Source organism: Ranitomeya imitator, chromosome 1 (genome assembly GCF_032444005.1).
Source record: "Ranitomeya imitator isolate aRanImi1 chromosome 1, aRanImi1.pri, whole genome shotgun sequence".
Taxonomy (NCBI): Eukaryota; Metazoa; Chordata; class Amphibia; order Anura; family Dendrobatidae; genus Ranitomeya; species Ranitomeya imitator.
This window is the reverse complement of record NC_091282.1, coordinates 629809658-629870605: the sequence shown is the minus strand read 5'-3', so window position 1 is coordinate 629870605 and position 60948 is coordinate 629809658. Positions and strand designations below refer to the sequence as shown.

Genomic DNA, 60948 nt, shown 5'->3' with positions numbered 1-60948 from the left:
CAACAATTTTTTTATATTGCCACCCCGAATGCCAACATGCACGACATCTATGCCTCTTACTTTAAACTCTTTTGGGTTGCAATTATGCACCATTCGGAAGTGTCTGGGAATGGTTTTCAAGGTCGACACATCCTCTACTAATCTGGCAGCGCCAATGTCACTCACGTGTTCTCTTACACGTACCCTCAATTCCCGTGATTCCCGTGAGTCCCACATATATGAGGGAGCAGCTACATGTGGCATAATATATTACGTTCTTGGTATTACAAGAGATATATTCTCTAATCTCAAATACTTTTTGATCCACTGAGCTGAATGTAGATGTTTGGTGGGTATTGGCGCATGCCAGACAGTGACCACATTTATAAAAACCCTTTCTAGGTTGTGTCCTACCAAAAAGGTTTGAACTGGGCACTATATAATGGCTTTTAACCAGCAAGTCACTTAAGTATTTGGATCGGCGAGGGGTCATCAACGGTCTATCGGTAAGAAAAGGTCTCAGAGAGTGCTCGGTACTGAGGACAGGCCAATATTTTGTCAAAATGTTCCGCATATTATTCAACTCATGATTAAACACCGAGATGAAACGTATATTTTCATCATTTTTATCCTTCATTTTCTTGTGTTATAACAGTAAGTCACGAGACACCGACTTGGCCCTATTATATCCATTTTTTATGCATCTCCGACTATAACCCCGTTGTTCAAATCTCTTCTTCAAATCTGTGGCTTGGATTTCAAATTTTTGATCCGTCGAGCAGATCCACCTCACCCTAAGAAACTGTCCAGCCGGGACGGCCCTAACTGTGGAATGGCTATGTGCAGTTGTCGCGTGTATTAACGAGTTAATTGATGTCTCTTTACGAAAGACATCAGTCTGGACAGTGGAGAACGAATCAACGAATCAACCTCCAGACTGATGTCCAAAAAATCAATTTTAGCTGCATAATATCTATATGTCAACTTGATGTTATAGTTGTTATTATTTAACATAGCCATGAATTCATCAAACTGCCGCACCGTCCCCTCCAAAAAAGTAAAACGTCATCAATGTAGCGTAGTTAGAACAGCACATGGTCGGCGGCCCCTGCCCCCGACTCGCCAAACACCAACCTCTACCAATACCCCAGGAAAAGGTTGGCGTACGCGGGGGCACAGGCCACACCCATGGCTGCACCATGCTTCTGATGGTAAAACTGATCTTTAAAAGTAAAAAATTGTGCGTAAGGACAAAGTGCAGCAGCTCAAGGATGAATTCACACAGAGGGCCGTCCAGGTTGGAGGCTCCCAGGAAGAAGCGGACCGCCCGGATCCCATCCTCGTGATTGATACAGGTGTATAATGTTTCCACGTCAGCAGTCACCAGGATGGTTCCCTTCTCGACAAAGAGGCCGTCAACCCTCGCAAGGTTATATGTTGCATATATGTAGTATGTATGTAGTATGCATGTTGTATGTATGTTGTATGTACAGTTGTAGCCAAAAGTATTGACATCCCTGCAATTCTGTGAGATAATACGCAGTTTCTTCCTGAAAATGATTGCAAACACAAATTCTTTGTTATTATTATGTTCATTTAATTTGTCTTAAATGAAAAAACACAAAAAGAATTGTCCTAAAGCCAAATTGGATATAATTCCACACCAAACATAAAAAAGGGGGTGGACAAAAGTATTGGCACTGTTCGAAAAATCATGTGATGCTTCTCTAATTTGTGTAATTAACAGCACCTGTAACTTACCTGTGGCACCTAACAGGTGTTGGCTATAACTAAATTACACTTGCAGCCAGCTAACATGGATTAAAGTTGACTCAACCTCTGTCCTGTGTCCTTGTGTGTACAACATTGAGCTTGGAGAAAAGAAAGAAGACCAAAGAACTGTCTGAGGACTTGAGAAACCAAATTGTGATGAAGTATGAGCAATCTCAAGGCTACAAGTCCATCTCCAAAGACCTGAATGTTCCTGTGTCTACCGTGCGCAGTGTCATCAAGAAGTTTAAACCCCATGGCACTGTGGCTAACCTCCCTAGATGTGGATGGAAAAGAAAAATTGACAAGAGATTTCAATGCAAGATTGTGCGGATGTTGGTTAAAGAACCTCGACTAACATCCAAACAAGTTCAAGCTGCCCTGCAGTCCAAGGGTACAACAGTGTCAACCCGTACTATCTGTCGGCGTCTGAATGAAACGGGACTGTATGGTAGGAGACTCAGGAAGACCCCACTTCTAACCCTGAGACATAAAAAAGCAAGGTTGGAGTTTGTCAAAACTTACCTGGAAAAGCCTAAAACGTTTTGGAAGAATGTTCTCTGGTCAGATGAGACAAAAGTAGAGCTTTTTGGGCAAAGGCATCAACATAGAGTTTACAGGAGGAAAAAAGAGGCATTCAAAGAAAAGAACACGGTCTCTACAGTCAAACATGGCAGAGGTCCCTGATGTTTTGGGGTTGCTTTGCTGCCTCTGGCACTGGACTGCTTGACCGTGTGCATGGCATTATGAAGTCTGAAGACTACCAACAAATTTTGCAGCATAATGTAGGGCCCAGTGTGAGAAAGCTGGGTCTCCCTCAGAGGTCATGGGTCTTCCAGCAGGACAATGACCCAAAACACACTTCAAAAAGCACTAGAAAATGGTTTGAGAGAAAGCTAAGGTGGCCAGCAATGAGTCCAGACCTGAATCCCATAGAACACCTGTGGAGAGATCTAAAAATGGCAGTTTGGAGAAGGCACCCTTCAAATATCAGGGACCTGGAGCAGTTTGCCAAAGAAGAATGGTCTAAAATTGGTTGGTCGCAGTTATTTTGGCTAAAGGTTGTGCAACCAAGTAATAAGCTGAGGGTGCCAATACTTTTGTCTGGCGCATTTTTGGAGTTTCGTGTGAAATGATCAATGTTTTGCTTTTTGCTTCATTCTCTTTTGTGTTTTTTCATTTAAGACAAATTAAATGAAGATAATGATTCCAAAGAATTTGTGATTGCAATCATTTTCAGGAAGAAACTGACAGAATTTCAGGGGTGTCAATACTTTTGGCCACAACTGTAATATGTTGTATGTTTGTGTTGTTTTTTATACATGCAACACATTAGCCGGATGATGGGACTACTACTGTCCCATCATTGGCTAATGTGTCAATCACTGTCACTGTAGAAGGCATAGCCAGATGGGACTTGTAGTCCCATTGGACGATGCCTGCACACACATACACACAGTGCCACACACACCCAGACAGCCAGCAGACCCCCCGGACAGCCAGCAGACCCCTCGGACAGCCCACAGACCCCCGGACAGCCCGCAGACCACCCAGACAGGCCGCAGTCCACCCGGACAGGCCGCAGACCTCCCGGACAGGCCGCAGACCTCCCGGACAGCCCGCAGACCTGGTACGGAAAGCCCACAGACCTCTCGGACAGGCCACAGACCACCCGGACAGTCCACAGACCACCGGACAGTCCGCAGACCACCAGGACAGCCCGCAGGCCTGGCACGGAGAGCCCGCAGTCGCCCGGACAGCCCGCAGACCACTCGGACAGCCCACAGACCCGGCACAGAGAGCCCACAGACCCACGGACAGCCCACAGACCACCCGGACAGTCCATAGACCATCCGGACAGGCCACAGACCACCCGGACAGGCCACAGGCCACCCGGATAGGCTGCAGACCACCTAGACAGCCCGCAGACCACCCGGACAGCCCGCAGACCCGGCACGGAGAGATCACAGACCCCTGGACAGCCCGCAGACCACCTGGACAGCCCACAGACCCGGCACGGAGAGCCCGCAGACCCACGGACAGCCTGCAGACCCAGCACGGAGAGCTCGCAGACCCCACACAGATGCACACAGTCACCGCCCACACTCTTCTCCCCCTCCCGAACTGCAGCGTTTCCTCCTCAGCTAAACCGCAGATCTTTTTTACATCTGCGGTTTTGCTGCAGAAGTGACTGACTCAATGCAAGTCAATGGGTCCAGAAACGCTGCAGTTCTGCATAAAGAATTGACTTGCTGCGGAAAAAACAACGCTGCGTTTCCGCATGTTTTTTTCCGCAGCATGTGCACAGCGCATTTGGTTTTCCATGGGCTTACATGGTACTGTAGACTGCATAGAAAACTGCTGCAGATCCGCAGTATCAAAAACACTGCGGATCCGCGGTAAAAAACGCAATGTGTGTACATGGCCTAAAACCTAAAAATGATCAACGTAAATCACAACTAATATCCCACGGAGGTCTGGAGTTGGAATGATGCTCAAAATTTAAGTGGAAAATGAAGTTACAGGTTGATCCAACTTCAGTGGAAATGCCTCAAGACAAGGAAATGATGCTCAATATTGTGTGTGGCATCCACGTGGCTGTATGATCTTCCTACAAAGCCTGGGCATACTCCTGATGAGGCGGCGGATGGTATCATGAGGGATCTCCTCCCAGACCTGGACTAAAGCATCCGCTAACACCTGGACAGTCTGTGGTGCAACGTGACGTTGGTGGATGATGCGAGACATGATGTCCCAGATGTGTTCAATCGGATTCAGGTCTGGGGAAAGGGTGAGCCAGTCCATAGCTTCAATACCTTCATCTTGCAGGAACTGCTGACACACTCCAACCACATAAGGTCTGGCATTGTCCTGCATTAGGAGGAACCCAGGGCCAACCACACCAGCATATGGTCTCACAAGGGGTCTGAGGATCTCATCTCTGTACCTAATGGCAGTTTGGCTACCTCTGGCAAGCACATGGAGGGCTGTGCAGCCCTCCAAAGAAATGCCACACCATTACTGACCCACTGCCAAACCGGTCATGCTGAAGGATGTTGCAGGCAGCAGATTGCTCTCCACGGCGTCTCCAGACTCTGTCACATCTGTCACATTGGCTCAGTGTGAACCTGCTTTCATCTGTGAAGAGCACAGGGCACCAGTGGCGAATTTGCCAATCCTGGTGTTCCGTGGCAAAAGGCAAGCGTCCTGCATCTGTGGACGTCGGGCACTCAGACCATCCCCATGGAGTCAGTTTCTAACCGTTTTTGCAGACACATGCACATTTGTGGCCTGCTGGAGGTCATTTTGCAGGGCTCTGGCAGTGCTCCTCCTGTTCCTCCTTGCAGGAAGGCTGAGGTAGTGTCCCATCCCCGCTCCCTATTGTTAGGACCTTCCTCAACTCTTTCCTTACCGTATTATTTATATGCTGTGCTGTCCGATGGACTTACCTGTGTATAAGCGGGACAGGTGTGGGGTGGCAAAATGTACAATAGTTTGACCTATCTAGTATTGATTCCACGTACATGTGCTGTACAGACATAATCATCATCAGTATCCCTATTGGGGCTTACAATCTAAGCTTCTTTTTAGTTTGTCTTTGGAGTGTGGGAGGAAACTGGCGTACCCAAACACAGGGAGACAACTTGCAGATGTTTTCCCTGGTGGGATTTGATCCCAAGACTACAGTTCTACAAAGCAACAGTGCTAACCACTGAGCTGTGTAGCTGTGTTACATTAGTCTATCAAATAAGTAGTGCGACCATTTCTCCTAAATGTCTCATAACTCGTTTTTTCAGACAACACCAGAGCACATGTTGCTCGTGCTACTATGAGCAGCTTGCATGACCAAACTTGCTGCCGTGACCTGCAGCGTCTCCAGACTTGTCTCACATTGAGTACATCTGGGATATCATTGGAAACCCATCTGTGCCCCATGATCGTGTCTCGGGAAGTTGATGAGAGCCAACATGCGTGAGCACTGCTGCATATTCCATGTAAATGGAAATGCTGTTATTGAGTGACTAAGAAAGGCGGCGGGAGGGTTTTCATTAGCTATAAGCCATAATAATCAACATTAACAGAAATAAACACTTGAAATAGATCACTCTGTAATGACTATATGAGTTTCACTTTTTGTATTGAAGAACTGAAATAAATGAACTATTTGATGATATTCTAATTTTGTGAGAAGCACCTGAACATGTACGTGATTTTGTGCTAAGGATTGTACAGATTTTCTCAGGTGGGCATTAGGCAGCGTTCATACAGGCAATGTTTTTAGTACAAGGAGGCAAGGTTTACTAGCTTCATAGACTCCTGAAGGACTTTAACACAAAACAGCAGTGCTTCGGGACAAAGGTAAACTCAGTAGGACTATACAGTACATACACAGGTCAAAACTCTGGCAGTTATACACCCACCCACACACAGGTCAGTATGAGATCTCTCCAGGTCCCACGCTCTGATAAACTCTCGGCCATTTTATGGTCCTCTTTCTTTCTATGACCAAATGCTGCTCATCTGACTACCCAGTCACTCCATTCAGAGAGACCTTTATTTGTCTGTATTCCAGCTACAGCTCACATCTTGGCTAGTCACTCGCGAGCAACATAATCATCTCTTTAACGTCCAACGGACTCAATGGCTCCTCAATACCACACGCTGAACCCATTTCCTGGTTCTTAGCGACATACACAGGTGCACTCCTTATCAAGACCTTCAGCGCTAAGACTTAACCCTCACCTACCTGGTCTTGCTACAGGGGTTAAAGAGTCAGACATTGACTTACAGACATTGCTTTCCTCTCCTAACTGGTACAAACGAGATTGATTTCTTATTTTCCAAACAAAATAAAGTTTCAGTAACTGAAACTATCAAATCTTTATAAATATGGAACCACATAGAAATAACTATATTAAACTATATTATTATATTAAATCTTTTATTTCGTATTGGAGAGGCAAGTGTATAAATGCGACATTACACAGGCACAGTAGGAGTCAACTGTAATTGGTTGATGATTATAGTCTCTTAACAAAAGATACAATTTTGGTGGCTTCACAACAGAGCAAAGGCACAAAGCTTGGTAGTTACACATCAAAGTAGAGGCACAGAGCTTAGAAGTTGCTAACGGAAAAAGGAAAATATAACTATCGTGCAGCTTGTGTTTCCCAAAAGCAACAGGTACAGCCTTTAGTAGTACTCGCCCCACCTGACAACTTCACTGGCACAAGCCATAAAGCACTTACTATAGCAGTTATGGGATAAGTGTGACACAGGTAACAAATTGTCCTAGAGTTCCCCTTGTTCTAACCTCTGTTGCCACTGGTTTCACCAATGTGCCCCTTATTGTACAGGCCCAAGAAGTCACTAATGTCATCAGGGTATTTCCTAAAGCATAGGCCAAATAGGTAATCTTTAGTTTAGTCTTGTCAAACACAACTATATAGTTATGTGGTCAGTGGGACCAGTGTAAGCGGTGAAAATGCAGTGTCTAGAGAGACCGTCATGAGCAAAAACTTGCTAGACAGGCTGGGACCATTATACTCATAAAAACAGAATTACTAGTACAATACAATCCAGTTTCTTGAAAGATGACTTTTATTTCACTTCAGCCAGAAGATATGGTGCACAAAATATTATGTGGCTGCTTCCTTGGTAAAATACAGTTTTACAATACATATTGAGTAAGTGGGTGGTTTAGCGCTCGCCATTCTCTACGGACTATCTCTACTGGCTGGACACTTCCAAAGTCCTTTAAGGAGGATGGATAGTGGAGGCGCCAGGGCAATTGTTCCTTGTGCCTTTCCTATAATCAGGCCCAGAATTGAAAAAATGGTAACCATAATGTCAATGGAATTAGGTGTTTTATAAAATAATCCTACCATTCCAGTTCTATATAAAATTCATAAAGACAACGAATCTCATTTTAATGGTTATATTTAGGCCAATAAAGAATCACTATTCAGCTCCTTACTTTCTCATGTATATTCAGCTAGATATTATTAAAGAGAAATCCTACACCATACAATTATATAAGACCTCAATATAATTGAATAGTGATTCTGTTTTGGTCAGGATATGATGTTAAAGGGACTTTGTCGGCACAGAATGACTGTTGAAACCAAACACAGGCACTCAGTGCACTTTTAGAGTGGCCAAAGATATAAGTGACCTTCCCACCTACTTGTTTTCCCTTTATTCCCCCCTTAATTGAGTGACAGCTCTTATATAGAGATATATAGAGATATACAGAAATCAAGTACGGTAATCAAGAAGGTGCACTTAAATGTTTGGCTATCCCAAGAGTGGATTGAGCGCCTATACGTGGTTTGAACAGTTATTCTGTGCTGACATATTCCCTCTACGAATGATGTTCAGGATCCTTATATTTGATGATCTGGCATGTTGGATGACAATATCACAGTCTCTATTTGTATAATGAGACCAATTATTTCCAAAACTACAGCTGACAATATGGTGCCACCTGGATGACTTACTATGCTGCTCGCTTAACTTACGTAGCCTCAGACCTTAGAGCCCAGACCATTTTTTCTGGCCTCCCCAATAGTAACAGATGATGGTAAACTACTAATAGATCTATATCAGATCACAAGCTCTATATGACATGCTCTATACACATAGCTGATAAAACCACAATCAGATAACAGTGTTTATATAAAAATTAGGCGGATTTCAGACTGAAGAAGGCAATGGCCAAAAACTATTCTGGAAATCTTCCAAGCCACATTTTACTTGCTAGTGCTTTCAGTCTAGCCTTTTCTTTTTTAGCAGCCTCCTTCTCTTTCTCTGCGACTGTAAATTGATATGCAAATTTTAGGAGAAATTTCTTTCTCTCTATCCTTTCTTTGATCGGGTCTCTCTTCTGTTCCATGCGGAATTTCGCATCTTTCAGGGCGTTTTCAATGATTACTTGCAGGTCGTTGCATCTCCCTCGCGTCTTCAGGTTGTCACTTATGGTGTAATTCTCAACCACGTGGATCTGTTCCGCACCAGTCTCCTTAAACTTGCTTGCCAATTCAGTGTAAGGTGCACTCAGTTTATTGGTGAGAACGACTATGGGATATACACCTGCAAGAATAAAACCAGGGAATAAAGGGGTGTACTCATGTTTGAAAGTTATGCATGAGATACAGGATAACTTTTTGATAGCAGGGAGTCTGACTGCTATAACTCCCAGTGATAAAAAAAAAGCAAGGCTCTGAGGAACCCCTTTGAATGGAGCAGAGATCAAGCATGCTCACTTCCACTACATTCATTCTTGAGGGAAGCTCCAGAGATGGCCAAGTGTTGCACTCGCCTGATCTTTGCTAATTAGAATGAATGGAGTAGGGGTGTGTATGACTGACCTCCGCTCCATTTGGTCAGGGCTCCTCGGTGCTTTGGCTCAATAAGCCTTTGAACCCACATACTGGATGGCCACAGGAAAACCAACAAGGGTGGATGGCCACAGGAAAACCAACAAGGGGGACACGTTTTTCACAAATATACTATGGGCATCATAGACACCCTTGCCAAAAAATGGACTGCCTATAGCAGCACAGAACATGTTCAGCGTGGTGATCTACTGGTGGAGAATGAGGAGACATTGCTGAAGGTCTAATTAAAAACTAGGCCCAATGTAAAGGAGTGTGTCTCCTAGACTTGTAATATCCATACACGCAGTGCATGGGCTGACAAACATTTCCCCAAGAGGGATCCATTTTTTAAAAATATACTATGGGCATCAAAGACACCTTTGCCAAAAAATGGACAGCATATAGCAGCACAGAACACATTCATAGACATCCTTGCCAAAACTTGGACTTCCTGTAGCGGCGCAGAAGACATTAAGCCTGGTGATCTAGTGGTGGAGAATGAGGAGACATAAAGATAAATCATAGTGAAATCAAACAAATAAATAAAGGATGTGAATCTGGAACGCCCCACAGGGCCGTGGGGTACTCGTTACCGGCTCTGGTACTTAAAGGGATTTGTCACGGCGGCGGAGACCCAGTCCGTGGACCTGGGTGCCCATTTTAAAGGGACGGTTTTTAATGGGGTTAGTTGAATAATAAAAGTTTGTAACTCCACATGTGGTATTCGGTCAGAGGTGACCGACGCTGCATAAAGGGGTCCACTGGGGTGATGTTATGGCAGCAGGGATGGTATGGCTTCCCACAGATGAAGCTGGGTCCCCAGGGCTCCCGCTGTAATAGATGAAGATTGTGATAGGTGGTGTAGTAAGAAAAGGAGGACACAGGGTTGCAGTCTGTTTACCTCTTTACTTGGTTCAAGGCAGCCACAGTCCAGGGTACCAGATCACGGATGCTGGTGTGGTCTGGACAGCTTGGAAACGAATTGGGAAGCCCTCTAAACAGGTGGGGTTGTAAACCTTCCTTCTAGTGCTGTGGTATTGTAGTCCCTTGCTGCCTTAGGCCTCACACAAGGTCCTCATGTTCTCTCTCTGTCCCCCTTTAGGTAGGACACTACGACACCGTACGACAGGTAGCTCAAGTCTTTTTACAGGATCTCTATGATGACCTGGGCTCTATTTGCTACTGTGTCCTCGGGTGTTAACGGTGGACAGGTAACTTGCAATCAGCTGTCCGCCAGTTTCTGCCATGGGGCATGAAGTTACCCCCACAACCTCGGTCTTCTGGCTACCAGTATCTGCGCTCAGCATAGAGGAAGCCTAGTCGCAGCTTCTCTCCAGCTCTTTACTCTCCTTCGCTTCTTTTCCTTCTAAGTCTCCTACAGACTGCTCTGCTTTCTTTTTCCTTCCTTTTTCTCTCCTCGCTCTCCTTTCACCAACTGTCTGTCTCCAACTGCCTAGCAACTGACTCCTCCTCTGTTTAGTATGTTATATATTTTAAATGATTTCAACACTCCAATTAATTAATACAAATTATAGAGCTATTGATATGGTTTCAATCCCCCAGTTGCTGAATTTCTGCCATGTGTCCTACATGAAGCCCACTCCTCCAGTTGCAAAAAGCTGGTAAATCAAGTTTCATTGGGGATTGAGGGGATGTACCTTTGCGAGTGGACAAGAGACTGGTGACATAATTCCCCACACGTGGAGGCTGGACACACCTCTGGTAGCTGGAGAGATATAACAGAGCACATGTGCTGGGGCCCGCTCGCTTGCTTCCTGGACAATCAGTGATGAACTCCTACCATCCTATGTAATGTATGACTATTGATTATGTGTAATTTTGTGTGGCTGTTTATATTTATTATCTTTTATTAAGTAAATTCATTTTAGTTTATTCAATTGTCGTGTGAGCATTTATTAATTCATCACAATTCTTTGAACCTTAACAAAACATCCTCCCAACCAAAGAAGCCGGGTGTAGAGCTCCCCCTTCTGGCCTGGAGTCAGAACGGTGTTGTATGTGCTGAATACCTGTTAAAGGAATCCTTCCTCGCTTCCAAGCATGACATCACTCTCCCCATGAGGAAAGCAATGCCACTGTAACAACCGGTTACCTGTGGTGTTACAAATCCACCGATGAAAGTAAATAACAAAAGCTTCCTGATCTGGATTGTACTTTTGTCTCTCTCTCTTGGACTCCTTGGTTGTACAACAAACTCTGACGTCTGCTGCCAGCTTTCTCACATGGGAATTTTCTAAGTGATTCCGCTACAAGGGCCCTCTGGTACTGAAACATTTTAGTACACCTCTCTGCCTCTGGCAGAAGAGATTTAAAGTTCTCCTTGTAGCGTGGGTATAGAATTGTCACCAACCAGTAATCAGTGTCACCCAAAATTTTTATAATGCGTGGGTCACATGAAACGCAGTGCAACATAAAGTCAGCCATGTGTGCCAGACTGCTAACAGGCAAGAATTCCGTATCCTCACCAACAGGAAGACTGACCATGCTGTCCTCCTCATCCTGCTCCTCCCTGTCCTCAGGGCATCCCCGCTGAACAGACGGTATGACAGCTGTGCTTGTAGTACCATCTATAGCGCATGAAAGTTGCTCCTGTTCTTCTTCCTCCTCTTTGGCTACCAATCCACATTGGAACGACATGAGGCTGGGCTGAAGGTAATCCCCCTGTATGGTTCCTTGATCCATGTCCTCATGCTCTGCCTGCAATACATGTCTTAATTGTGAGCAGAGAGGTTTCCAGAATGCTGTGAAGCTGGATGATGACGCTAATTATGGCGTAATTGTCGCTCACCATCTTGGTGCAGTCCTCAAAGTTTTGGAGGATGGTACATACGGTACAGACCAAAGGTTTGGACACACCTTCTCATTTAAAGATTTTTCTGTATTTTCATGACTATGCAAATTGTATATTCACACTGAAGGTATCAAAACTATGAATTAACACATGTGGAATTATATACTTAACAAAATCGTGTGAAGCAACTGAAATTATGTCTTATTTTCTAGGTTCTTCAAAGTAGCCACCTTTTGCCACATTGGCAGCTCCTTTGAGCTTACTTTGGTTTGCTGTTTTCCTTGGCATGGTGGAAAGTAGCAGCTGCAGCTGACATAATGACAAGGGTCCGTCCACTGTGCTTTTGCACCCTGCTTCCTCTTTTGTTGTACTTATGTTTGCAGGGTGACCACCTCCCATGCCAGGGAGCTCCTTTGAGCTTACTTTCGCACCTTCCATATGCCTGTGAAAATATGATTTTTAAAACACAGATACACCAGGCCTCAGTCTGACATATGTGGTGTGGTGTCCCATGTTACAGCCAGGGTGCGCTGTGTGTGCGCTTCAAGATGTGCTTGGAGGCATAAATGTGATGAGACAAAGTCCGGCAGGAGTGTAAATAGCCGATGTGTGTGTTGCAGAGGAAGACACTCTGCGCTGTCAGTCTGAAGTTAAGTTGGTGTGCTGGGACCTGTAGTCCCACTAATAATTGTGTAATTCTAATGGGAGACTGGCAGGGCTAGTTATGAGAGATGGGAGGGTCAAACTAGCCACACACCCACACTCCCACCCAGGGGAGTGGTTATAGGTATGTAATGTGACCAGGGTATGGGTCACATGTTCCTGTGTATGGATCCATTTGGTCCATGCGCAAGGTTCTGGATTGTCGGTGTTGGAGTCTCCTGTGAGTGGAGTTTTCCTGGAAGCACCTGAGACCGTGGACCTAGTGGACGGTCAGTGTTAGAGTCTCCTGGTATTGGAGAAGTCCTGGAAGCACTGAAGAGTGAGTCCTGCAATAGCCTGTGTTGGATTGTCCTGAAATGGACTGGAGTCCTGGAAGCACTGCTGAGGCTATGGACTGAGTGCTCGAGGCGTTGGATGGTCCTGGTATGGACTGGAGTCCTGCAAGCACCTGGTAAGAGAGTGAGTCCTGCAATAGCCTGTGTGTTGTATTGTCCTGAAGTGGGCTGGAGTCCTGGAAGCACTGCTGAGGCTATGGACTGAGTGCTCGAGGTGTTGGATTGTCCTGCTATGGAGTATGAGTCCTGGAATGGTCAGGGTCTTGGATTGTCCTGGGATGGACTGGAGTCCTGCAAGCACCTGGTAAGATCATGGACTGAGGGCCTATGTGTTGGAAGTGCCTGTGACTGGACTTCCTGGAAGCGCATGGAAAGGCTGCATCTACAGAGCCTGAGACAGTTTCTGTGTTGTGGAAGCTACAGTTCCTACTGTGGGTCTGGACTATCCGAGGTGCCCTGATCCCAAGAACGGTGATCCCAGTGAGGCAATTTCCCTGTGAATCAGCACTGGCAGGAGTCAGTGGGTAGAGCCGAAGCTCTTGGGAGGTAACCCCTGGTATGGGATAAAACCTGTAATATACGGCAGAGAAGTAATCATTATCATGAGCCAATGAAATGGTTGCCGTTTAATTATAATTATCATTCACGCTGATAGTAATATTACTAATAATTAAATATACTTTTTGTGAAAAATATCTAATAAGGTTTGTGGAATGATTTTCAAATTGTAGAGATAGTGATTGAGTACCAATTTTATGACTGTTCATTAAAAGCTACATTTTATATATAAGTCCAATTGGATTAGTCAGTGAAAGTTTGTTAATAATTTTTGGAGATATCTTTTCAACCAATTAGCAGTGAAAGCTGTTAATTTTGCATCATCTCCTCTCTGTTGGTGTCAAGTGGTGCTCAGGTTCAGAATATTTATGCCTCGCTTCAGGATCTGACGGCAGAGTGTGCAAACCGCTGTGTCTTGTCGTCAGCACATTGGCTGAAGAAACATCATGCCAGGGAGCTCCTTTGAGCTTACTTTGGTTTGCGGTTTTCCTTGGCATGGTGGAAAGTAGCAGCTGCAACTGACATAATGACAAGGGTCCACTGTGCTTTTGCACCCTGCTTCCTCTTTTGCTGTACTTTGTTTGCAGGGTGACCACCTCCTCTCCAAACTGTGCTTGTCACTATGATGGTCTTAGCTTCATGTGAGGTCTAGGACATCATTGTCTCCGGCATCATGTTTCATTGACTCCTCACCCCTGCTTTCCTTGCTGGTCTGCACACTGCAGAAAGAAGATGCAGTTGGCAACAGTGTTTTATGATCCTCTGAGTTGTGCTGCGGTGGATCCTCCAACGTGACAAGTGGTTGGGCATCAGTGCACTCAGTCTCTGCCACTTCTGGGGCTGGCCCAGGTGGATGGCTCACAGAACCTCAAAAAGCAGACTCATCAAAAAACAGAAGAGCCTACTTTATCACTTGGGGCTAAGACTGCTTAGCTGATTTGCAAGAAGGTAAGGTGGAAGTTGGATAACCATGGTCCTCAAATGTCAACTCTGCGCTTTCTGCAGAGGACCAGGTGGAAGTTAATGTAAAGGAACTAAATGCACTCTCATACATCCAATCTAACATTGCCTCAACGTGTTTTGCCCTCACCATTCGTGTAGCGGTACTCGACCCTATGAAATGACACAAAACGTCCTGTTTCCTTCGTACACCAGGGGAACTGTTGTGAATTCTGTGGCAGAGCTCTCTCTTGTGGTCACAAGTGGTACTTCGGCTGATTCTCTCTGGGAGCTTCCGTTTGTGGAGGAAAGTGGTACTGCGGCTTCTGAGTTTCCTCCCTCAGGTGATCTTGTGAGCTCGTTAGGTGCTTCTCTATTTAGCTCCACCTAATGCTTTGATCCATGCTTCCTGTCAATGTTCCAGTGTTGGACTTGTTTTTCCCTGGATCATTCCTGTGGCCTGCTGCTCTGCATAGCTAAGTTCTCCTTTGCTATTTGTTTGCTATTTTTTCTGTCCAGCTTGTCTATTTGTTTTGCTGGAAGCTCTGGGACGCAAAGGGTGTACCTCCATGCCGTTAGTTCGGTACGGAGGGTCTTTTTGCCCCCTTTGCGTGGTTTTCTTTAGGGTTTTGTGTGGACCGCAAAGTTATCTTTCCTATCTTCGCTCTGTTAAGAAAGTCGGGCCTCACTTTGCTGAATCTATTTCATCTCTACGTTTGTCTTTTCATCTTACTCACAGTCATTATATGTGGGGGGCTGCCTTTTCCTTTGGGGTATTTCTCTGAGGCAAGGTAGGCTTATTTTTCTATCTTCAGGCTAGTTAGTTTCTCAGGCTGTGTCGAGTTGCATAGGTAGCGTTAGGCGCAATCCACGGCTGCCTCTAGTGTGGTTTGTTAGGATCAGGGATTGCGGTCTACAGAGTTCCCACGTCTCAGAGCTCGTTCTATTATTTTGGGTTATTGTCAGATCACTGTATGTGCTCTGATCGCTATTTCCATTGTGATACTGAATTGCCTATCATAACAGTACAGGAAGCCAAAAGTACTAATGTTTCTCAATAGAGGGAAAAAAGAAGTTCTGAGACCATTTTTTTTCCTTTGCACTGTGTTTTGTCTTTTTTTTCCCCTAGACATTTGGGTGGTTCAGGACACAGGTGTGAACATGGATATTCAGGGTCTGTGCTCTTCAATGGATAATCTCGTTATAAATGTACAAAAGATTCAAGACTTGGTGGTTCAGAAGCCTATGTTAGAACCAAGAATTCCTATTCCTGATTTGTTTTTTGGTGATAGAGTCAAGTTTGTGAATTTCAAAAATAATTGCAAACTGTTTTTGGCCTTGAAACCTCACTCCTCTGGTGACCCAGCTCAACAAGTGAGAATTATTATTTATTTTTTGCGTGGTGACCCTCAAGACTGGGCATTTTCCCTTGCGCCGGGAGATCCTGCATTAAGTAATATTGATGCGTTTTTCCTGGCGCTCGGATTGCTGTACGATGAGCCTAATTCAGTGGATCAGGCAGAGAAAAATTTGCTGGCTTTGTGTCAGGGTCAGGATGAGATAGAGGTATACTGTCAGAAATTTAGAAAGTGGTCTGTACTCACTCAATGGAATGAAGCTGCGCTCGCAGCGATTTTCAGAAAGGTTCTCTCTGAAGCCCTTAAAGATGTCATGGTGGGATTTCCTATGCCTGATGGTCTGAATGAATCTATGTCTTTGGCCATTCAGATCGATCGACGCTTGCGTGAGCGTAAAGCTGTGCACCATTTGGCGGTATTACCTGAGATTAAACCTAAGCCTGTGCAGTGCGATAGGACTTTGTCCAGAGTTGAACGGCATGAACACAGACGTCTGAATGGTCTGTGTTTCTACTGTGGTGATTCCACTCATGCCATCTCTGATTGTCCTAAGCGCTCTAAGCGGTTCGCTAGGTTTGCCAGCATTGGTACGGTACAGTCAAAATTTCTTCTGTCCGTTACCTTGATATGCTCTTTGTCATCATATTCTGTCATGGCGTTTGTGGATTCAGGCGCTGACCTGAATTTGATGGACTTGGATTATGCTAAGCGTTGTGGGTTTTTCTTGGAGCCCTTGCAGTGTCCTATTCCATTGAGAGGAATTGATGCTACACCTTTGGCCAAGAATAAGCCTCAGTACTGGACCCAGCTGACCATGTGCATGGCTCCTGCACATCAGGAGGATATTCGCTTTCTGGTGTTGCATAATCTGCATGATGTGGTCGTGTTGGGGTTGCCATGGCTACAAGTCCATAATCCAGTATTAGATTGGAAATCCATGTCGGTCTCCAGCTGGGGTTGTCAGGGGGCACATGGTGATGTTCCATTTCTGTCAATTTCGTCATCCACCCCTTCTGAGGTCCCAGAGTTCTTGTCTGATTACCGGGATGTATTTGATGAGCCCAAGTCCGATACCCTACCTCCGCATAGGGATTGTGATTGTGCTATCAATTTGATTCCTGGTAGTAAATTCCCAAAAGGTCGATTGTTTAATTTATCCGTACCTGAGCACACCGCTATGCGCAGTTATGTGAAGGAATCCCTGGAGAAGGGGCATATTCGCCCGTCATCGTCGCCATTAGGAGCAGGGTTCTTTTTTATAGCCAAGAAGGATGGTTCGCTGAGACCTTGTATAGATTACCGCCTTCTTAATAAGTTCACGGTTAAATTTCAGTACCCCTTGCCATTGTTATCTGATCTGTTTGCTCGGATTAAGGGGGCTAGTTGGTTCACAAAGATAGATCTTCGTGGTGCGTATAATCTGGTGCGAATTAAGCAAGGCGATGAATGGAAAACTGCATTTAATATGCCCGAGGGTCATTTTGAGTATCTAGTGATGCCGTTCGGACTTGCCAATGCTCCATCAGTGTTTCAGTCCTTTATGCATGACATCTTCCGAGAGTACCTGGATAAATTCCTGATTGTGTACTTGGATGACATTTTGATCTTCTCGGATGATTAGGAGTCTCATGTGAAGCAGGTCAGAACGGTTTTTCAGGTCCTGCGTGCTAATTCTTTGTTTGTGAAGGGATCAAAGTGTCTCTTTGGTGTGCAGAAGGTTTCATTTTTGGGGTTCATCTTTTCCCCTTCTACTATCGAGATGGATCCGGTTAAGGTCCAGGCCATCCATGATTGGACTCAGCCGACATCTCTGAAAAGTCTGCAAAAGTTCCTGGGCTTTGCTAATTTTTATTGTCGCTTCATCTGCAATTTCTCTAGTATTGCTAAACCATTGACCGATTTGACCAAGAAGGGTGCTGATTTGGTCAATTGGTCTTCTGCTGCTGTGGAAGCTTTTCAAGAGTTGAAGCGTCGTTTTTCTTCTGCCCCTGTGTTGTGTCAACCAGATGTTTCTCTTCCGTTCCAGGTCGAGGTTGATGCTTCTGAGATTGGAGCAGGGGCTGTTTTGTCGCAGAGAGGTTCTGATTGCTCAGTGATGAAACCATGCGCTTTCTTTTCCAGGAAGTTTTCGCCTGCTGAGCGAAATTATGATGTGGGCAACCGAGAGTTGCTGGCCATGAAGTGGGCATTCGAGGAGTGGCGTCATTGGCTTGAAGGAGCTAAGCATCGCGTGGTGGTATTGACTGATCATAAGAACTTGACTTATCTCGAGTCTGCCAAGCGGTTGAATCCTAGACAGGCTCGTTGGTCGCTGTTTTTTGCCCGTTTTGACTTTGTGATTTCGTACCTTCCGGGCTCTAAAAATGTGAAGGCGGATGCTCTGTCTAGGAGTTTTGTGCCCGACTCTCCGGGTTTGTCTGAGCCGGTGGGTATCCTCAAGAAAGGAGTAATTGTGTCTGCCATCTCCCCTGATTTGCGGCGGGTGTTGCAAAAATTTCAGGCTAATAAACCTGATCGTTGCCCAGCGGAGAGACTGTTTGTCCCTGATAGGTGGACGAATAAAGTGATCTCTGAGGTTCATTGTTCGGTGTTGGCTGGTCATCCTGGAATCTTTGGTACCAGAGAGTTAGTGGCTAGATTCTTTTGGTGGCCATCTCTGTCGCGGGATGTGCGTACTTTTGTGCAGTCCTGTGGGATTTGTGCTCGGGCTAAGCCCTGCTGTTCTCGTGCCAGTGGGTTGCTTTTGCCCTTGCCGGTCCCGAAGAAGCCTTGGACACATATCTCTATAGATTTTATTTCAGATCTTCCCGTTTCTCAAAAGATGTCAGTCATTTGGGTGGTCTGTGATCGCTTTTCTAAGATGGTCCATCTGGTACCCTTGTCTAAATTGCCTTCCTCCTCTGATTTGGTGCCATTGTTCTTCCAGCATGTGGTTCGTTTACCTGGCATTCCGGAAAATATCGTTTCTGACAGAGGTTCCCAGTTTGTTTCGAGGTTTTGGCGAGCCTTTTGTGGTAGGATGGGCATCGACTTGTCTTTTTCCTCGGCTTTCCATCCTCAGACTAATGGCCAGACCGAACGAGCCAATCAGACCTTGGAAACAAATCTGAGATGTTTTGTTTCTGCTGATCAGGATGACTGGGTGTCCTTTTTGCCTTTGGCTGAGTTCGCCCTTAATAACCGGGCCAGCTTGGCTACCTTGGTTTCGCCATTTTTCTGCAACTCTGGGTTCCATCCTCGTTTCTCTTCAGGACAGGTTGAGTCTTCGGACTGTCCTGGTGTAGATACTGTCGTGGACAGGTTGCAGCAGATTTGGACTCATGTAGTGGACAATTTGACCTGGTCCCAGGAGAGGGCTCAACGTTTTGCTAATCGCAGACGCTGTGCGGGTCCCCGACTTCGTGTTGGGGATCTGGTTTGGTTATCTTCTCGTCATATTCCTATGAAGGTGTCCTCTCCTAAGTTTAAACCTTGTTTCATTGGTCCGTATAGGATTTCTGAGGTTCTTAATCCTGTGTCTTTTCGTCTGACCCTTCCAGATTCTTTTTCCATACATAACGTATTCCATAGGTCATTGTTGCGGAGATACGTGGCACCCGTGGTTCCATCTGTTGATCCTCCTGCCCCGGTTTTGGTGGAGGGGGAGTTGGAGTATATTGTGGAGAAGATTTTGGATTCTCGTGTTTCAAGACGGAAACTCCAGTATCTGGTTAAATGGAAGGGTTATGCTCAGGAAGATAATTCCTGGGTTTTTGCCTCTGATGTCCATGCTCCCGATCTTGTTCGTGCCTTTCATGTGGCTCATCCTGGTCGGCCTGGGGGCTCTGGTGAGGGTTCGGTGACCCCTCCTCAAGGGGGGGGTACTGTTGTGAATTCTGTGGCAGAGCTCCCTCTTGTGGTCACCAGTGGTACTTTGGCTGATTCTCTCTGGGAGCTTCCGTTTGTGGAGGAAAGTGGTACTGCGGCTTCTGAGTTTCCTCCCTCAGGTGATCTTGTGAGCTCGTTAGGTGCTTCTCTATTTAGCTCCACCTAATGCTTTGATCCATGCTTCCTGTCAATGTTCCAGTGTTGGACTTGTTTTTCCCTGGATCATTCCTGTGGCCTGCTGCTCTGCATAGCTAAGTTCTTCTTTTCTATTTGTTTGCTATTTTTTCTGTCCAGCTTGTCTATTTGTTTTGCTGGAAGCTCTGGGACGCAAAGGGTGTACCTCCGTGCCGTTAGTTCGGTACGGAGGGTCTTTTTGCCCCCTTTGTGTGGTTTTCTTTAGGGTTTTGTGTGGACCGCAAAGTTATCTTTCCTATCTTCGCTCTGTTAAGAAAGTCGGGCCTCACTTTGCTGAATCTATTTCATCTCTACGTTTGTCTTTTCATCTTACTCACAGTCATTATATGTGGGGGGCTGCCTTTTCCTTTGGGGTATTTCTCTGAGGCAAGGTAGGCTTATTATTCTATCTTCAGGCTAGTTAGTTTCTCAGGCTGTGTCGAGTTGCATAGGTAGCGTTAGGCGCAATCCACGGCTGCCTCTAGTGTGGTTTGTTAGGATCAGGGATTGCGGTCTACAGAGTTCCCACGTCTCAGAGCTCGTTCTATTATTTTGGGTTATTGTCAGATCACTGTATGTGCTCTGATCACTATTTCCATTGTGATACTGAATTGCCTATCATAACAGGGAACATGTTTCACTTGGGCACGTAGCAGGCAATGAATGACTACGTCCTATCTCCACAGCAGTTACACCACCACCAACAGCTATACCAGCACCACCATGACCCAGTAAACGTCCTCTATTTGATGCGCAATTCATGTTTTAAAGTGGTCCTTATGCACTCTACTCGCACAGACACGGGTGCAAAGTAAAATAATTTGTTTTTATGCACACTACTCCCATAGACAAGGGTGCAGAGTTGAAAAAATTAGTTTAAGACACACTACTCTCACAGACATGGGTGCAGAGTAGAACAATTTGTTTTTACACACACTTCTTCCACAGACACAGGTGCAGAGTATAAAAAATTGGTTGTAGGCGCATTACTCCCACAGACACGGGGACAGAGTACACTCAGAGACGTTTATTGGAAAACTGGCACTCCAGCTGCATCCTGACCCTAAGAAGAGCAGAATGGCAGATGCATCCATAAAGACTGGGTCATGTGGTGCTCTGGCCAATCACAGCCATGCCAATACTCAATATGGCTGTAATGGCTCCGGGAGAGCCCAGAGCCTAAAAGCTTGTTGATTACCTGTTATGCAGCCTTTGAACAAACTTTAATCGGCATTCGAACCCGAGCAGTAAACCGGACTTCCGGTAAAAGCCTTGTTCAGAGTTCAGTACTGGACTCTAGATGTCCGTTACAAATCCCAAACTTTACAGTTTGGGTTCACTCATCCTTAATTTTGAGTTGTTATTATTCTCACTTTAGCAGATGAAAGTAAGGACAAAATTTCAGTTTTACTTTCTTAAATATTTACCGGCGCGATGACAGCGTGTTGGTCCACCTAGACCTTGCCGGTGGACTCCTCTGGACCCTAGGTGAGTGTAAAGAATAATGGAGACATAATTCCAAGTTAATCATTTGTATCCTATTTGCATGAGATTATAAAAACCCCTTCAGTGCGCAGTTGTAACAGAACACAGCAGCAGTGTGTGTGGGGGGAGAGACACAGGACCTTGTGTGACAAATCTCACACCTTGACCAGCTCTGAGAAGAGTAAAAGGCTAGGCTTGCTTGCCATGTGAATACCATGCAGATTAAATTACTTTGTTAAGTCATCTATGATTCCATAAGAATGTTGTGGTTAGGTATTATATGTCCTAGCCATACATTGTATATATTTCCAAGATCCCCAGACCAGACCGAACACCTTCCAGTGTCTCGATCTGTTCTAGCCTCACAGAGTGGGGAGATACTTAGAATAGCTAGTAGGAAAGAAATAGCTAAGCTGTGTTTGGTGTCACGCGTAGCAGAGGCCTGACTGGATCTGAGACACCAGAGCCGCCGCCCTAAGACCATCCAGAAAGGAGTTGTGATATTTCATAGGCTTTTCAGTTTACAGCTGCAGAGGCAAGAGGTGGAGATTTAGGCTTAGCCCATAGGGCAGTAGGGGAGTGACCCACAGGGTTAGATGCTTGTGTAAAGCATGGCCTATTGCTTTTTCTCTGGGGGAGGTCATGATTACTGTTGTGAATTCTGTGGTCAAGCTCCCTCCTGTGGTCATGAGTGGTACTTCGGCTGGTTCTGTCCATGAGCTTCCTCTGGTGGATGTGAGTGGGGCTGCGGCTTCTGAGTTTCCTTCCTCAGGTGACGAGGTTAAGTCGTTAGGTGCTGCTCTATTTAACTCCACCTAGTTCTTTGTTCCTTGCCTCCAGTCAATGTTCCAGTATTGGTCTTGCTCTCTCCTGGATCGTTCTTGTGGCCTGTCTTCCCTGCATAAGCTAAATTCTGCTTGTGTTTCTTGGTTTGCTATTTTTTCTGTCCAGCTTGCTATTTTGGTTTGTCTTGCTTGCTGGAAGCTCTGGGACGCAGAGGGAGCACCTCTGTACCGTTAGTCGGTGCGGAGGGTCTTTTTGCGCCCTCTGCGTGGTTGTTTGTAGCTATCTTTCCTATCCTCGGTCTATTCAGTAAGTCGGGCCTCACTTTGCTAAAATCTATTTCATCTCTGTGTTTGTATTTTCATCTTTACTCACAGTCATTATATGTGGGGGGCTGCCTTTTCCTTTGAGGTATTTCTCTGAGGCAAGGTAGGCTTATTTTTCTATCTTCAGGGCTAGTTAGTTCCTTTGGCTGTGCCGAGGCGCCTAGGTCTGGTCAGGAGCGCTCCACGGCTACTTCTAGTGTGGTGTGATAGGATTAGGGATTGCGGTCAGCAGAGTTCCCACGTCTCAGAGCTCATCCTATGTTATAAGTAACTATCAGGTCACTTTGTGTGCTCTTAACCACCAGGTCCATTGTGTTTCTAAACCACCGATTCATAACAGATTACATATCATTTGGGGAGAAGTCTAGGAACAGAGAGTACTACAAGCCTCCCATGTGGCAGCCCCTCCCCCACAAACCAGGCCTTTCTTCTACTGGTAACTGACCAATATGTTCTGCTTTTATCTTTTGTCCTACCACTATCTGTATTTGCATATCTGACCATTGTACAACTCCTGGCAAAAATTATGACATGGCACAAAACTAAAGTCATTTCAAATAGAAACTTTCTGGATTTAAGAAACACTAAAAGAAATCAAGAACAAAAAATGTGTAGTCAGTAATGGTTACTTTTTTTAACCAAGCATAGGGGAAAAATTATGGAACCACTCAATTCTGAGAAAAAATTATGGAATCATGAAAAAAAAGCAAATAAAACCCACTCCAACACATCACTAGTATTTTGTTGAACCACCTCTGGCTTTTATAACAGCTTCCAGTCTCTGAGGCATGGACTTAATGAGTGTCACACAGGACTCTTCATCAATCTGGCTCCAACTTTCTCTGATTGCTGTTGCCAGATCAGCTTTGCAGGTTGGAGCCTTGTCATGGACCATTTTCTTCAACTTCCACCAAAGATTTTCGATTGAATTGAGATCCAAAATACTAGTGATGTTTTGGAGTGTTTTTTTTTTTTGTATGTTTTTTTTTTTTTTTTTCATGATTCCATAATTTTTTCTCAGAATTGAGTGACTCCATAATTTTTCCCCTATGCTTGGTTAAAAATAAGTAACCATTACTGACTACAACATTTTTTGTTCTTGATTTCTCTTAGTGTTTCTTAAAGCCAGAAAGTTGCCATTTGAAATGACTTTAGTTTTGTGCAATGTTTGTGATCTGCTTTTTTCTACAAAATTAAACAACTGAATGATCATCCTCCAAGGCCAGTGATTCCATAATTTTTGCCAGGGATTGTATATGCGTAACCATCGTGCATATAGTGTATTGTCTAGCATGCCCTTAAGGCCATTAAATATATAATTTAACCTTGGGTTGCTCTTTTATCTCGGTCCACGAATCCACATGTCCATTTCTCCGTTTAGTTTTCCATGCTACTGGGGCTGGTTTATGGTCTGATATAATTCCCGTTAACCGACTAGACTTACATTGAATTAGGGACTGGGGGCACTTCTACCAGGGTGATAAGGTTGTCTTCACTGGGGCTCCCTGTACCTTCCTGGGCCCATGTGGACAGGGGGTGTCTGTGTAAAACTGTGCCAAGCTGACCTTAAATGTCCCCAGGGAATGTGGAACATCACGTTGGTGATATCACTGATGTGATAGTGATGTCAGGTGGGGTGGCGAGGTGCGGGTTCATCACATGATGGCAGCGGATAGATCCTGCTTGACCTCTCTGATGTTATCCTTCATAGTGAGTATGTGTTGTTTTTTTATTTTAATTAAAACATGTGAAGGCAACATAAACAATAGGGGATCCTCATAATGTGTGAGGGCTACTGTGGGTGACCCTGAAACACTGTGTAGGGACTCTCATAAATTGTAGGAACATATGTGGGGGTCCTCAAATAGGGGGCCAATATACAGTGTGTGAGCTAATATGGGAGCCATTATACATTTTGGGGTCTACTGTGGGGGCAATTATACAGTGTAGAGACTACTGTGTGGGCCATTATACAGTATGGGAGGTAATGCGGGGTCATTTCACAGTTTGAGGGCTACTGTGGGGGCCACCAAAGTGTGGGGACTATTGTGATGGCCATTATACAGTGTGGGAGTAAATATATAGTGTGTGTTCTAATGTGGAAGTCATTATACAGCATAAGGGCTACTGTGGAAGTCGTTATATTGTGTTTGTTGGAGGAGCAGTGGAGACATCATACTCTGTATAAGACCACAAAAAGATGTATAAAGTAGTTCAAAAAATTATATTTATTGGTAATACATAGGGACAAAAAAAGAAAAAACTAAATGGCAAAGTGGCACTAACCACACGAAATGTGTATAGGCCCACACAAACACCGCATACGTTGTATGAAATTATATAATCCTCAAATGTACATACAAAAATGGCATATCTCAACTATTGTATATAAATTACCCATAGTATGTACTAAATCAGCAGATGCATGTACAAACAAGAAAAGATACATCAGGAAACCAAACAACCACAATGATCAGTGCACATAGTCTGAATGAAATCTATTGTTGAATGTAAGACCGAATCCATCGCTTAATGTAAGACATAGTCATACCGTGACCTGCAGCTGCACAGGAAATCAGTCACATAATATGACTATGGATATCATGGTTTACCTGAAAATAGCGGTGAGTGTGAGCCAAACGCGCCCCGACGCGCGTTTCGGATCTGAAATCCTTCGTCAGGGAAGGACTCCCCCTGACGAAGGATTTCAGATCCGAAACGCGCGTCGGGGCGCATTTGGCTCACACTCACCGCTATTTTCAGGTAAACCATGATATCCATAGTCATATTATGTGACTGATTTCCTGTGCAGCTGCAGGTCACGGTATGACTATGTCTTACATTAAGCGATGGATTCGGTCTTACATTCAACAATAGATTTCATTCAGACTATGTGCACTGATCATTGCGGTTGTTTGGTTTCCTGATGTATCTTTTCTTGTTTGTACATGCATCTGCTGATTTAGTACATACTATGGGTAATTTATATACAATAGTTGAGATATGCCATTTTTGTATGTACATTTGAGGATTATATAATTTCATACAACGTATGCGGTGTTTGTGTGGGCCTATACACATTTCGTGTGGTTAGTGCCACTTTGCCATTTTCTTTTTTCTTTTTTTGTCCCTATGTATTACCAATAAATATAATTTTTTGAACTACTTTATACATCTTTTTGTGGTCTTTTTCATTACTGTATTGATCCTTGTAGTTCGGTTTTTGTCTTTTTTTTTTTTTCCTCTTTTTTTTTTCTCTTGTTTTTTTTTTTTTTCTTTTTTTTTTTTTCTCTTTTGTTCTATTCCTTATCTACCGAATGGTCAGCCATTTTTTGTTTTTATTTTTTCCTTTTATCAAGCCTCGCTATATATTGTGGTTTATATTACTACATTGCTTGTGAAGTGTGCTTTTTCTTATACTCTGTATAAGGGAGCTGTGGGCCTATCATACTGTGTATAGGGTAGTTGTGGGGACATTATATTGTCTATAGAGGAACTGTGGGCCCATCATTCTGTGTACTGGGGAGCCGTACATTGGATATGATTAACTGTTAAGTGGGCACTTAAGAAACATAATTGTTACAGGGGCACTCAGAGTATTATTGTCAAAGTGGCAAAATGTGGACACTGTTTTCTAGGACATTTGCACATTGCATTAATATTTTCTAGGGGCAATTTTACCACCTAGAGGGCATAAAGGGGGCATTATTACTCTGTCTGGAGCACAGTGGTGGCATTACTATGTGGGGCAGTAAGAGGAGCCGTTATTGTACCACACAGCAGGTGCAGTAAGGCTACGTTCACATTAGCGTTTCCCGACGCAGCGTCGGGAAACGCAGCGGCGACGCATGCGTCATGCGCCCCTCTATTTAACATGGGGGACGCATGGACATGCGTTGTGCTGCGTTGTGCGATGCATGTGTTTTTTTTGCCGCAAGCGTCGGGCAAAGAAAACGCAACAAGTTGCATTTTTTTTTGCGTCGAAATTTCGGCAAAAAACTACGCATGCGTCGCAAAACACAGCGTTTTTGTGTGCGTTTTGGTGCATTTTTATTTGCGTTGTGCGTTGCATCGCCGACGCAGCGGCGCACAACGCAAATGTGAACGTAGCCTAAAAGGGACACATACGGCAGCAGCGGCTCAGTATTGGGATATCAGCAGGATGAGGAGTTTGTGCAGGTTGGGGATAGATGGAGACAGTGCTGAAAATGTGAGCTGTTAAATGTGTCTTTTTTGTAATCTCTGCAGCTGAGTCCTGGCTGGAGAAGTTGTCATATCGATCTGGGCCAGATGGAAAAGACATGAAAAGTGAACGATTCCATCAGAAAGAACATCAGCAGTAAGTCATTATCTGTAATTGTGCTGTGATCACTTATATGTTCTGCAGCACTGATATCTATTACTACATGTCACTATATGGTGGTAATATCCATGTTGGTCTTGTAAAGAGACTTATTTTCAGTAACAGAGTGGTCATCTGAGGTTCTCCTACATCCACTATTAGGGTGCACCACTATATTTGTAATCAGGGTTACCTGGTTAGGGGCCCACTCAGATGTTTGCCCACACCCCCCCCCCTTCCCCCTCCCCAATAACCTGAATTCCTAGCTACATCTCTGCCAGGAAGAATTTATTGTGTATGTTGACTACAAGATCTGTCTTCACGGGATTGCCTAAAAACAAGACATACTTGTCCAGGGTCGGACAGTAAGGAACCGGAGGATTCTCTGGTGAGCCCAGGCACTGACGACACCTGCTGGCATACTGGCCAGCAGCTGCCTAGGGCCCCACTGCTCCAGGGGCCCCCAGCCAGTGGCTATGGGGCCTCTGAGTCAAGGGGGCCCGCCCTGTGCCAGCGTAGCAGCAGCTGGAATACCATTTCTCTTTAATAGCGGGCAGCGTTAGCCGCAGGCTGCAGCTAACACTGCCCGCATGTAAAGCCCCACCACCGCACCGCACACATACACATGCAGGCACACATACACACACATGCTGGCACACAGACTCACACAGAGCAGCTCACCTCCCAGCGTCCTGCTTCCTGTCTGAGACAGCCCAGCTGGATGACATCATCATCCAGCGTGCTGCTGTCTCAGTCAGAAAGCTTCCATTCCAGCGAGGAAGAGGCTGCTGGGATGAGATGCTGCTGGGGGAGGTGAGCTGTGCTGTGTGCCTGCGTGTGTGTGTGTGTATGTGAGAGTGTGTCTGTGCCTGCGTGTGTGTGTTTGTGCCTGTGGCTGCGTGTGTGTCTGTGTGCCTGTGTGGGAGAGTGTGTGTGTGTGCGTGTGATGAGCTGCGGTGAAGTGTGTGTGTGTGGTGGTGAAGGACAATGATATTGGTGGGGGGAGACGATGGAGGTCATGGGCAATGATGGTGGTGGGGGGAGACAATGATGGAGGTGATGGGCAATGATGTGGTGGGGGGAGATAATGATGGAGGTGATGGGCAATGATGGAGGTGATAGGCAGTGATGGTGATGGGCAATGATGGTGGTGGGGGAGGCAATGATGGAGATGATGGGCAAAGATGGAGGTGATAGGCAATGGAGGTGATAGGCAATGATGGTGGAGAGGCAATGATGGAGGCGATGGGCAATGATGGTGGTGGGGGAGGCAATGATGGAGGTGATGGGCAATGATGGAGGTGATAGGCAATGAAGTTGATAGGCAATGATGGTGGGGAGGCAATGATGGAGGTGATTGGTAATGATGGTGGTGATAGGCAATAATGGTGGGGAGGCAATGATGGAGGTGATGGGTAATGATGGTGGAGGGGGGAGGCAATGATGGAGGTGATTGGCAATGTTGGTGGTGGGAGGCAATGATGGAGGTGATTGGCAATGTTGGTGGTGGGAGGCAATGATGGAGGTGATGAAATGGGCAATGATGGTGGTGGGCGGAGGCAATGATGGAGGTGATGGACAGTGATGGTGGTGGTGGGAGCCAATGATGGAGGTGATGAAATGGACAGTGATCGTGGGGAGGAGGCAATGATTCAGGTGGTAGAATGGGCAGTGATGGAGGTGGTGGGGGAGAATGATAGGGGTGGAGGGGACAATGATGGGGGTGGAGAGGTGGGGCTGCATTCTCTCAGGGGACTACATTATATTCTGTGGTGGGCTGCATTATACTATATGAGGGGGGCTGCATTATACCCTATGAGGGTGCTACATTATATTCTGTGAGGGGGCTACCCAAGCCCTTGCTACATAATTAAGACGTGAACTACCTTATATTATACCCTGATATTAGCGCTTTTTACCGCACAATTGGTGGTCTTGCATCTATTTCTATGTAGCTATATAGTGGGCCCCAAGAATGTTTTTTTCTGGTGGGCCCAAGGTGCTCCAGTCCCAGGCTGTACCTGTCATATCTCGACAGTTCTTGAAAAATGTCTTCACATTAGAAAAAACCTCCTCTGTCAATGTGTTCTTCACACTAGACAAATACAAAAGGAAAAACAAAATTCTTACAAGACCTGAGGATGACATGATGATGTGATCAGAGGACTCTTTGTTCGAGGCATAATGGCTGATTGATAATTATACAACGTCTATATATTCCGAAAAACTTCATGTGAAATGTTTCCATGCATTAGTGCTTCATGGAAAATCAGAATGTATGAAGTATGTAAATTTGATCACTTTAATGGGACTCTATCCCATCTATCACTAGAGGACTAGGTGGCATGTGCCATCTAGTCCTGCTACTGTGTAACCCCACAACCAGCATACAGTCCACATAGAAAGCTGCCAATCAGTGGTGTGGGTGGGGTTATACAGGTCTCAGCATATGAGCACTGCTAGATCAGCTTCAGATAAAAGTGATTGTATCAAAATGACAGCATGCAGACCAGTAAGCGACACATCGCTGGATTCAGGGTCTCAGCCCCTACATCATAGAGCTCTCAGATCACATAGCAAAACCTGCTCACAGATTCAGATAAGAATTGATAAATAGTATTTACAGCGCATCTGGAAATCTTCTATAACCAGCTTTTGCATTGGGTGGACATCTTACCTATAAACAAAGATGGGAACAACAAAGTCTGAGTAGTTTGGCTCCATGTCTGAATCTTCCACGATGGACATTATCTCAACAAAATCTCTCTTCCACTTCACCTCCTTGTTAAAAGGAAGAAAATTACCTGCAAAAACAATAATTATTCTTTTTCAAATTCAAAACTCCGCTTAACCCCTTCATGACCGGGCGATTTTTTTTTTTTCATTTTCTTTTTTCCTCCCCTTCTTCATAGAGACATAACTATTTTAACTTTTCTGTCCTCATAGACGTTATGAGGGCTGGAGTTTTGCGGGAGAATTTGTACTTTTAAATGACACCATTCATGTTGTCATGTGATGCACTAGAAAAGCGGTAGAAAAATTCCAAGTGTGTTGAAATTGCAATTACAATTCCCCAATTTCTCAATTTCTCAGATTTTTAGTTACTATGTTCACTATACAGTAATTCTGACCAGCGATATGATTCTCCAGGTAAGTATGAGTACTCGCATACCAAACGTATACTTTTTTTTATTTAGGTGGAGAAAAAAAATTCAGAAATTTGAAAAGAAAAATGTTGTTTTTGTTGACATTATCCAAGACCCATAACATTTTCATTTTTTCGTGGTTTGGGGCTGGTGAGAGATTTTTAAGGCTCCCTGAGCAGCCACTTTTACTGATATTATTTGGGATAGATACAATGTTTTGTTTGCCTGTTATTGCAAAGTTGTAGTGGACAAAAAAAAAGGTAATTATGGTGTTTTGATTGTTTTCTTGTTACGCCATTTATCAATCGGATAAATTTATTTTATATTTTGATGATCAGAATTTTTCCAAATGCAGCGATACCAAATATGTGTATTTTTTTTAAATGGGAAAAAGGGGGTTGATATGAACTTTTGAGTTTATTTTTTCAGATTTTGAAAAAATGTTTGTTTCTTTAACTTTAAACTGTATTTAATAGTCCCCTTTGGGGACTTGAAGCTGCAATCATCTGATTGCTTGTGCTACACATAGCAGCTAATCAGCTGGGCATGGGAAAAATCACCATCTCCTATGAACGCCAGCTACAATCTGGCTTGCATATAAGGATCATAATGAGGTAAAACCTTTCCTTGCATGTAGCAGTAGCTGTGATCCCCGATTTTCCTGTCTGTATGCTCTTTTGGTCCGTTCTCTGCCTAGGAGCAGTATTGGTGATCCTGTGCTGTCCTGTCTGTATGCTCTTTTGCTCCATCCCCTGCCTAGGAGAAGTATTGGTGATCCCGTACTGTCCTGTCTGTTTGCTCTTTTACTCCCTCCCCTGCCCAGGAGCTGTATCTGTGCTCTCATACTGTCCTGTCTGCATGCTCTTTTGCTTCCTCCCCTGTCCAGTATTTGTATCTGTGATCCCATGCTGTCCAGTCTGTATGCTCTTTTGCTTCCTCCCCTGCCCAGGAGCTGTATCTGTGATCCCATACTGTCCTGTCTGTATGCTTTTTTGCTTTCTTCCCTGCCCAGGAGCTGTATTTGTGATCCCATGCTGTCCAGTCTGTATGCTCTTTTGCTTCCTCCCCTGCCCAGGAGCTGTATCTGTGATCCCATACTGTCCTGTCTGTATGCTCCTTCGCTTCCTCCCCTGCCCATGAGCTGTATCTGTGATCTGATGCTGCCCTATCTGTATAATATTTTGCTTCATTCTCTGCCCAGGAGCTATATCCGTGATCCCATACTGTACTGTCGGTTTGCTCTTTTGTTTTCTTCCCTGCCCAGGAGCTGTATGCGTGATCCCATACTGCCCTGTCTGTATGCTCTTTTACTTTCTTCCCTGCCCAGGAGCTGTATCTGTGATCCCGTGCTGTCCTGTCTATGCTCCTTTGCTTTCTCCCCTGCCCAGGATCTGTGATCTGATGCTGCCCTGTCTGTATAATATTTTGCTTCATTCTCTGCCCAGGAGCTATATCTGTGATCCCATGCTGTAATTTCTGTATACTATTTTACTTCCTCCCCTTCCCAGGAGAAGTGGTATGATCAGACAATATTCCTGTACAGTCAGACACAGCCATTACCCAGTACACAGCAGGGGCACATTTATAAGATTATCTCTGCACAGGAACATTTTTTTAACACATTCAATTGTTGGAACTTATTATCATTCCAAGATCTATTGATTAAATTGTACTTTGTTTTGGGGAAAATCCCTTCAACTCTCCTCATGTCCACTAATAAAATGGAGCCAATTAGATCACTGCTAAAGGCAGTTTAGTTTTAGCAATCTGATAAGATGACATCTAGAATAGTACATGTGTATTTCTTATGGTGGGTTTACACTACCTCAGCCACATATTTGTTGATCGATGGTTATTACATGGCATGCTATAGACGCGCACAGATTGTTCTTGGCTGCACATATTTGTATAGGACGAGGAGCTGTCAAAAATGATGATTTTTTTTAAGTATGCTAAAATCATTTGTGTTTTGCTCGGTTACCTTGTTTACACTTGATTATTATTGGGATAAGAGCCTTCCTAGGAATAGAAATAATAAATGATCACTTACCCAGCTGGGCATATACTTCTCCAGTCTCACTGTCCAGCATCATTACATGTCCTCTGTTGTCAACAAGAGTAATGCAATCAGTCAGCTTATAGGCTAGTCTCTCTGTTGTGTGAGTAACATAACCTGCAGAAGCACTGACTTTAACTTTAAATATTCCATCTTGTAACGTATGTATACATGAGTTAATAAAAGACGATTTGCCATGCCCTTGAAAGCCGAATAACTGCAGGAGAACTCTCTTGTACCCGTTGCCTTCAAGAGAATTTTTTTCAACATCAAACTGAAGGATTCGTCTTCTTCTTTCCTGGTTGTCCATGGCTAGAGAATTGTTGTGGTGTCCGGAAGGTCAGTTCTGTCTCTCCCCTTGCACAATGCAGGCTTTTATATAGTCTTAATTTTACATTCACTTTCGTATTTAAGAGGAAGTATCCTGGCTTTAATTGCTTTCACTCTTGATCAAGCTGTAAAGTTTGACATAACTCACTAACTATAAGTCATCACCATTCAAACAACCAAGGAAGTTCTACAGGACCCTCCTTGCTGAGGCTTATTGGAGTCCATATATGTTTTGATATTGGCGGATCTTTTTTTAATGGCGGTTTGTACTATTTATTACTATTGTATTGTGTGCCAACTGTGCTAAAAATCTGCACCATATCAAATATTAAAGCTACTCTATCAGCAGCCTTACCCTTCTAAGTCATTTACTTGGGTGTGTAGGTCATAGACATTTGAATAAAATGATACCCTGATATGTGCGAAGCAATGTTTTATTCAAGAAAAATCCACATTTTTCTTAATATTTAAATGAGATGTTTAGATCTCCCTGAGATCGGACATAGATCTCACCAAGATTCTGCCTCCAGAATTATTATAAATGAAAGGGGGCATGTCAAAGATCACAGCCAGGTGAGTTACGCTGAACCACCATGCTGTTACTTTTTTGCCACAAACAGCCCTCTGAAGCCTCCTATCATCAGGACAATTATACAATCGACCAATGATTAACGGAGGAGGCTGCAGCCGTTTCCACTACTAGGCCGATTATTCAGGAACTCAAAGTGAGCGTTTGGTATATGCACCTACGAATCCAACACATGGAATATGTATACACCCCCGGTCACTGCCATCTCCACAATAACCTAAAAAAGATTATTAGCTGCCACCACCAATTATTTGGGCACCTGTTACCAGTAACGTATGGCTACAGAGCAAAAAATACTGAACTATTAAATTTTATATATACATATAGGCAGTAATTATAAAAAATGTACAAAAGAGTTTAAAAAGGGGACAAAACAATGCAGATTATACAGTTACATAAAATAAAAGTATAAAAAATAAAAGAAAATAAGTAAACCTGATGTTATCGCAATGGCGCAGATTTATGGAGGGAAGCTCTTTTAGTGAAAACGTGGATCAATCCTACGTGGCAATGTATCTTCCGGCATTGAACACAGATCATAATTTGCCTTCTCTTTTTCATTAGCTCCTAAGGTACACTCTCATACCTCCCCTTGATGACTCAAAACAGGGCTGGTCATGGGATGTGGCTTCAGTTCCAGAAATTATTAGATTTTCAATTTCCAGGATATCTCTCCCTCTGGGGCTCACAGGCTGGAAATATTACTGTCATCTTTCCTATTACAATTTTATTTTTAAATAGAGACCAAAGATAACCCAGTTCGCATCAGCTATCAGCTATTCAATTGTAGGAATTCTAGGGGCCCTACACTGCTGTGAGTAAAGGCGTTACGTTCATCCCTTCGTCCCATTAATTTTTGGGGACAGGTGGCAATGCCAGTGTGAGACATGTAATGACTGACAGTCTTCTCTCATGATCTACATGTCTCACACTGGTAATGCCACCTGTCATATAAAATATATTTTGAAGGCAGATTCTCAGGGAGTTCAATGTCCAGCCCATAGATTTCAACAGCTCATTAACACATTAATAAAAACATGATTTTTTTTCTGGAACAAGATATTGAATCACAGATATAAAGGTATCATTTTATTCAGTTTCCTATGACCTACATGCCCAAGTAGACAGCTTAGGAGGTTGATCCTACTGACAGATTTGATTTCTGTTGATCTTAAAAAAATATTTTTAATTAGCTTTTTAATTTTTTTAATGGTGCTGAGAAATAAAGTTATATATCTCTGCAGGGGGTAGCTGAGACCCCAGAGAACATGCAATCCCAGTGTTGCGATCACTGTTATTCACGGAATAACAGTGACTGCAAAAAAAGTCAAATTTCCTATTTATTTCTCTCTCCTCTGATATGACTGAGCACATCCGGGGAGAGAAATGAGGTTCCCCACGCCCTCCTGGTACCTGCGGTGTCCCTCAGTCCCTCCGGTTCTGTCCCCCGGCCCTCGGTGTCTTCTTTAGGGAAGAAAATAGTGGGAGACTACCGAGATCTGCCAGCCAGTACCCGGCAACAGTAGGAGATTTCTCCTATTGATTCATTTTGATCATTGTGATATACTCTATCACAGTGATCATAATAAAAAAAAGTAAATTAACCCCCCCTTTAGTACTCCCTTAGTTAGGTAAAAATAATAACATAAAAATGTGTTTTTTTTCCATTAGGGTTAAGGTTACGGCTTGAGTTAGGGTTATGGCTGGGGCTATAGTTGGGGTTATAGTTGTTGTTATAGCTAGGGTTAGTTTTGGGGCTAGGGTTATGGGTTTGAGCTATGGTTAAAGTTGGGGTTAGAGCTAGGGTTAAGGTTGGGCTGGGGTTATGGTTGGGGTTAGGGTTAGATCTAGGGTTAGGGTTGGGCTAGGGATAGGGTTGAGGTTAGAGTTAGGGTTGGGTTAGGGTTGGGGCTAGGGTTAGAGCCAGGATTAAGATTGGGGCTAGGGTTAAGGTTGGAGCTAGGGTCTAGGGTTGGGGTTAGGATTGTGGTGTTGGGCTTAGGGTGGTTTTGGGGTTAGGGTTGTGGTTCGGGTTATGGTTAGGGTTGGGATTAGGGTTATGGATGTGTTGGGGTTAGGGTTGTGGTTAGGGCTGTGTTAGGGTTGGAGTTAGAATTGTGGGGTTTCCACTGTTTAGTACATCAGTGGGTCTCCAAATACGACATGGCGCCTGCCATTGATGCAAGCCAATTTCGCATTCAAAAAGTCAAACGATGCTCCCTCCCCTCTAAGCCCTGCCATGCACCTAAACAGTGGCTTTCCCACACATACGGGGTTTCGGCATACTCAGGAGAATTTGCACAACAAATTTTGTGGTCTATTTTCTCCTGATACTGTTGTGAAAATAAAAAAGTTTGGTTCCAAAGTAAATTTTTTGTGAAAAAGTAAAATGCTCATTTTTTCCTTCCACATTGCTTTAGTTCTCATGAAACACCTGAAGAGTTAATAAGCTTCTTGAATGTGTCACTTTTGGGTATTTTCTGTTATATTGACCCCTCAAAGTCACTTCAAATGTGAGGTGGTCCCTTAAAAAAATGGTTTTGTAAATTTTGTTTGAAAAATGAGAAATGGCTGGTCAAGTTTTAACCCTTATAATGTCCTAACAAAAAAAAATTATGTTTTCGAAAATTGTGCTGATGTAGAGTAGACATGTGGGCAATGTAATTTATTAATATTTATTATTTAAGGGCATAAAAATAAAATTTTGAAAATTGCAAAATTTTCAAAAATTTTGCCAAATTTCCGTTTTTATGATAAACACAAGTCATATCGAAGAAATTTCACCATTAACATGAAGTACAATATGTCACAAAAAACACTCTCAGAATCAGTCAGATCTGTTGAAGAGTTCTAGAGCTATAACCTTGTAAGGTTCTATCAGGTACAAGGGATGCAGGCAGGAGTTAACTGGTTCTTTACGGTTAAACAGATCAGCAGTATATGTAAACAACAGACGTATGATAAAGGCAACAGGGTTAAAACCAAGGGACAAGTAAACAAATCAACTTATCAGTCTCTGGTTCCTGGATGGTGGAGGCTGGATAATCCCACGATGGCACCGTAGGTTGTGCGAGAAGTCTCTGATCCAGTCCTGGAAATAATTAAAGCACTGTCTCTGCACGGAGGTGAAGTATCCGGTCCTTCTCGCACTTGGTCTCCTGTTTATGGAATGGGGAGCTGTCAGTGAGCAAATCCACAGCACCTCTGGTGAAGTCCAGAAGAGCAGGCAACAACGTCACTCTCACACTCAGCTGTTGTGAATTCTGTTTTCGAGCTCCCTCCTGTGGTCATGAATGGTACTTCGGCGAGTTCTGTCCATGGACTCCCTCTGGTGGCTGTGAGTGGAGCTGCTGCTTCTGAGGTTCCTTCCACAGGTGACGTAGTTTATTCTTTGGCTGGCTGTTCTATTTAACTCCACTCAGATCGTTACTCCATGCCAGCTGTCAATGTTCTTGTACTCTTTCAGTTCGCTCTTGGATCTTTCTGGTGACCTGTCTACTCCAGCAGAAGCTAAGTCCCTGCTAGTTAATTATTTGTTCATTGTTTCCTTGTCCAGTTGGCTATCATGATTTTGTCTTGCTAGCTGGAAGCTCTGGGATGCAGAGTGGCACCTCCGCACCGTGAGTCGGTGCGGAGGTCTTTTTGCACACTCTGCGTGGTCTTTTGTAGTTTTTTGTGCTGACCGCAAAGATACCTTCCCTATCCTCAGTCTGTTTAGTAAGTCTGGCCTCCCTTTGCTGAAACCTGTTTCATTTCTGTGTTTGTGACTTTCATCTTAACTCACAGTCAATATATGTGGGGGGCTGCCTTTTCCTTTGGGGAATTTCTCTGAGGCAAGGTAGGCTTTATTTTCTATCTTTAGGGCTAGTTAGCTATTAGGCTGTGAAGAGGCGTCTAGGTCGTGTTAGGTACGCTCCACGGCTATTTCTAGTTGTGTGATAGGATTAGGGGTTGCGGTCAGCAGAGCTCCCACTTTCCAGAGCTTGTCCTGTGTGAGTTTAACCATCAGGTCGTTCCGGGTGCTCCTAACCACCAGGTCCATAACAGTCAGCGTGCACTGAGGAATCGGCACTGCGTAGTACGTCTGTAGTTGCCAGAGGCATAGTCCGGTAAGCACTCTGAGTCATAGGGCCTTCTAGTTTAACGGACGAAGGGGTAAAATCCTTCCTCGGTATGTACACTCCAGCGTTATGCGTCTATTCCTGCCACAATTAAAGCAGGTGAAGGGCCTCTGTCAACGAAGCTTTATAGTATCACGGCTGGACTCCAGGCTTTCCTTAGCTCCAGGTTGATTTGCGGTAGCCTCCATTTTCTTTTTGACGTCAGCCAATTCTCCCTTAATATTCAGAAGCTCTGTCCTCAATTTTTCCACCCATTGGGGTTCAGTGATTGCATTCACGGTCACCTCCGCGCTCCGGACCTTCCCCATAGGGACTGTCACCCCCTGCTCCTGTTCATGCGTGCGTGCTTCACTTCCTATCTCTGAGAAAGGCATACGAGGGTTTACCAGCACACGCAGGGTCTGCTTTGTCAGTGCGTCCCGCAAGCCCGTCACTAAAAGGTCTCGCAGCATTATGTCCGTAAGGCCTATACCAATACCATCTTTTTCTGACAATCGCAGTATGTAACTCCTGTAGCGTGTTCATATATTGCATCACAGTCTCATCTTCCCTCTGCATTCGGCTAAAGAGATGTGTCCTCAGTTCCCCTACGTCTGTGGGGTCTTCATGAGTCTCTTCCAAAATTTGCAGCACCTTGTTAAATGTGTCCCGTTCTCTGGGGGACCGTAACATAACTGAGTCCCTGGTCCCTCCATCTAAGGCCATGATAGCCACTTCAGCTTCTAATGCAGGGGTCATGGGGTGCATTTTCATCATACCCCTTATGCGTTCAGTCCAGCTCCACAACATGGTATTATTTCCTGTAAACTTTGGTAAATTGTTCAACATTGCCCCCAGCGAAATACTGGACCTGGGGCCACCCCCAACTGTTTGATCTGCTGCCTCCATGCTGTTAAACTGCATCCTGCCGACTACGCCAAATGTAAGGTACTAGCAGGTACAAGGGAAGCAGGCAGGAGAAAGAGCAAGAGTTAACTGGTTCTTTATGATTAAACAGTTCAGCAGTTACTCTCCACATAGTGAGAACAATTGTGGGGGAACAATTTGTAAACAACAGACGTATGAAAACAGCAACAGGATAATAGCCGAGGGATAAGTAAACATATCAGTCTCTGGTTCCTGGATGATGGAGGCTGGAGAATCCCACGATGGCGCCGTAGGTGGCACGAGAAGTCTCTGATCCAGTCCTGGAAATAATTGAAGCACTGTCTCTGCACGGAGGTGAAGTATCCGGTCTTTCCTGCATGTGGTCTCCTGTTTTTGGAATGAGGAGCTGTCTACAAACAAATCCGCAGAACCGCTGTTGAAGTGCACAGTCCAGGAGAGCAGGCCACAACTTCACTCTCACACTCAGCGTGCACAAAGGGATTGGCACTGCGCTGTACATCTGTGGTTGTCAGAGGCACAGTCCGGTAAGCACACTCGGAGTCAAAGAGTGGCGTGTAATTGTCCCTTTCGGAAGAAAGGTTTGTCTGAGCGGGGACCATAGTCAGATCACATGGCCCTGTCAATTGGCTTCGGTCAGCGGAGAGAGAGTCAACCTTCTCTTGTCGCACAAGCTGAGTCCCTGCCAAAAGTCCCATTTTCCCGCGCTCAGTCTCTTTTATACCCAATCCGTCCCCCTCAGTCAGGTGCACAGCTCTGCTCCAGTCAGGAAGTCTGTCCCCCGGCAACAATGGTGACAGCCCCAACAGTTCCAGCCCGGATACACAAGAGGGACCACTAGCCCTGTCCATCTTCCTACAACCTTATAAAGTGACAATGATCAGAATTGTAAAAAATGGCTTGGTCATTAAGTACCAAATTGGCTCAGTCACTAAGGGGTTAAAGAGGCTGTCCACCTGAAGAATTATTTTTTAAATTAAAGGGAACCTGTCACCTGAATTTGGCGGGACAGGTTTGCAGTCATATGGGCAGGGTTTTTGGGTGTTTGATTCACCCCTTCCTTACCCGCTGGCTGCATGCTGGCTGCAATATTGGATTGAAGTTCATTCTCTGTCCTCCGTAGTACATGCCTGCGCTAGGCTATCTTGCCTTGTGCAGGCATGTACTATGGAGGACACCGCATGAACTTCAACCCAATATTGCGGCCAGCATGCAGCCAGCGGGTAAGGAAGGGGTGAATCAAACACCCGAAAACCCCGCCCATATGACCGCAAACCTGTCCCGCCAAATTCAGCTGACAGGTTCCCTTTAAGTATTCACCCTTGTAAAGAAAAAAACAGATACTCACCTCCTGCATTTCCACCAATTCGAGTGATGTCAGCCCTGGGACTCATTTGGCATTGTTATACCACGTCAACCCTACACACAAACAGCTGCTGCTATTGGGCTACTGCGCGCTCATGTGGCATAACAATAATAACCACCTCTCACACCGGCGCCATTGCAGCAGTGTTGTTGCTGGGTCTCCCAGGGTATATTGTTATGATATATGAGCACTTTAGCCAATAAGCGGCCCTTATTGGCCTGCTGCGCCCTCACTGTCCTCGGACAACCCTTGGATTAGCAGAACAAGTGATAGCTTAGCCACCTATCGGTTATAGGGTTGATGTGGCATGTGAGCCCAGGCACTGAAATTGCTGGAATGATGCCATTGCAGAAGGTTTGGTTCTGTTATTTTTACTTAATAAGGGGAAATAATTAATTTAAAAATTGGTTGATCAAGTAGTGGACAACCTTTTAAAGGGTTAACATTACTAGTCTTAGGAATGTAATGATATTGTTTAGTAATATCCTTTTGCTTGACTACTGTATCACACCTAACACTGGTATTCAAAATCAAGGTTTCGCAATGCCATGTTAAGCCTGGGCTTCTGCAGGCTGTACAGACTTACTTCCTACATATGTCTGCTACTAATGCACAAAGAAATAAGATTCACTGAGTATCCACCTTAAAGGGAACCTGTCACAAAAAAAGAAAGCTATTAACCTGCAGACATGTGGATAATCTGCAGGTTAATAGCGTTACTAACCTGCCTGGTGCCTGCACATCGGTGAATGCTGCAGGGAAAAAATGAATTTTATTCCACCCTGCAGCATTCCGGTATCAGTCACGGGGGTGGTGCTGAGGCTACAGAGCAGCGGCTGTAACCACGCCCCCAGCACTGACTGACATTGACTCTGCGTCTGGGCTGCCTGTCAGTAAAAGCCGGGGGTGCGATCACAGTTGCCATTCTGTATACATAGAGTGACGGCTCAAAATGTGCTGGCACCGCCCTGGTGTCTGAAATGCTGCCAGGGAGAATAAACTGTTATCTGTAGGAATAGCTACTCTGCAGAGACTCAGGACAATAGTTAATAAACAAGAACCAATAACGACCATTAGCAACTACTGAAGAAGCAACCAGAGCTCAACAAGGAAGCACTCACCATACACCTACACAAGATTAAATAGCACTGAACTGGAATAGAAGCAGGCTCTATAAAGACAGCTCTAATCCAAGGGTAATAATTAGGTGATGCATTCCTCCCAGTCATTGTAGGAGTAGGGAAGATGAAAGTGGCACTCTTACACATGTGGTGGTCTTCTTTATACTTCATTTGAATACTTAACCCCTTTACTCTGGAGGGAGGTTTGCACGTTAATGACCGGGCCAATTTTTACAATTTTGACCACTGTCCCTATATGAGGTAATAACTCTGGAACGCTTCAATGGATCCAGTGATTCTGAGAATTTTTCTCGTGACATACTGTACTTCATGATAGTAATAACATTTCTTTGATATGACTTGCGTTTATTTGTGTAAAAAATGGAAATTCGGTGAAAATTTTGCAATTTTCCAACTTTGAATTTTCATGCCAATCACAGAGATATGTCACACAAAATAGTAACATTTCCCACATGTCTACTTTACATCAGTACTATTTTGGAACCATTTTTTTTTTTAGGGCGTCATAAGGGTAAAAAGTTGACCAGCAATTTCTCATTTTTACAACACTATTTTTTTTCTAGGGACCATCTCACATTTGAATTAAATAAATAAGGCAGCACACTGCGGCGACAAAGCACGCAAACATGAAAATTGAACTGCATTACTGTACTAAAAATATGAAAAAATCAGAGCGTTTAGCGCATAAATTGGCCAATTCATGTGTGCCTGGTGGCCACATTAAGGCATCTCTCATATACCAGTATATTTTACCCTACAGGGTTCAACCATAACTCCCAAGCAGCATGCCCGCTGTCTTGGGGTCATATTCGACACTGAACTTTCCTTTACTCCCTATATCCGATCACTCACTCGCTCCTGTCACCTCCATCTTAAAAACATCTCCAGAATCCGACCTTTTCTCACCTTTGAAACTGCTAAGACTCTTACTGTCGCTCTTATTCATTCTCGTCGGGACTGCTGCAACTCTCTTCTGATCGGTCTCCCTCTTTCCAAACTTTCTCCTCTCCAATCCATCTTGAATGCTGCAGCAAGAGTCATATTTCTGTCCAGCCACTTCACCGATGCCTCCATCTTGTGCCAGTCATTACACTGGCTACCCATTTGCTACAGGGTCCAGTATGAACTCATCTCTCTCACCCACAAAGCTCTCCACAGTTTTGCACCACCTTATATCTCCTCTCTCATATCTGTCTATCGCCCTAGACGTGCCCTCCGCTCTACAAATGACCTAAGACTAACATCCCCCGTAATCGGAACCTCGCACCTCCGTCTCCAAGACTTCTCTCGTGCTGCGCCAGATCTCTGGAATGCACTTCCCCAGACGATCAGGCTGATACCTAGCCCCGACCTATTCAAGCGCACTTTAAAAACCCATCTCTTCAAACAAGCCTACCACATCAACTACACAGTAAACTAACTTTGCCCTCTTCCCTCCTTCCAAACATTATCTGCATGTGAATCTGCACCCTACTATTCATCTGTCTCCACACCCTCCATGCACACGATAACTGCACTTGATACTTGACTATCACTTAAACACACGGGCTGATGACCGGATCATGCAGCTTTATATGAAAATCCCTATTTATTATAATTGCCAGACCTGAAATAACAATCACTTTTCACCTATTGTGTCCCCCCATTTCCTTGTAGATTGTAAGCTTGCGAGCAGGGACCTCACCCCTAATGTCACTGTTTAAATTGTCTTAACTTGTACTGAATTTATTGTCTGTACATGTCCCCGCTTAATTGTAAAGTGCTGCGGAATTTGTTGGCGCTATATAAATAAAAATTATTATTATACCAGTGAAATTTGTATTCATTAGCCTTCTGACTGAGCACTCCTCCACCTCTTAGCCACAGGTGTTTTAATCGCAGTAGGACCATTACCCCTCCACAGAGAGAGAGAGAGATTATAGTCTAAGAAGATGATTCACAGTAGGTTCCCATTCAGATGAAGACGTTTATTCTCAGCGAGGAAAGGAAAGTCTAGGTCCTAGTATGAGAGATGCCCTAATGTGGCTACCAGGTACACATGAATTGGCCAATTTATGCACTAAACGCTCTAATTTTTTCATATTTCTAATGCAGTAATGCAGTTCAATTTTCATTTTTGCATGTTTTGGCGCCGCAGTGTGCTGCCTTATTTATTTAACTGTATACGGGTTGGTGACTCTAGGTTCAGCACCTGTTCACACTTAGTCTATGTTTGGATGTGACGGTCAGTTTTTTAAAATTTGTATTCATCTCACATTTGAAGTCACTTTGAGGGGTCTATATGATAGAAAATAATCGAAAGTGACACCATTTTAAAAACAGCACCCCTCAGGGTGCTCAAAACCACATTCAAGAAGTTTATTAACGTCACAGGAATTTTTGCAATGTTTAAAAAAAAAATGAACATTTAACTATTTTTCACAAATAATGTACTTTGGATCCAATTTTTTTTATTTTATCAAGGGTAACAGGAGAAATTTGACCCCAAGCGTTGTTGTACAATTTGTCCTGAGTATGCTGATACCCTATATATGCGGGTAAACCACTGTTTCGGCGCATGGCAGAGCTCGGAAGGTAAGGAGCGCCATTTGACTTTTCAATGCGAAATTGGCTGGAATTGAGATCAGATGCCATGTCGCGTTTGGAGAGCCCCTGATGTGCCTAAACAGTGAAAACCTCCCACAAGTGACACCATTTTGGAAACTAGACCCCCTAAGGAACTTATATAGATGTGTGGTGAGCACTTTGAACCCCCAAGTGCTTTACACAAGTTTATACCGTACAGCCGTAAAAATAAAAAAATTTCTTATGGTCCCTAATTTTTTATTTTCCCAAGGGTAACAGGAGAAATTGGACCCCAAAAGTTGTTGTCCAATTTGTCCTGAGTACCCTCTATGTGGGGGTAAATCTCGGTTTGCGTGCACAGCAGAGCTTGGAAGGCAAGGAGCACCGTTTGACTTTTTCAACGCAGAATTGGCTGGAATTGAGCTTGGATGCCATGTCGCATTTGGAGAGCCACTGATGTGCCTAAACAGTGGAAACCCCCGAATTCTAACTCCAAACCTAACCCCAACACACCCCTAACCCTAATCCCAGCCCTACCCTTAACCCTAACCACTAACCACAAACCTAACCCTAACATACAGTTCATAAAAAACAAGAAAAAAGTTTGAGCAGTCTTAGCAGAGTCCAGTAGGATGAGCTGAGTCGACAACCCCACCGAATAGTAATACACTGGAATAAGGCGTGCTTGCTTGAAAAAACATGAGTGGAAATCCAAACAGGAAGAAAATAGCAGCACCACAGAAGTCTTCCAGTAAAAAAAACCTTTGTCCTTTATATTAACAACGTGCTGTGAACATGGTTACAGAGGGCAGGATAATTGCAAGATGAACTGGTTAGGTAATCCTAATCCCAACCCTAATCCTAATCCAAACCCTAACTTTAGTTCGAACCCTAACTTTAGCCCAAACCCTAACCCTAATTTTAGCCCCAACTCTAACCCTAACTTTAGCCCCAACCCTAACCCTAATCCTAACTTCAGACCCAACCCTAATCCTAACTTTAGCCCCAACCGTAACCCTAATCCTAACTTTAGCCCCAAACCTAACTTTACCCCTAATCCTTACTCTAATGGGAAAATGGAAATTATTTTTTTTTATTTTATTATTTTTCCCTAACTAAGGAGGTGATAAAGGGGTGGTTTGATTTACTATTTAAAGGCGGGATTTTATGTTTGGCAGCTGTCACACGCTAAAAGACGCTTTATATTGCAAAAAATAGTTTTTGCATTATCACATTTTGAGAGCTATAATTATTTCCATATTTTAGCCCACACAGTCATGTGATGTCTTGTTTTTTGCAGGACGAGTTGACGTTCTTATTGGTACCATTTTTGGGCACATTACTTTTTTGATCGCTTTTTATTATGATTTTTGGGAGGCAGAATGAACAAAAACCAGCAATTCATGAATTTATTTTTTTTGGAGGGGGGAGGTGTTTATACCATTCCGTGTGTGGTAAAATGGATAAAGCATTTTTATTCTTCTGGTTAGTTCGATTACAGCAACACCTCATTTATATCTTTTTTTTAATGTTTTGGCGCTTTTATACAATAAAAACTATTTTATATAAAAAATAATTATTTTTGCATTGCTTTATTCTGAGAGCTATAACTTTTTTATTTTTCAGCTGATGACACTGTATTGTTGGCTTGTTTTTTGCGGGACAAGATGACGTTTTCAGCGCTACCATGTTTATTTATAGCTGTCTTTTTGATCGCGTGTTATTCCATTTTTTGTTCAACGGTATGATGATAATGCATTGTTTTTTCTGCCTTGTATTTTTTTAAGGGGTTCACTAAAAGGGTTAACTAGTGGAACAGTTTTATAGGTCGGGCCGTTATGGATGCGACATTGCTAAATATGTGTATTTTTATTGTTTTTTTATTTACATAAAGAAATGTATTTGAAAATATATATTTTTTCTTTATTTAGGAATTTTTAAAAAAATATTTTTACACATGCAAATAATTTTTTTTTACTTTTTTACATTGTCTCAGGATGGGACATCACTATATAAACTCAGAACGCTGATCTGACACTTTGCACTGCATTGTGAAGGAGGCACTTGCCAGTGCCTGCTCTCAGAGCTACCCCCCTGCAGGACCCAGAAGGACCCCATGGCCATCTTGGAGCCAGGGGTCTGAAAGGAGACCCTCAGGACAATGCGATGAGAACGCGATCACATCACGATGTTCTGAGGGAAGCACGTAGGAAGCCCCCTCCCTGTGCGATGCTTTTCTATGCCTCTGCCGGCATTGTAACTCTGTGATCTTGTTTGATCGCAGTGTTTTGGGGGTTAAAGTGCCGGGAGCAGTCAGTGACCGCTCCTGGCACTTAGTGATGGGTGTCAGCTGTGAGAAGCAGCTGACACCCAGCTGCCATCGGCCACACACCACCTGCGTGCACGGCCAATCGCTGATGACGTACTATCCCGTCCATGGCCAGACGGACCCAGGGCACATGGACGGGATAGTATGTCAGATGGCAGAAAGAGGTTAAAACATGGAACTGGGGAAGTGAGTAGCCTTAGAGACAACGGCATTTTCGCATCTTGCTGACGCTTCAACTAATCCATGTCGACATGCTGCCTGATGAAATTAGGGTCCAAAATCTATGCCTTATATTCCTTAATAAATGGTGGCCTGATTCGAACGCATTGGGTATTCTAGAATATGCATGTCCACGTAGTATATTGCACAGCCCACGCAGTATATTGGCCAGCCACGTAGTATATTGCCCAACCACGTAGTATATTGACCAGCCACGTAGTATATTGCCCAGCCACGTAGTATATTGCCCAGTCATGTAGTATATTGCCCAGTGACGTAGTTTATTGCCCAGTGACGTAGTATATTGCCCAGCCATGTAGTATATTCCCCAGTCACGTACTTTATTGCCCAGCTGTGTAGCATATTGCCCAGCCACATAGTATATTGCCCAGTCATGTAGTATATTGCCCAGTCACGTAGTATATTGCCCAGCCACGTAGTATATTGCCCAGCCACATAGTATATTGCCCAGCCATGTACTATATATCCCAGCTGCATAGTATATTGCCCAGTCACGTAGCATATTTCCCAGTCACGTAATATATTGCCCAGTGACGTAGTATATTGCCCAGTGACGTAGTATATTGCCCAGCCACGTAGTATATTGCCCAGTCACATAGTATATTCCCCAGTCACGTACTATATTGCCCAGCTACGTAGTATATTGCCCAGTGACGTAGTATATTGCCCAGCCACATAGTATATTGCCCAGTCACGTAGTATATTGTCCAGTCACGTAGTATATTGCCCAGTCACGTAGTATATTGCACAGCCCACGTAGTATATTGCCCAGCCACGTAGTATATTGCACAGCCCACGTAGTATATTGCCCAGCCACGTAGTATATTGCCCAGCCATGTAGTATATTGCCCAGTCACGTAGTATATTTCCCAGTGACGTAGTATATTGCCCAGTGACGTAGTTTATTGCCCAGCCACATAGTATATTGCCCAGTCACATAGTATATTGCCCAGTTACGTACTATATTGCCCAGCTACGTAGTATATTGCCCAGTGACGTAGTATATTGCCCAGCCACATAGTATATTGCCCAGCCACGTAGTATATTGCCCAGTCACGTAGCATATTGCCCAGTCACGTAGCATATTGCCCAGTCACGTAGTATATTGCACAGTCACGTAGTATATTGCCCAGCCACGTAGTATATTGTCCAGCTACGTAGTATATTGCCCAGCCACGTAGTATATTGCCCAGTCACGTAGTATATTGCCCAGCCACGTAGTATATTGCCCAGCCACGTCGTATATTGCCCAGCCACGTAGTATATTGCCCAGCCACGTAGTATATTGCCCAGTCACGTAGTATATTGCCCAGCCACGTAGTAAATTACCCAGTTACGTAGTATATTGCCCAGTGACGTAGAATACAGTACAGAGCCACGTAGTATATTGCACAGCGACGTAGTATATAGCACAGAGCCACGTAGTATATTGCCCAGCCACAAAGTATATTGGCCAGTCACGTAGTATATTGTCCAGCTACGTAGTATATTGCCCAGCCACGTATGTCACAGGTTAAAAAATTAAAAATAAACATATTCTCACCTTCCAAGGGAGCCCCAATAGTCATGTCGCCTGTGTGCGGTGCACTCGGCAGCTTCCAGTCCCACGGTTGGTAGCCCAGGACCCGTGATGACGTCGCGGTCACATGACTGTGACGTCATGGCAGGTCCTTCTCGCGCAGGCGCGCAGGACCTGTGATGAGGTCATGGTCACATGACCGTGACGTCATGGCTGGTCCTTGTCGCATACCATCTTTGTCACCAGAACCCTCCGCTTGCATGGACTGGTCACCGGAGCATCGCGAGGAGCGAGAAAGGCGCCGGAATGTGAGTATATGGTGATTTTTAAATTTTTTTTATTATTTTAACATTAAATCTTTTTACTATTGAGGCTGTATAGGCAGCCTCAATAGTAAAAAAGTTGGTCACACAGGGTTAATAGCAGCGTTAATGGAGTGCGTTACACCACGGCATAACGCAATCCATTAGCACTTCTATTAAAACTGTGTGAGCGCTGATTGGAGGGGAGTATGGAGCGGGCGCTGACTGCGAGGAGGATGGAGCGGCCATGTTGCTGCCGGACTGCGCCCCTCGCTGATTGGTCGTAGCAATGGTCGTGGGCGTTTTGCCACAACCAGTCAGCGACTTGGATTCCATGACAGACAGAGGTCGCGACTAGAGTTGAGCGACCTTGACCTTTTTAGAGTCGAGCTGTGTTTCGCGAAACCCGACTATCTCAAAAGTCGAGTCGAGTGGAATCGGCCGATTATCGCGAAAAGTCGGGGATCGACCGACACACGAAACCCAATGCAAGTCAATGGGGGAGCATAGTCGGCAGTGAGTAGAGGCCAGGTAAACATGTACAGAGCCCATTGTATTGGCAAAAACATCCATTCTTGCTACTGAAGCTTGTCAATCGTAATTTAGCTTATAATAATTGGAAGGCATTTGAAATTGGGGGTCATTTGGCTAAAGTTGTGGGGGGTAGGGCTGGTTCAAGTAATTAGTGTGCCCAGTAAATCTGGACCACGTCACGGCAGTGGAGCAGGGAGAGGTAAGTATTTCAACTTTGCAAGTGCTGTGATCCTGAGCAAGCAGGGGGGGCCCACTCGTTGGCATTGGCACTGGCACAGGGCCCCTCAAAGTACAGCGATGTGTTTGCACGGCGGGGGCGCCTTCCACCGGCAGCAACACTTTTGCGTACTATGAGGGGCCCTGTGCCAGTGACGTCGCCAACGAGTATTCCTTCCCCCCACCTGATGAAGGAACCTGCACCTTCATCTGCACCTTCCTCTTTGTCCCCGTGTAAGGTGGTATGGTATGCGGGAAGGGGGGCCTGACTCATCAGGGTCACAATCTTGCAGTGTAGCGTGCACGGGGAATGTTGCATTATGGGTCAATGTACCAGCAGACTCATCTATCACTGGCTGGGCAATGGGCAGGATGAGGGGGAAACAGATATGGGCCCAAAGAATAAAGTGGGCTAAATGCAGTTCAAAATTGGTAACAGGACTAACCAGGGGGCATTGTTTTGTTCAGTGGAGGACAACTGGAATGAGAGGCTGACACAGAGAGTAGGCCCAAATCAGTAAGTATTCTAAATGCAGTTCAAAATTGGCAACAGTAGTAAACCGGCGGCACAGCTTTGTTCACTGGAGGAGAACAGCAAGGAGCGGCAGACACAGATAGAAGGCCCCAACCCAACTAGTAGGCCTAATGCAGTGTTGTTTTCAACAACTACTAAACGAGAGCCAGAAGATCGAAGCAATGGAGAGGAAACCTGGGGAACACCTTGGAGTGGAAGACACCGTCTCTGCACCCCAGACCCAACTTGTAGGCCGAATGCAGTGTTGTTTTCAACAACTACTAAACAAGAGCTTTAAGATTGAAGCAATGGAGAGGAAACCTGGAGAACACCTTGGAGCGGAAGACACCGTCTCTACAACCCAGACCCAACTTGTAGGCCGAATGCAGTGTAGTTTTCAACAACTGCTAAACGAGAGTCGGAAGACCGAAGCAATGGAGAGGAAACCTGGGGAACACCTTGGAGTGTAACACACCGTCTCTACACCCCATAACCAATTTGTAGGCCTAATGCAGTGTAGTTTTCAACAACTACTAAACGAGAGTCGGAAGACCGAAGCAATGGAGAGGAAACCTGGGGAACACCTTGGAGTGGAACACACCGTCTCTACACCCCATACCCAATTTGTAGGCCTAATGCAGTGTAGTTTTCAACAATTACTAAACGAGAGCCGGAAGATCGAAGCAATGAGGACGAAACCTGGGGAACACCGTGGAGTGGAACACACCGTCTCTACACCCCATACCCAATTTGTAGGCCTAATGCAGTGTCGTTTTCAACAACTACTAAACGAGAGTTGGAAGATCGAAGCAATGTGGACGAAACCTGGGGAACACCTTGGAGTGGAACACACCGTCTCTACACCCCATACCCAATTTGTAGGCCTAATGCAGTGTAGTTTTCAACAACTACTAAACGAGAGTCGGAAGACCGAAGCAATGGAGAGGAAACCTGGGGAACACTTTGGAGTGGAACACACCGTCTCTACACCCCATACCCAATTTGTAGGCCTAATGCAGTGTAGTTTTCAACAACTACTAAACGAGAGTCGGAAGACCCAAGCAATGGAGAGGAAACCTGGGGCACACCTTGGAGCGGCAGACACCGTTAGTAGGCCCTACCAAAGTAGTAGCCCCAATGCAGTTTTCAAATTCCTAGAGGCTGAAAACAAGACTATTGACGCTCTGCTTTTTTCAAAGGAGGACAGCTGTATTGAGTGGCGCAGACAGACACAGGTAGTAGGCCTTAAACCAAAAATGTGGCTCACTGCATTTTAAAAAAGGTTACAGGGGTACACAGGCAGCATTGCTCTGGTCAGTGGAGGACAATTTCAATAGTGGACCGCAGACAGACTTTGTACGCCTACTATTAAAAAAAGGATGCTCTATGCAATTAAAAATAGGTTCTAGGGATCCACGGGCAGCAGTGGTGTGGTCAATTGAGGAGTATTGGAAGGAGGGACCGCAGACAGGCGTAGTAGGCCTAACATAACAAAATTAGGCTGTAGGCACTTTAAAATTGGTTCCAGGAGTACACGGGCAGCAGTGGTGTGGTCAGCGGAGGACAATTTGAATTAGGGACTGCAGACAGACTTTGTAGGCTGTCCCCTGTGGACCATGCATCCAACACATTAACCCAGTGCGCCGTAATGGACACGTAACTTTTTGTGGGCATGCCTACTGGTCCATGCCTCTCTTGTCAGGTGCACCTTTCTACTGTTTGATTGCCTGAGTGCTATGACAATGCAGACTTTTTCATGCCGGTGGAGGGCTGGGATGGCTTTTCTCGCAAAAGAAATGTCGACTGGGTAGCTTGAACCGTGGTACAGCGTAGTTCATCTGGGCTTTCTAAATATAAAACAAAGAAAAAAAGGAGGCTCCATGCACTTTCAGCTGGGTTCCAGGGGTACACGGCCAGCTTTGGTCTGGTCAGTGGAGAACTATTGGAAGGAGGGACCGCAGACAGGCTTCGAAGGCCTAACATAATAAAATTGGGTTGTAGGCACTTTATAATTGGTTCCAGGGGTACACGGGCAGCAGTAGACAGGTCAGTGGAGGCCTAGTGGAAGGAGGGACCGCAGACAGGCTTCGAAGGCCTAACATAATAAAATTGGGCTGTAGGCACTTTAAAATTGGTTCCAGGGGAACACGGGCAGCATTAGACAGGTCAGTGGAGGACTACTGGAAGGAGGGACCGCAGACAGGCTTCGAAGGCCTAACATAATAAATAAGGGCTGTAGGCACTTTAAAATTGGTTCCAGGGGAACACGGGCAGCAGTAGACAGGTCAGTGGAGGACTAGTGGAAGGAGGGACCGCAGACAGGCTTCGAAGGCCTAACATAATAAATTTGGGCTGTAGGCACTTTGAATTCTCTTGCAGGGGTACACAGGCAGTGGGCACCATTGGTGTTGTCAGCGGTGGCCGATTTGTTATGAACTGGTGATTCAGAAACACAATGGACCTGGTGGTTAAGAGCACACAAAGTGACCTGATAGTTACGAATAACATAGGACGAGCTCTGAGACGTGGGAACTCTGCTGACCGCAATCCCTAATCCTATCACACCACACTAGAGGTAGCTGTGGAGCGCTCCTGACCAGACCTAGGGGCCTTGGGCACAGCCTGAGAAACTAGCTAGCCCTGAAGATAGAAAAATAAGCCTACCTTGCCTCAGAGAAATTCCCCAAAGGAAAAGGCAGCCCCCCACAAATAATGACTGTGAGTAAAGATGAAAATACAAACACAGAGATGAAATAGGTTTAAGCAAAGTGAGGCCCGACTTACTGAATAGACCGAGGATAGTAAAGATAGCTTTGCGGTCAGCACAAACACCTACAAACAACCACGCAGAGGGTGCAAAAAGACCCTCCGTACCGACTAACGGCACGGAGGTGCTCCCTCTGCGTCCCAGTGCTTCCAGCAAGCAAGAAAAACCAATATAGCAAGCTGGACAGAAAAAATAGCAAACAAAAGAAACACAAGCGAAACTTAGCTTATGCAGGGCAGACAGGCCACAAGACGATCCAGGAGAGAGCAAGACCAATACTGGAACATTTATGGAAACAGGAACACATGGGCTACTTGCACAGTGAACAAGTCTGTATGATCATGTTCACACACCACCAAGAAACCTGAAGACACAAAAGAGAATAGTAAAACCAAAAACACTCAGTTTGAAAAAATGTTGCAGTAATCAGCAAGTGCTAGTAAAAGATGTAAAAAACAGGGTTCTACCCTGTATGCACACATACAAAGCTGTTCTACCCTGTATGCACACATGGATTTTTCCTCTCTGAACCCTGTTCACACAGGTTATATACAGATGATCAGGTTTTTAAATACATCAGATAGGGATTGCATACATTAGTTAGGACTGCTCTGATAAGGGTATACCGTGAAGATTGGTAGAGCAGCTTAGTATACATTTTTTGCAAAAAACGTATCAACCAAATACCCTGTTTTTTACATCTTTTACTAGCACTTGCGGATTACTGCAACATTTTTTCAAACTGAGTGTTTTTGGTTTTACTATTCTCTTTTGTGTCTTCAGGTTTCTTGGTGGTGTGTGAACATGATCATACAGACTTGTTCACTGTGCAAGTAGCCCATGTGTTCCTGTTTCCATAATTGTTCTCTTGTGTCTACAAGACTGGGGAGTTCCACCACTCCTCTTGGGCTATCTGCACAAAAGCTGTTCTACCCTGTATGCACACATGGATTTTTCCTCTCTGAAGCCTGTTCACACAGGTTATATACAGATGATCAGGTTTTTAAATACATCAGATAGGGATTGCATACATTAGTTAGGACTGCTCTGATAAGGGTATACCGTGAAGATTGGTAGAGCAGCTTAGTATACATTTTTTGCAAAAAACGTATCAACCAAATACCCTGTTTTTTACATCTTTTACTAGCACTTGCGGATTACTGCAACATTTTTTCAAACTGAGTGTTTTTGGTTTTACTATTCTCTTTTGTGTCTTCAGGTTTCTTGGTGGTGTGTGAACATGATCATACAGACTTGTTCACTGTGCAAGTAGCCCATGTGTTCCTGTTTCCATAATTGTTCTCTTGTGTCTACAAGACTGGGGAGTTCCACCACTCCTCTTGGGCTATCTGCACAAAAGCTGTTCTACCCTGTATGCACACATGGATTTTTCCTCTCTGAACCCTGTTCACACAGGTTATATACAGATGATCAGGTTTTTAAATACATCAGATAGGGATTGCATACATTAGTTAGGACTGCTCTGATAAGGGTATACCGTGAAGATTGGTAGAGCAGCTTAGTATACATTTTTTGCAAAAAACGTATCAACCAAATACCCTGTTTTTTACATCTTTTACTAGCACTTGCGGATTACTGCAACATTTTTTCAAACTGAGTGTTTTTGGTTTTACTATTCTCTTTTGTGTCTTCAATACTGGAACATTGACTGGAGGCAAGGAACAAAGAACTAGGTGGAGTTAAATAGAGCAGCACCTAACGACTTAACCTCGTCACCTGAGGAAGGAAACTCAGAAGCCGCAGCCCCACTCACATCCACCAGAGGAAGCTCATAGACAGAACCAGCTGAAGTACCACTCATGACCACAGGAGGCAGCTTGCCCACAGAATTCACAACAGTACCCCCCCTTGAGGAGGGGTCACTGAACCCTCACCAGAGCCCCCAGGCCAACCAGGATGAGCCAAATGAAAGGCACGAACCAGATCGGCAGCATGAACATCAGAGGCAAAGACCCAGGAATTATCTTCCTGACCATAACCCTTCCACTTAACCAGGTACTGGAGTTTCCGTCTCGAAATACGAGAATCCAAAATCTTCTCCACTATATAATCCAACTCCCCCTCAACCAAAACCGGGGCAGGAGGATCAACGGATGGAACCACAGGTGCCACGTATCTCCGCAACAATGACCTATGGAATACATTATGGATAGAAAAAGAACCTGGAAGGGTCAAACGAAAAGACACAGGATTAAGAACCTCAGAAATCCTATACGGACCAATGAAGCGAGGCTTAAACTTAGGAGAGGAAGCTTTCATAGGAATATAACGAGACGACAACCAAACCAAATCCCCAACACGAAGTCGGGGACCCACACAGCGCCTACGGTTAGCGAAACGTTGAGCCTTCTCCTGGGACAATGTCAAATTGTCCACTACATGAGTCCAAATCTGCTGCAACCTATCCACCACAGTATCCACACCAGGACAGTCCGAAGACTCAACCTGCCCTGAAGAGAAACGAGCATGGAAACCAGAATTGCAGAAAAACGGCGAAACTAAAGTAGCCGAGCTGGCCCGATTGTTAAGGGCGAACTCAGCCAAAGGCAAAAAGGACACCCAATCATCCTGATCAGCCGAAACAAAACATCTCAGATATGTTTCCAAGGTCTGATTGGTTCGTTCAGTTTGGCCATTTGTCTGAGGATGGAAAGCCAAGGAAAAAGACAAATCAATGCCCATCCTAGCACAAAAGGCTCGCCAAAACCTCGAAACAAACTGGGAACCTCTGTCAGAAACGATGTTCTCCGGAATGCCATGTAAACGAACCACATGCTGGAAAAACAATGGCACCAAATCAGAGGAGGAAGGCAATTTAGACAAGGGTACCAAATGGACCATCTTAGAGAAGCGATCACAAACCACCCAAATGACCGACATCTTTTGAGAGACGGGGAGATCCGAAATAAAATCCATAGAGATGTGTCCAGGGCCTCTTCGGGACCGGCAAGGGCAAAAGCAACCCACTGGCATGAGAACAGCAGGGCTTAGCCTGAGCACAAATCCCACAGAACTGCACAAACGAACGCACATCCCGCGACAGAGATGGCCACCAAAAGGATCTAGCCACCAAATCTCTGGTACCAAAGATTCCAGGATGACCAGCCAACACCGAACAATGAACCTCAGAGATAACTCTACTCGTCCATTTATCAGGAACAAACAGTTTCTCCGCTGGGCAACGGTCAGGTCTACTAGCCTGAAATTTTTGCAGCACCCGCCGCAAATCAGGGGAGATGGCAGACAAAATTACCCCCTCTTTGAGAATACCCGCCGGCTCAAGCAAACCCGGAGAGTCGGGCACAAAACTCCTAGACAGGGCATCCGCCTTCACATTCTTAGAGCCCGGAAGGTACGAAACCACAAAGTCAAAACGGGAGAAAAACAGCGACCAACGAGCCTGTCTAGGATTCAACCGTTTGGCAGACTCGAGATAAGTCAAGTTCTTGTGATCAGTCAAGACCACCACGCGATGCTCAGCTCCTTCAAGCCAATGACGCCACTCCTCGAATGCCCACTTCATGGCCAGCAACTCTCGATTGCCAACATCATAATTTCGCTCAGCAGGCGAAAACTTCCTGGAAAAGAAGGCACATGGTTTCATCACCGAGCCATCAGAACTTCTCTGCGACAAAACAGCCCCTGCTCCAATCTCAGAAGCATCAACCTCGACCTGGAACGGGAGCGAAACATCTGGCTGGCACAACACAGGGGCAGAAGAAAAACGACGCTTCAACTCCTGAAAAGCTTCTACAGCAGCAGAAGACCAATTGACTACATCAGCACCCTTCTTGGATAAATCAGTCAACGGTTTAACAATACTAGAAAAATTATTGATGAAGCGACGATAAAAATTAGCAAAGCCCAGGAACTTTTGCAGACTCTTCAGAGATGTCGGCTGAGTCCAATCATAAATGGCCCGAACTTTAACAGGGTCCATCTCGATAGTAGAAGGGGAAAAAAAGAAACCCAAAAATGAAACCTTCTGAACACCATAGAGACACTTTGACCCCTTCACAAACAAAGAATTAGCACGCAGGATCTGGAACACAATTCTGACTTGCTTCACGTGAGACTCCCAATCATCCGAGAAGACCAAAATATCATCCAAGTATACAATCAGGAATTTATCCAGGTACTCTCGGAAGATGTCATGCATAAAGGACTGAAATACTGATGGAGCATTGGAAAGCCCGAATGGCATAACCAGGTACTCAAAATGGCCCTCGGGCGTATTAAATGCTGTTTTCCATTCATCGCCCTGTTTAATACGCACAATATTATACGCACCACGAAGATCTATCTTGGTGAACCAACTAGCCCCCTTAATCCGAGCAAACAAATCAGACAGCAGCGGCAAGGGGTACTGAAATTTGACTGTGATTTTATTTAGAAGACGGTAATCAATACAAGGTCTCAACGAACCATCCTTCTTGGCCACAAAAAAGAACCCTGCTCCCAATGGCGAAGACGACGGGCGAATATGACCCTTCTCCAAGGATTCCTTTATGTAACTCCGCATAGCGGTGTGCTCAGGCACAGACAAATTAAACAGTCGACCCTTAGGAAACGTACTACCAGGAATCAAATCGATAGCACAATCGCAATCCCTATGCGGAGGTAGGGCACTGGACTTGGACTCATCAAATACATCCCGGTAATCCGACAAGAACTCTGGGACCTCAGAAGGGGTGGATGATGAAATAGACAGAACTGGAACATCACCATGTACCCCCTGACAACCCCAGCTGGACACAGACATAGATTTCCAATCCAATACTGGGTTATGGACTTGTAGCCATGGCAACCCCAACACGACCACATCATGCAGATTATGCAACACCAAAAAGCGAATATCCTCCTGATGCGCAGGAGCCATGCACATGGTCAGTTGGGTCCAGTACTGAGGCTTATTCTTGGCCAAAGGCATAGCATCAATTCCTCTCAATGGAATAGGATACTGCAAGGGCTCCAAGAAAAACCCACAGTGCCTAGCAAAGTCCAAGTCCATCAAATTCAGGGCAGCGCCTGAATCCACAAATGCCATGACAGAATAGGATGACAAAGAGCAGATCAAAGTAACGGACAAACAAAATTTCGACTGTACAGTACCAATGGTGGCAGACCTAGCGAACCGCTTAGTGCGCTTAGGACAAGCGGAGATAGCATGAGTGGTATCACCACAATAAAAACACAGCCCATTCCGACGTCTTTGTTCTTGCCGTTCAGCTCTGGTCAAAGTCCTATCACATTGCATAGGCTCAGGTTTATGCTCAGATAATACCGCCAAATGGTGCACATTTTTACGCTCACGTAAGCGTCGATCGATCTGAATGGCCAAAGACATAGACTCATTTAGACCAGCGGGCATAGGAAATCCCACCATGACATCCTTAAGGGCTTCAGAGAGACCCTTTCTGAAAATTGCTGCCAGCGCACATTCATTCCATTGAGTGAGCACCGACCACTTCCTAAACTTCTGACAATATATCTCTACCTCATCCTGACCCTGACACAGAGCCAGCAAATTTTTCTCTGCCTGATCCACTGAATTAGGTTCATCATACAGCAATCCGAGCGCCAGAAAAAACTCATCAATATCGCATAATGCAGGATCTCCTGGCGCAAGGGAAAATGCCCAGTCTTGAGGGTCGCCACGTAATAAAGAAACAATGATCTTAACTTGTTGAACTGGGTCACCAGAGGAGCGGGGTTTCAAAGCCAGAAACAGTTTACAATTATTTTTAAAATTCGGAAACTTAGCTCTATCTCCAGAAAATAAATCAGGAATAGGAATTCTAGGTTCTAACATAGATTTCTGAACCATAATGTCTTGAATTTTTTGTACAAGTGCGGGCTAGGCTTAAGGCCGGGGCACAAGTGCGGGCTAGGCTTAAGGCCTGGGCACAAGTGCGGGCTAGGCTTAAGGCCTGGGCACAAGTGCGGGCTAGGCTTAAGGCCTGGGCACAAGTGCGGGCTAGGCTAATGGCCTGGACACAAGTGCGGGCTAGGCTTAAGGCCTGGGCACAAGTGCGGGCTAGGCTTAAGGCCTGTGCACAAGTGCGGGCTAGGCTTAAGGCCTGGGCACAAGTGCGGGCAAGGCTTTAGGCCTGGGCACAAGTGCAGTGCTGGCTAGGATCAAGGCATGGGGCACAAGTGCTGGCTAGGCTTAAGGCTTGGGCACAAGTGCGGGCTAGGCTTAAGGCCTGGGCACAAGTGCGGGCTAGGCTTAAGGCCTGGGCACAAGTGCAGGCTAGGCTTAAGGCCTGGGCACAAGTGCGGCTAGGCTTTAGGCCTGGGCACAAGTGCAGTGCTGGCTAGGATCAAGGCATGGGGCACAAGTGCTGGCTAGGCTAAAGGCATGGACACAAGTGCGAGATAGGCTTAAGGCCTGAGCACAAGTGCGGACTAGGCTTAAGGCCTGGGCACAAGTGCGGGCTAGGCTTAAGGCCTGGGCACAAGTGTGGGCTGGGCTTAAGGCCTGGGCACAAGTGCGGGCTAGGCTTAAGGCCTGGGCACAAGTGCGGGCTAGGCTTAAGGCCTGGGCACAAGTGCGGGCTAGGCTTAAGGCCGGGGCACAAGTGCGGGCTAGGCTTAAGGCATGGGTACAAGTGCAGTGCTGGCTAGGATCAAGGCAGGGGGCACAAGTGCTGGCTAGGCTTAAGGCATGGGCACAAGTGCCAGCTAGGCTTAAGGCCTGGGCACAAGTGCGGGCTAGGCTTAAGGCCTGGGCACAAGTGCGGGCTAGGCTTAAGGCATGGGCACAAGTGCAGTGCTGGCTAGGATCAAGGCAGGGGGCACAAGTGCTGGCTAGGCTTAAGGCAGGGTGCACAAGTGCTGGATAGGCTTAAGGCATGCAGCTAACTCTTTGCACTCTTTGCATAAAGGGTTAGGCACCCATAGGGGTGAAGAGCTAGCTTTCACCCCTCTACTCTGTACTTGGACATTTAGGACTAGATCCTTTGTTGTACAGTGCGGAGCCTCTCCATAACCCCATGCTCCAAGCGACCAGGCACTTCTTGTCTGTCCTCCGTAAATGGGTAATGCCTTCTTCCCCAATTACAGTCGTGCATGCGCATTCAGACGGGACAAGAGCGAAGAGCGTAAAGCTGGCCCTATGTGCATAACTAACATGAAGCTGAAGACAAAAACAAACAAACAAGCATTCAAGGGGCTCAAAAGTGCGGGCTAGGCTTAAGGCCTGGGCACAAGTGCGGGCTAGGCTTAAGGCCGGGGCACAAGTGCGGGCTAGGCTTAAGGCCGGGGCACAAGTGCGGCCTAGGCTTAATACCTGGGCACAAGTGCGGACTAGGCTTAAGGCCTGGTCACAAGTGCAGGCTAGGTTTAAGGCCTGGGCACAAGTGCGGGCTGGGCATAAGGCCTGGGCACAAGTGCGGGCTAGGCTTAAGGCCTGGGCACAAGTGCGGGCTAGGCTTAAGGCCTGGGCACAAGTGCGGGCTAGGCTTAAGGCCTGGGCACAAGTGCGGGCTAGGCTTAAGGCCGGGGCACAAGTGCGGGCTAGGCTTAAGGCCGGGGCACAAGTGCGGGCTAGGCTTAAGGCATGGGCATAAGTGCAGTGCTGGCTAGGATCAAGGCAGGGGGCACAAGTGCTGGCTAGGCTTAAGGCATGGGCACAAGTGCCAGCTAGGCTTAAGGCCTGGGCACAAGTGCGGGCTAGGCTTAAGGCCTGGGCACAAGTGCGGGCTAGGCTTAAGGCATGGGCACAAGTGCAGTGCTGGCTAGGATCAAGGCAGGGGGCACAAGTGCTGGCTAGGCTTAAGGCAGGGGGCACAAGTGCTGGATAGGCTTAAGGCATGCAGCTAACTCTTTGCACTCTTTGCATAAAGGGTTAGGCACCCATAGGGGTGAAGAGCTAGCTTTCACCCCTCTACTCTGTACTTGGACATTTAGGACTAGATCCTTTGTTGTATAGTGCGGAGCCTCTCCATAACCCCATGCTCCAAGCGACCAGGCACTTCTTGTCTGTCCTCCGTAAATTGGTAATGCCTTCTTCCCCAATTACAGTCGTGCATGCGCATTCAGACGGGACAAGAGCGAAGAGCGTAAAGCTGGCCCTATGTGCATAACCAACATGAAGCTGAAGACAAAAACAAACAAACAAGCATTCAACGGGCTCAAAAGTGTGGGCTAGGCTTAATGCCTGGGCACAAGTGCGGGCTAGGCTTAAGGCCTGGGCACAAGTGCGGGCTAGGCTTAAGGCCTGGGCACAAGTGCGGGCTAGGCTTAAGGCCGGGGCACAAGTGCGGGCTAGGCTTAAGGCCTGGGCAGAAGTGCGGGCTAGGCTTAAGGCCTGGGCACAAGTGCGGGCTAGGCTTAAGGCATGGGCACAAGTGCGGGCTAGGCTTAAGGCATGGGCACAAGTGCAGTGCTGGCTAGGATCAAGGCATGGGGCACAAGTGCTGGCTAGGCTTAAGGCTTTGGCACAAGTGCGGGCTAGGCTTAAGGCCTGGGCACAAGTGCGGGCTAGGCTTAAGGCCTGGGCACAAAGGTGGGCTAGGCTTAAGGCCTGGGCACAAGTGCGGGCTAGGCTTAAGGCCTGGACACAAGTGCGGGCTAGGCTTAAGGCCTGGGCACAAGTGCGGGCTAGGCTTAAGGCCTGGGCACAAGTGCGGGCTAGGCTTAAGGCCTGGGCACAAGTGCGGGCTAGGCTTAAGGCCTGGGCACAAGTGCGGGCTAGGCTTAAGGCCTGGGAACAAGTGCGGGCTAGGCTTAAGGCATGGGCACAAGTGCAGTGCTGGCTAGGATCAAGGCATGGGGCACAAGTGCTGGCTAGGCTTATGGCTTGGGCACAAGTGCGGGCTAGGCTTAAGGCCTGGGCACAAGTGCGGCTAAGCTTAAGGCCTGGGCACAAGTGCGGGCTAGGCTTAAGGCCTGGGCACAAGTGCGGGCTAGGCTTAAGGCCTGGGCACAAGTGCGGGCTAGGCTTAAGGCCGGGGCCCAAGTGCGGGCTAGGCTTAAGGTCGGGGCACAAGTGCGGGCTAGGCTTAAGGCCGGGGCACAAGTGCGGGCTAGGCTTATGGCCGGGGCACAAGTGCGGGCTAGGCTTAAAGCTGGGGCAGAAGTGCGGGCTAGGCTTAAGGCCTGGGCACAAGTACCAGCTAGGCTTAAGGCCTGGGCACAAGTGCGGGCTAGGCTTAAGGCCTGGGCACAAGTGCGGGCTAGGCTAAAGGCCTGGACACAAGTGCGGGCTAGGCTTAAGGCCTGGGCACAAGTGCGGGCTAGGCTTAAGGCCTGTGCACAAGTGCGGGCTAGGCTTAAGGCCTGGGCACAAGTGCGGGCAAGGCTTTAGGCCTGGGCACAAGTGCAGTGCTGGCTAGGATCAAGGCATGGGGCACAAGTGCTGGCTAGGCTTAAGGCTTGGGCACAAGTGCGGGCTAGGCTTAAGGCCTGGGCACAAGTGCGGGCTAGGCTTAAGGCCTGGGCACAAGTGCAGGCTAGGCTTAAGGCCTGGGCACAAGTGCGGCTAGGCTTTAGGCCTGGGCACAAGTGCAGTGCTGGCTAGGATCAAGGCATGG

General features: G+C 45.5%; 1 protein-coding gene across 2 annotated transcripts; it reads right to left on the bottom strand.

Moving 5' to 3' along the window:
• Nucleotides 1-6679: 6679 nt before the first annotated feature.
• LOC138637966 (uncharacterized) lies at nucleotides 6680-32327 on the bottom strand. Of its 2 annotated transcripts, XM_069726891.1 has the most exons (5): nucleotides 31967-32327; nucleotides 29448-29574; nucleotides 28792-28865; nucleotides 21262-21318; nucleotides 6680-8841 (listed from the first exon to the last, which is right to left on the bottom strand). In XM_069726891.1, the coding sequence occupies exons 1-5, from the start codon at nucleotides 32280-32282 to the stop codon at nucleotides 8474-8476; spliced, it is 942 nt and encodes a 313-aa protein (XP_069582992.1). In that variant the 5' UTR covers nucleotides 32283-32327; the 3' UTR covers nucleotides 6680-8473. The 2 variants fall into 2 exon arrangements, with proteins under 2 accessions (XP_069582992.1, XP_069582998.1); XM_069726897.1 differs by lacking the exon at nucleotides 21262-21318.
• Between the last annotated feature and the right edge of the window lie 28621 nt (nucleotides 32328-60948).

Excerpts from the sequence above, each read along its gene's own strand:
- LOC138637966 (XM_069726891.1), bottom strand. The coding sequence starts at position 32,282 with ATGGACAACCAGGAAAGAAGAAGACGAATCCTTCAGTTTGATGTTGAA. Across the intron at positions 28,866-29,447 it reads GTTCCCATCTTTGTTTATAG|TGTGAAGAACACATTGACAG; the intron begins GTAAGATGTCCA and ends GTATTTGTCTAG. Across the intron at positions 21,319-28,791 it reads GAACTGTCGAGATATGACAG|GGTCCAGAGGAGTCCACCGG; the intron begins GTACAGCCTGGG and ends ACACTCACCTAG.